The sequence below is a fragment of the Chondrus crispus genome, genomic scaffold (assembly GCF_000350225.1).
Source record: "Chondrus crispus Stackhouse genomic scaffold, scaffold_82, whole genome shotgun sequence".
NCBI lineage: Eukaryota > Rhodophyta > Florideophyceae > Gigartinales > Gigartinaceae > Chondrus > Chondrus crispus.
This window is the reverse complement of record NW_005178745.1, coordinates 174,303-245,059: the sequence shown is the minus strand read 5'-3', so window position 1 is coordinate 245,059 and position 70,757 is coordinate 174,303. Positions and strand designations below refer to the sequence as shown.

General features: G+C 55.3%; 5 protein-coding genes; 2 read left to right on the top strand and 3 right to left on the bottom strand.

Annotated features, from left to right (window-relative positions):
* Positions 1–22,071: 22,071 nt before the first annotated feature.
* Positions 22,072–22,530, top strand: CHC_T00007741001 (hypothetical protein). Its single transcript, XM_005711438.1, has one exon. The coding sequence runs from the start codon at positions 22,072–22,074 to the stop codon at positions 22,528–22,530; it is 459 nt and encodes a 152-aa protein (XP_005711495.1).
* A 7-nt stretch (positions 22,531–22,537) lies between these two features.
* CHC_T00007740001 (hypothetical protein) lies at positions 22,538–22,663 on the bottom strand. The gene has a single exon (XM_005711437.1). It carries the CDS (start codon positions 22,661–22,663, stop codon positions 22,538–22,540), a length of 126 nt encoding a protein of 41 aa, XP_005711494.1.
* A 165-nt stretch (positions 22,664–22,828) lies between these two features.
* CHC_T00007739001 (hypothetical protein) lies at positions 22,829–24,370 on the bottom strand. The gene has a single exon (XM_005711436.1). The coding sequence runs from the start codon at positions 24,368–24,370 to the stop codon at positions 22,829–22,831; it is 1,542 nt and encodes a 513-aa protein (XP_005711493.1).
* Positions 24,371–25,109: 739 nt separating this feature from the next.
* Positions 25,110–27,359, top strand: CHC_T00007738001 (hypothetical protein). Its single transcript, XM_005711435.1, has one exon. The coding sequence runs from the start codon at positions 25,110–25,112 to the stop codon at positions 27,357–27,359; it is 2,250 nt and encodes a 749-aa protein (XP_005711492.1).
* A 19-nt stretch (positions 27,360–27,378) lies between these two features.
* Positions 27,379–31,064, bottom strand: CHC_T00007737001 (hypothetical protein). XM_005711434.1 is given in 2 exon segments: positions 27,379–27,497; positions 27,498–31,064. 1 exon segment carries the CDS (start codon positions 31,062–31,064, stop codon positions 27,498–27,500), a length of 3,567 nt encoding a protein of 1,188 aa, XP_005711491.1. The 3' UTR covers positions 27,379–27,497.
* Between the last annotated feature and the right edge of the window lie 39,693 nt (positions 31,065–70,757).

Below are 70,757 nucleotides of genomic sequence, written 5' to 3'. Positions count from 1 at the left end.
CTCAGTTCTACGCGCCGCCGGAGTTGGAATCTCAGGCGGAGGAACTACTATCGCTGGTCTGATTCACCGCGCTCGTGCGCCCAACACCTGGAAGAACAATGAGCGATTCTGGCAGAAGTGGACTACGTTCTGTACGTTGGAAAGGATCGACCCATGGGCTGCGGATGAAGGATCTCTGCTCCGGTACCTCGGTTGGCTCTTCGACTCAGGCACGATTGCTGGCGGATCAGTCAAGAATTACGTCTCCGCAGTGGTAACGGCCCACAAACGCGTCAAATTGGCCGTTGCATACACCCCACTCATCCAACTCGCGCTGGCCGCCTACCAAGAGTCTGACCTGGATCGCCGCGCCGAAAACGACCCGGACGCACACAAGGAACGACGGGCCCTCCCGAGCACCGTGGCCAAGAAAATCTTCAACGCTGCAATGGCCGCTCCCGCTCTCAACCGTCAGTTCATTCGCAACGCTACCGCTGTTCTGGTTTCCTACGTCTTCTTCGAAAGGGGCCAAGCTGGCGCTGCGCTTCGCTTGGACAACATTCAAGTTTCGGAACAATCAATTGACTTGGCAATTGCTTTACGGAAAAATCGATCTCGCGTGGCACATACTCTATCCTACACTAGGCTAGCTCCTGACAAGCCATCGCTCATCGACTTGGTCTTACGGTACGACAGGTACCGCCGAAACACCCGCTCCACAAGTCGCTACTATTGGGCCCTCCCGGGCCAACGGCTCACACCGTCATCGGCAAGCATCTCACGTTGGCTCCAAGCTTGCTTGTCTCACGCTGGCGTCACTCCCCCTCCGCAAGTGCTGTGGTCCTCACACTCGCTTCGCATGGGTGCGGCATCGGAATGCGCTGCAATAGGAGTTCCTTCCTACCGCATTCGCATCTGGGGGGATTGGAGTGTCGCTCGCACAATGGAAGAATCCTATCTCGACGCTCGCGTACAGCCGTGCGAGGATTCCGTCTTCTTTTTCGGACACCTGTCCGAAATCTCGACTACTCCCTATGGAGTTTCTTCAACATTATTCAGTGCATTCATCGGCAATTGAAATGTGAATTTGGACAAGGGGGCTTTTCGGTTGGAACGCACGACAACTCAGAAGGAAGTGGAAATCAAGTGGACCATTTCAGCCGCAGAAAGCCAAGTCAGGATGACTTGACCACAAGTCAGCGCCAAGCCACACGCCATGATTTGGAATGAATCTTCGTTCGCGTAATGAAGAACTTGTCAAAAGCAAAAAATCAGCACCAAGTCACGAATGACTTGGTGCTGTTCTTCGTTCGCGTAATCAACACTTGGCACAAAAATGAATCATCACCAAGTCACACGCAATGGTTTGGCACCCCCACTATAACTGGGCAATGATTGCGAATGATTCTTCATTCGCGTCATGGAACTTGGCAGAAATGGAAATTCGGCCACTGCCCGAAAACAGGGCTGTATAAGAGAGGCACGTCAAAGTCTCTCTCACCACTCTTCTTTCTTCCTCAAGTCGTCGCTTGTTTCTCGTTACACAACTCAACAAGCTCCAGACGGATCATCGTCACGGCCGGCTCTCAACAAAATCGCGCATTATGCTTAATGCTGAAGAAGTTCAGTCTTCGTCCGGATCCGCAGGCATCTCTGGTCCAGTGCCCACTTTGGAAAACCAGCCTTCTACCAGTCGCCCTCCGTCTGCCGCTCTCGTCAACAAGGTCAACTCTCTGGAAACGCAGGTCGCCCAGATTCTCTCGCTGCTCCAGAACCGCCCCGCTGGTACGGCTCCTATCGCCGCTACCGCTGAGGATCCAGCCGCTCCGCCGGCTCAACAAGCCGCCGAGGAACCGGGTGCCAGGACCCCCCACGCGGGCCCTGCCCCACCGCAGCACTCGTCTGCTCACGCCGTCTACGCCGACAGGGGACTTCAGTTCACACTTCCAGCTCCGACTGCTCAAGGAATCGCTGACACCGTCGCTACCCGCCAACAGTACGGGGAAACTGGAAAACTCAACCTCTTTCAGAAACCCGCTACCCAGGCCCCATTCCCCGCCAAACGCTTCATCCCGGAAAACGAGAAGCTGTTCGGGCGCATCAAGGAATCGGACACCAGGGACGGTTGGGAAGCTGAGGTACTCTGGAACGTCGGTTACAACACGGAAACTGCCCTCGCCGCATCTCACAAGGTGGCGGAGGCCCTGTCCACTGGAAACACTCAAGCCGCTACTGAGGCCTTTTCAGTCCTGCACCACTACCTCCAAGCCTCGTACGAACGAGTGCAGGAGCGAGTCGACTTCTTCTCAGACTCGGTGGAATCAGGCAAGTCCGAGGCGGTACTTCTCCAGAAGTACCTACGCGAACAGGATCAGCCCTACGTGTCCCAACTCTACAGGGACACCAAGGAGAAGTTTGCCGAACTCCGCTCCCAGGCCTACGCCAAGGAATTCAACAAACAAGCTGCTCGCAACTCAGGAACACAGGCTACAGGACGTGTCTCAAGGGGACTTTCAGGAAAAGGGGCGCAGCGGTATCCGCCGCGGAACCCCAATTCAGGAGGCTCAGGCTTTTCCGGGTCTAGCTCCAAGTAATGGTCCGCAAACCGGACCCTTCAGTGCTATGGCGAAACCCACACCGCCAAGCACGTTTCTGGGCCGAAGGGCTCAGGGCTCCGGACTTCCTAGTCCGAGCCATCAAGTTCGGGGTGTACGAAAAGCCGGTCAACTCAGCCAAATTGGCCACACGCTTTGTACTCCCCGAAATCCCGGTGGAACCTCTAGATTTGAACTGGCTACGCAACGAGCTCACCGATGCCACGCGCCGCCGCATCTACGAGGAAATCTCCCCGGTAGAGGCTCACCGCCTCAACAAGCAAGGATTCCCTATCTCCAACGCCTTCATCGTGCGCACGGAAAAGCGACGATTGGTCGTCAACCTCAAGCGACAGTCAGATCTCTTTCGGTCTGTTCCCGTCAAAATGGAAACACTGGAATCCTTTGCTCTGGAAATCAAGCCGAACGACCACCTGCTCTCGTTCGACATAGAGAAGGGGTACCATCATTTCAGGCTACATCCGGCTATCCGCAACTGGTTTCTCTTCAGGATCGATGGACGTTACTTTCGCTGTATCGCCCTACCGTTTGGATGGAAGCTATCTCCGTTCTACTTCGTCAAGTTCATGCGACCTTTTGTCGAGTACATCAGGGACCGGCTCAATCTTCGCATCCACCCGTACATGGACGATTTTCTGGTAGCTGTTCAAGGTCACTCCGAACTCCGAAGAGCCCAGCGGCTCCTGGACCAACTACTGCAGAAAACCGGTCTTCGCAGAAAGCCAGGCAAAGGCTGCTGGGACGGGTCGCAACGATTGGACCACCTCGGTTTTGTGATAGACACCAAGGCTCAAGTGTTCGGGATCACGGACAAACGGATTCAGAAGATTCAGGCTATCGCTCGGAAACTGCTACAACAAGCCCGACAGAACCGTCGGTTGGTGGAAACATCTTTGTTACGCCACTTCCTCGGGGTGGCCATCTCATGTTCTCTGGCCATGCCGCTCGCCGGCTTCTACACCAGGTCTCTGTACGACTCACTACGGGGACCAACGAAGCGGCGCGTGAAGCTCAAGCACGCAGCCATCCGGGATCTGATACATTGGAAAGAACTGGTCAAATCACCGTCTACGCGCCCTCTCCATCACCAAACGGCCTCAATGGCAATGCACTCCGATGCATCAACCTCAATTGGGATGGGAGGGACACTGGGACACGACCTCAGGATGGGGGAACCAAGGGTCTGGGAAGCAAAAGGACTCTGGGATCCGCATCTGCGGACAAAGCCCATCACCTTTTTGGAACTCAGGGCAGTAACGGACAATCTGAAGGCATTCGCAGACGACCTTCGCAAGGGGACCCATTTCCGCGTATGGGAGGACAATCAGGCCGTGGTCCACATACTCAACACGATGACCACGCGCTCACCAGCCCTAATGAAGGAACTGCGGGCGCTACACAGGGTACTGCTCAAGCTGGGAATCTCAATCGAGTCACGATACGTCCCTTCTGCCGTCAACCGCTTCGCAGATCGCCTCTCTCGCTTGCGTTCACTGGACGACTGGAGGATCAACACCCGGACAATCAGGGCGCTCTTACGCGAGATGGATCCAACAATCGACCGGTTCGCGGATCAAGAATCAACGATCTGCCGCCGGTTCAACAGCCGCTACCGCTCACCGGGATCCTCAGGAATCGATGCGCTACAGCAACACTGGGGACAAACGATCAACTTCTGGAATCCCCCGCTCAAGCTCATCCCACTCGTCGTGGAAAAGATCATCCAGGAAACGGCACAGGGTCTCCTGGTCACCCCGTGGTGGCCCGCTCAGTCGTGGTGTCGTCGCCTCAAGGAAATCGGAACGTTTCAGCTGTTTCAGGCGCCAGACGTCTATCTACCCCCATTGTGGGCCCCACAGCACCTGCCGGCCCCACCGTGGAAAATAGCCATCTGGACGATACGCAGCAGCTTCCGCTAGCCGCCGCGCTACGGGGCTCAGTTCTACGCGCCGCCGGAGTTGGAATCTCAGGCGGAGGAACTACTATCGCTGGTCTGATTCACCGCGCTCGTGCGCCCAACACCTGGAAGAACAATGAGCGATTCTGGCAGAAGTGGACTACGTTCTGTACGTTGGAAAGGATCTACCCATGGGCTGCGGATGAAGGATCTCTGCTCCGGTACCTCGGTTGGCTCTTCGACTCAGGCACGATTGCTGGCGGATCAGTCAAGAATTACGTCTCCGCAGTGGTAACGGCCCACAAACGCGTCAAATTGCCCGTTGGATACACCCCACTCATCCAACTCGCGCTGGCCGCCTACCAACAGTCTGACCTGGATCGCCGCGCCGAAAACGACCCGGACGCACACAAGGAACGACGGGCCCTCCCGAGCACCGTGGCCAAGAAAATCTTCAACGCTGCAATGGCCGCTCCCGCTCTCAACCGTCAGTTCATTCGCAACGCTACCGCTGTTCTGGTTTCCTACGTCTTCTTCGAAAGGGGCGAAGCTGGCGCTGCGCTTCGCTTGGACAACATTCAAGTTTCGGAGCAATCAATTGACTTGGCAATTGCTTTACGGAAAAATCGATCTCGCGTGGCACATACTCTATCCTACACTAGGCTAGCTCCTGACAAGCCATCGCTCATCGACTTGGTCTTACGGTACGACAGGTACCGCCGAAACACCCGCTCCACAAGTCGCTACTATTGGGCCCTCCCGGGCCAACGGCTCACACCGTCATCGGCAAGCATCTCACGTTGGCTGCAAGCTTGCTTGTCTCACGCTGGCGTCACTCCCCCTCCGCAAGTGCTGTGGTCCTCACACTCGCTTCGCATGGGTGCCGCATCGGAATGCGCTGCAATAGGAGTTCCTTCCTACCGCATTCGCATCTGGGGGGATTGGAGTGTCGCTCGCACAATGGAAGAATCCTATCTCGACGCTCGCGTACAGCCGTGCGAGGATTCCGTCTTCTTTTTCGGACACCTGTCCGAAATCTCGACTACTCCCTATGGAGTTTCTTCAACATTATTCAGTGCATTCATTGGCAATTGAAATGTGAATTTGGACAAGGGGGCTTTTCGGTTGGAACGCACGACAACTCAGAAGGAAGTGGAAATCAAGTGGACCATTTCAGCCGCAGAAAGCCAAGTCAGGATGACTTGACCACAAGTCAGCGCCAAGCCACACGCCATGATTTGGAATGAATCTTCGTTCGCGTAATGAAGAACTTGTCAAAAGCAAAAAATCAGCACCAAGTCACGAATGACTTGGTGCTGTTCTTCGTTCGCGTAATCAACACTTGGCACAAAAATGAATCATCACCAAGTCACACGCAATGGTTTGGCACCCCCACGATAACTTGGCAATGATTGCGAATGATTCTTCATTCGCGTCATGGAACTTGGCAGAAATGGAAATTCGGCCACTGTCCGAAAACAGGGCTGTATAAGAGAGGCACGTCAAACTCTCTCTCACCACTCTTCTTTCTTCCTCAAGTCGTCGCTTGTTTCTAGTTACACAACTCAACAAGCTCCAGACGGATCATCGTCACGGCCGGCTCTCAACAAAATCGCGCATTATGCCTAATGCTGAAGAAGTTCAGTCTTCGTCCGGATCCGCAGGCATCTCTGGTCCAGTGCCCACTTTGGAAAACCAGCCTTCTACCAGTCGCCCTCCGTCTGCCGCTCTCGTCAACAAGGTCAACTCTCTGGAAACGCAGGTCGCCCAGATTCTCTCGCTGCTCCAGAACCGCCTCGCTGGTACGGCTCCTATCGCCGCTACCGCTGAGGATCCAGCCGCTCCGCCGGCTCAACAAGCCGCCGAGGAACCGGGTGCCAGGACCCCCCACGCGGGCCCTGCCCCACCGCAGCTCTCGTCTGCTCACGCCGTCTACGCCGACAGGGGACTTCAGTTCACACTTCCAGCTCCGACTGCTCAAGGAATCGCTGACACCGTCGCTACCCGCCAACAGTACGGGGAAACTGGAAAACTCAACCTCTTTCAGAAACCCGCTACCCAGGCCCCATTCCCCGCCAAACGCTTCATCCCGGAAAACGAGAAGCTGTTCGGGCGCATCAAGGAATCGGACACCAGGGACGGTTGGGAAGCTGAGGTACTCTGGAACGTCGGTTACAACACGGAAACTGCCCTCGCCGCATCTCACAAGGTGGCGGAGGCCCTTTCCACTGGAAACACTCAAGCCGCTACTGAGGCCTTTTCAGTCCTGCACCACTACCTCCAAGCCTCGTACGAACGAGTGCAGGAGCGAGTCGACTTCTTCTCAGACTCGGTGGAATCAGGCAAGTCCGAGGCGGTACTTCTCCAGAAGTACCTACGCGAACAGGATCAGCCCTACGTGTCCCAACTCTACAGGGACACCAAGGAGAAGTTTGCCGAACTCCGCTCCCAGGCCTACGCCAAGGAATTCAACAAACAAGCTGCTCGCAACTCAGGAACACAGGCTACAGGACGTGTCTCAAGGGGACTTTCAGGAAAAGGGGCGCAGCGGTATCCGCCGCGGAACCCCAATTCAGGAGGCTCAGGCTTTTCCGGGTCTAGCTCCAAGTAATGGTCCGCAAACCGGACCCTTCAGTGCTATGGCGAAACCCACACCGCCAAGCACGTTTCTGGGCCGAAGGGCTCAGGGCTCCGGACTTCCTAGTCCGAGCCATCAAGTTCGGGGTGTACGAAAAGCCGGTCAACTCAGCCAAATTGGCCACACGCTTTGTACTCCCCGAAATCCCGGTGGAACCTCTAGATTTGGACTGGCTACGCAACGAGCTCAACGATGCCACGCGCCGCCGCATCTACGAGGAAATCTCCCCGGTGGAGGCTCACCGCCTCAACAAGCAAGGATCCCCTATCTCCAACGCCTTCATCGTGCGCACGGAAAAGCGACGATTGGTCGTCAACCTCAAGCGACAGTCAGATCTCTTTCGGTCTGTTCCCGTCAAAATGGAAACACTGGAATCCTTCGCTCTGGAAATCAAGCCGAACGACCACCTGCTCTCGTTCGACATAGAGAAGGGGTACCATCATTTCAGGCTACATCCGGCTATCCGCAACTGGTTTCTCTTCAGGATCGATGGACGTTACTTTCGCTGTATCGCCCTACCGTTTGGATGGAAGCTATCTCCGTTCTACTTCGTCAAGTTCATGCGACCTTTCGTCGAGTACATCAGGGACCGGCTCAATCTTCGCATCCACCCGTACATGGACGATTTTCTGGTAGCTGTTCAAGGTCACTCCGAACTCCGAAGAGCCCAGCGGCTCCTGGACCAACTACTGCAGAAAACCGGTCTTCGCAGAAAGCCAGGCAAAGGCTGCTGGGACGGGTCGCAACGATTGGACCACCTCGGTTTTGTGATAGACACCAAGGCTCAAGTGTTCGGGATCACGGACAAACGGATTCAGAAGATTCAGGCTATCGCTCGGAAACTGCTACAACAAGCCCGACAGAACCGTCGGTTGGTGGAAACATCTTTGTTACGCCACTTCCTCGGGGTGGCCATCTCATGTTCTCTGGCCATGCCGCTCGCCGGCTTCTACACCAGGTCTCTGTACGACTCACTACGGGGACCAACGAAGCGGCGCGTGAAGCTCAAGCACGCAGCCATCCGGGATCTGATACATTGGAAAGAACTGGTCAAATCACCGTCTACGCGCCCTCTCCATCACCAAACGGCCTCAATGGCAATGCACTCCGATGCATCAACCTCAATTGGGATGGGAGGGACACTGGGACACGACCTCAGGATGGGGGAACCAAGGGTCTGGGAAGCAAAAGGACTCTGGGATCCGCATCTGCGGACAAAGCCCATCACCTTTTTGGAACTCAGGGCAGTAACGGACAATCTGAAGGCATTCGCAGACGACCTTCGCAAGGGGACCCATTTCCGCGTATGGGAGGACAATCAGGCCGTGGTCCACATACTCAACACGATGACCACGCGCTCACCAGCCCTAATGAAGGAACTGCGGGCGCTACACAAGGTACTGCTCAAGCTGGGAATCTCAATCGAGTCACGATACGTCCCTTCTGCCGTCAACCGCTTCGCAGATCGCCTCTCTCGCTTGCGTTCACTGGACGACTGGAGGATCAACACCCGGACAATCAGGGCGCTCTTACGCGAGATGGATCCAACAATCGACCGGTTCGCGGATCAAGAATCAACGATCTGCCGCCGGTTCAACAGCCGCTACCGCTCACCGGGATCCTCAGGAATCGATGCGCTACAGCAACACTGGGGACAAACGATCAACTTCTGGAATCCCCCGCTCAAGCTCATCCCACTTGTCGTGGAAAAGATCATCCAGGAAACGGCACAGGGTCTCCTGGTCACCCCGTGGTGGCCCGCTCAGTCGTGGTGTCGTCGCCTCAAGGAAATCGGAACGTTTCAGCTGTTTCAGGCGCCAGACGTCTATCTACCCCCATTGTGGGCCCCACAGCACCTGCCGGCCCCACCGTGGAAAATAGCCATCTGGACGATACGCAGCAGCTTCCGCTAGCCGCCGCGCTACGGGGCTCAGTTCTACGCGCCGCCGGAGTTGGAATCTCAGGCGGAGGAACTACTATCGCTGGTCTGATTCACCGCGCTCGTGCGCCCAACACCTGGAAGAACAATGAGCGATTCTGGCAGAAGTGGACTACGTTCTGTACGTTGGAAAGGATCTACCCATGGGCTGCGGATGAAGGATCTCTGCTCCGGTACCTCGGTTGGCTCTTCGACTCAGGCACGATTGCTGGCGGATCAGTCAAGAATTACGTCTCCGCAGTGGTAACGGCCCACAAACGCGTCAAATTGCCCGTTGGATACACCCCACTCATCCAACTCGCGCTGGCCGCCTACCAACAGTCTGACCTGGATCGCCGCGCCGAAAACGACCCGGACGCACACAAGGAACGACGGGCCCTCCCGAGCACCGTGGCCAAGAAAATCTTCAACGCTGCAATGGCCGCTCCCGCTCTCAACCGTCAGTTCATTCGCAACGCTACCGCTGTTCTGGTTTCCTACGTCTTCTTCGAAAGGGGCGAAGCTGGCGCTGCGCTTCGCTTGGACAACATTCAAGTTTCGGAGCAATCAATTGACTTGGCAATTGCTTTACGGAAAAATCGATCTCGCGTGGCACATACTCTATCCTACACTAGGCTAGCTCCTGACAAGCCATCGCTCATCGACTTGGTCTTACGGTACGACAGGTACCGCCGAAACACCCGCTCCACAAGTCGCTACTATTGGGCCCTCCCGGGCCAACGGCTCACACCGTCATCGGCAAGCATCTCACGTTGGCTGCAAGCTTGCTTGTCTCACGCTGGCGTCACTCCCCCTCCGCAAGTGCTGTGGTCCTCACACTCGCTTCGCATGGGTGCCGCATCGGAATGCGCTGCAATAGGAGTTCCTTCCTACCGCATTCGCATCTGGGGGGATTGGAGTGTCGCTCGCACAATGGAAGAATCCTATCTCGACGCTCGCGTACAGCCGTGCGAGGATTCCGTCTTCTTTTTCGGACACCTGTCCGAAATCTCGACTACTCCCTATGGAGTTTCTTCAACATTATTCAGTGCATTCATCGGCAATTGAAATGTGAATTTGGACAAGGGGGCTTTTCGGTTGGAACGCACGACAACTCAGAAGGAAGTGGAAATCAAGTGGACCATTTCAGCCGCAGAAAGCCAAGTCAGGATGACTTGGCCACAAGTCAGCGCCAAGCCACACGCCATGATTTGGAATGAATCTTCGTTCGCGTAATGAAGAACTTGTCAAAAGCAAAAAATCAGCACCAAGTCACGAATGACTTGGTGCTGTTCTTCGTTCGCGTAATCAACACTTGGCACAAAAATGAATCATCACCAAGTCACACGCAATGGTTTGGCACCCCCACTATAACTGGGCAATGATTGCGAATGATTCTTCATTCGCGTCATGGAACTTGGCAGAAATGGAAATTCGGCCACTGCCCGAAAACAGGGCTGTATAAGAGAGGCACGTCAAAGTCTCTCTCACCACTCTTCTTTCTTCCTCAAGTCGTCGCTTGTTTCTCGTTACACAACTCAACAAGCTCCAGACGGATCATCGTCACGGCCGGCTCTCAACAAAATCGCGCATTATGCCTAATGCTGAAGAAGTTCAGTCTTCGTCCGGATCCGCAGGCATCTCTGGTCCAGTGCCCACTTTGGAAAACCAGCCTTCTACCAGTCGCCCTCCGTCTGCCGCTCTCGTCAACAAGGTCAACTCTCTGGAAACGCAGGTCGCCCAGATTCTCTCGCTGCTCCAGAACCGCCCCGCTGGTACGGCTCCTATCGCCGCTACCGCTGAGGATCCAGCCGCTCCGCCGGCTCAACAAGCCGCCGAGGAACCGGGTGCCAGGACCCCCCACGCGGGCCCTGCCCCACCGCAGCACTCGTCTGCTCACGCCGTCTACGCCGACAGGGGACTTCAGTTCACACTTCCAGCTCCGACTGCTCAAGGAATCGCTGACACCGTCGCTACCCGCCAACAGTACGGGGAAACTGGAAAACTCAACCTCTTTCAGAAACCCGCTACCCAGGCCCCATTCCCCGCCAAACGCTTCATCCCGGAAAACGAGAAGCTGTTCGGGCGCATCAAGGAATCGGACACCAGGGACGGTTGGGAAGCTGAGGTACTCTGGAACGTCGGTTACAACACGGAAACTGCCCTCGCCGCATCTCACAAGGTGGCGGAGGCCCTGTCCACTGGAAACACTCAAGCCGCTACTGAGGCCTTTTCAGTCCTGCACCACTACCTCCAAGCCTCGTACGAACGAGTGCAGGAGCGAGTCGACTTCTTCTCAGACTCGGTGGAATCAGGCAAGTCCGAGGCGGTACTTCTCCAGAAGTACCTACGCGAACAGGATCAGCCCTACGTGTCCCAACTCTACAGGGACACCAAGGAGAAGTTTGCCGAACTCCGCTCCCAGGCCTACGCCAAGGAATTCAACAAACAAGCTGCTCGCAACTCAGGAACACAGGCTACAGGACGTGTCTCAAGGGGACTTTCAGGAAAAGGGGCGCAGCGGTATCCGCCGCGGAACCCCAATTCAGGAGGCTCAGGCTTTTCCGGGTCTAGCTCCAAGTAATGGTCCGCAAACCGGACCCTTCAGTGCTATGGCGAAACCCACACCGCCAAGCACGTTTCTGGGCCGAAGGGCTCAGGGCTCCGGACTTCCTATCCGAGCCATCAAGTTCGGGGTGTACGAAAAGCCGGTCAACTCAGCCAAATTGGCCACACGCTTTGTACTCCCCGAAATCCCGGTGGAACCTCTAGATTTGGACTGGCTACGCAACGAGCTCACCGATGCCACGCGCCGCCGCATCTACGAGGAAATCTCCCCGGTGGAGGCTCACCGCCTCAACAAGCAAGTATCCCCTATCTCCAACGCCTTCATCGTGCGCACGGAAAAGCGACGATTGGTCGTCAACCTCAAGCGACAGTCAGATCTCTTTCGGTCTGTTCCCGTCAAAATGGAAACACTGGAATCCTTCGCTCTGGAAATCAAGCCGAACGACCACCTGCTCTCGTTCGACATAGAGAAGGGGTACCATCATTTCAGGCTACATCCGGCTATCCGCAACTGGTTTCTCTTCAGGATCGATGGATGTTACTTTCGCTGTATCGCCCTACCGTTTGGATGGAAGCTATCTCCGTTCTACTTCGTCAAGTTCATGCGACCTTTCGTCGAGTACATCAGGGACCGGCTCAATCTTCGCATCCACCCGTACATGGACGATTTTCTGGTAGCTGTTCAAGGTCACTCCGAACTCCGAAGAGCCCAGCGGCTCCTGGACCAACTACTGCAGAAAACCGGTCTTCGCAGAAAGCCAGGCAAAGGCTGCTGGGACGGGTCGCAACGATTGGACCACCTCGGTTTTGTGATAGACACCAAGGCTCAAGTGTTCGGGATCACGGACAAACGGATTCAGAAGATTCAGGCTATCGCTCGGAAACTGCTACAACAAGCCCGACAGAACCGTCGGTTGGTGGAAACATCTTTGTTACGCCACTTCCTCGGGGTGGCCATCTCATGTTCTCTGGCCATGCCGCTCGACGGCTTCTACACCAGGTCTCTGTACGACTCACTACGGGGACCAACGAAGCGGCGCGTGAAGCTCAAGCACGCAGCCATCCGGGATCTGATACATTGGAAAGAACTGGTCAAATCACCGTCTACGCGCCCTCTCCATCACCAAACGGCCTCAATGGCAATGCACTCCGATGCATCAACCTCAATTGGGATGGGAGGGACACTGGGACACGACCTCAGGATGGGGGAACCAAGGGTCTGGGAAGCAAAAGGACTCTGGGATCCGCATCTGCGGACAAAGCCCATCACCTTTTTGGAACTCAGGGCAGTAACGGACAATCTGAAGGCATTCGCAGACGACCTTCGCAAGGGGACCCATTTCCGCGTATGGGAGGACAATCAGGCCGTGGTCCACATACTCAACACGATGACCACGCGCTCACCAGCCCTAATGAAGGAACTGCGGGCGCTACACAGGGTATTGCTCAAGCTGGGAATCTCAATCGAGTCACGATACGTCCCTTCTGCCGTCAACCGCTTCGCAGATCGCCTCTCTCGCTTGCGTTCACTGGACGACTGGAGGATCAACACCCGGACAATCAGGGCGCTCTTACGCGAGATGGATCCAACAATCGACCGGTTCGCGGATCAAGAATCAACGATCTGCCGCCGGTTCAACAGCCGCTACCGCTCACCGGGATCCTCAGGAATCGATGCGCTACAGCAACACTGGGGACAAACGATCAACTTCTGGAATCCCCCGCTCAAGCTCATCCCACTCGTCGTGGAAAAGATCATCCAGGAAACGGCACAGGGTCTCCTGGTCACCCCGTGGTGGCCCGCTCAGTCGTGGTGTCGTCGCCTCAAGGAAATCGGAACGTTTCAGCTGTTTCAGGCGCCAGACGTCTATCTACCCCCATTGTGGGCCCCACAGCACCTGCCGGCCCCACCGTGGAAAATAGCCATCTGGACGATACGCAGCAGCTTCCGCTAGCCGCCGCGCTACGGGGCTCAGTTCTACGCGCCGCCGGAGTTGGAATCTCAGGCGGAGGAACTACTATCGCTGGTCTGATTCACCGCGCTCGTGCGCCCAACACCTGGAAGAACAATGAGCGATTCTGGCAGAAGTGGACTACGTTCTGTACGTTGGAAAGGATCTACCCATGGGCTGCGGATGAAGGATCTCTGCTCCGGTACCTCGGTTGGCTCTTCGACTCAGGCACGATTGCTGGCGGATCAGTCAAGAATTACGTCTCCGCAGTGGTAACGGCCCACAAACGCGTCAAATTGCCCGTTGGATACACCCCACTCATCCAACTCGCGCTGGCCGCCTACCAACAGTCTGACCTGGATCGCCGCGCCGAAAACGACCCGGACGCACACAAGGAACGACGGGCCCTCCCGAGCACCGTGGCCAAGAAAATCTTCAACGCTGCAATGGCCGCTCCCGCTCTCAACCGTCAGTTCATTCGCAACGCTACCGCTGTTCTGGTTTCCTACGTCTTCTTCGAAAGGGGCGAAGCTGGCGCTGCGCTTCGCTTGGACAACATTCAAGTTTCGGAGCAATCAATTGACTTGGCAATTGCTTTACGGAAAAATCGATCTCGCGTGGCACATACTCTATCCTACACTAGGCTAGCTCCTGACAAGCCATCGCTCATCGACTTGGTCTTACGGTACGACAGGTACCGCCGAAACACCCGCTCCACAAGTCGCTACTATTGGGCCCTCCCGGGCCAACGGCTCACACCGTCATCGGCAAGCATCTCACGTTGGCTGCAAGCTTGCTTGTCTCACGCTGGCGTCACTCCCCCTCCGCAAGTGCTGTGGTCCTCACACTCGCTTCGCATGGGTGCGGCATCGGAATGCGCTGCAATAGGAGTTCCTTCCTACCGCATTCGCATCTGGGGGGATTGGAGTGTCGCTCGCACAATGGAAGAATCCTATCTCGACGCTCGCGTACAGCCGTGCGAGGATTCCGTCTTCTTTTTCGGACACCTGTCCGAAATCTCGACTACTCCCTATGGAGTTTCTTCAACATTATTCAGTGCATTCATCGGCAATTGAAATGTGAATTTGGACAAGGGGGCTTTTCGGTTGGAACGCACGACAACTCAGAAGGAAGTGGAAATCAAGTGGACCATTTCAGCCGCAGAAAGCCAAGTCAGGATGACTTGGCCACAAGTCAGCGCCAAGCCACACGCCATGATTTGGAATGAATCTTCGTTCGCGTAATGAAGAACTTGTCAAAAGCAAAAAATCAGCACCAAGTCACGAATGACTTGGTGCTGTTCTTCGTTCGCGTAATCAACACTTGGCACAAAAATGAATCATCACCAAGTCACACGCAATGGTTTGGCACCCCCACTATAACTGGGCAATGATTGCGAATGATTCTTCATTCGCGTCATGGAACTTGGCAGAAATGGAAATTCGGCCACTGCCCGAAAACAGGGCTGTATAAGAGAGGCACGTCAAAGTCTCTCTCACCACTCTTCTTTCTTCCTCAAGTCGTCGCTTGTTTCTCGTTACACAACTCAACAAGCTCCAGACGGATCATCGTCACGGCCGGCTCTCAACAAAATCGCGCATTATGCCTAATGCTGAAGAAGTTCAGTCTTCGTCCGGATCCGCAGGCATCTCTGGTCCAGTGCCCACTTTGGAAAACCAGCCTTCTACCAGTCGCCCTCCGTCTGCCGCTCTCGTCAACAAGGTCAACTCTCTGGAAACGCAGGTCGCCCAGATTCTCTCGCTGCTCCAGAACCGCCCCGCTGGTACGGCTCCTATCGCCGCTACCGCTGAGGATCCAGCCGCTCCGCCGGCTCAACAAGCCGCCGAGGAACCGGGTGCCAGGACCCCCCACGCGGGCCCTGCCCCACCGCAGCACTCGTCTGCTCACGCCGTCTACGCCGACAGGGGACTTCAGTTCACACTTCCAGCTCCGACTGCTCAAGGAATCGCTGACACCGTCGCTACCCGCCAACAGTACGGGGAAACTGGAAAACTCAACCTCTTTCAGAAACCCGCTACCCAGGCCCCATTCCCCGCCAAACGCTTCATCCCGGAAAACGAGAAGCTGTTCGGGCGCATCAAGGAATCGGACACCAGGGACGGTTGGGAAGCTGAGGTACTCTGGAACGTCGGTTACAACACGGAAACTGCCCTCGCCGCATCTCACAAGGTGGCGGAGGCCCTGTCCACTGGAAACACTCAAGCCGCTACTGAGGCCTTTTCAGTCCTGCACCACTACCTCCAAGCCTCGTACGAACGAGTGCAGGAGCGAGTCGACTTCTTCTCAGACTCGGTGGAATCAGGCAAGTCCGAGGCGGTACTTCTCCAGAAGTACCTACGCGAACAGGATCAGCCCTACGTGTCCCAACTCTACAGGGACACCAAGGAGAAGTTTGCCGAACTCCGCTCCCAGGCCTACGCCAAGGAATTCAACAAACAAGCTGCTCGCAACTCAGGAACACAGGCTACAGGACGTGTCTCAAGGGGACTTTCAGGAAAAGGGGCGCAGCGGTATCCGCCGCGGAACCCCAATTCAGGAGGCTCAGGCTTTTCCGGGTCTAGCTCCAAGTAATGGTCCGCAAACCGGACCCTTCAGTGCTATGGCGAAACCCACACCGCCAAGCACGTTTCTGGGCCGAAGGGCTCAGGGCTCCGGACTTCCTAGTCCGAGCCATCAAGTTCGGGGTGTACGAAAAGCCGGTCAACTCAGCCAAATTGGCCACACGCTTTGTACTCCCCGAAATCCCGGTGGAACCTCTAGATTTGGACTGGCTACGCAACGAGCTCACCGATGCCACGCGCCGCCGCATCTACGAGGAAATCTCCCCGGTGGAGGCTCACCGCCTCAACAAGCAAGGATCCCCTATCTCCAACGCCTTCATCGTGCGCACGGAAAAGCGACGATTGGTCGTCAACCTCAAGCGACAGTCAGATCTCTTTCGGTCTGTTCCCGTCAAAATGGAAACACTGGAATCCTTCGCTCTGGAAATCAAGCCGAACGACCACCTGCTCTCGTTCGACATAGAGAAGGGGTACCATCATTTCAGGCTACATCCGGCTATCCGCAACTGGTTTCTCTTCAGGATCGATGGACGTTACTTTCGCTGTATCGCCCTACCGTTTGGATGGAAGCTATCTCCGTTCTACTTCGTCAAGTTCATGCGACCTTTCGTCGAGTACATCAGGGACCGGCTCAATCTTCGCATCCACCCGTACATGGACGATTTTCTGGTAGCTGTTCAAGGTCACTCCGAACTCCGAAGAGCCCAGCGGCTCCTGGACCAACTACTGCAGAAAACCGGTCTTCGCAGAAAGCCAGGCAAAGGCTGCTGGGACGGGTCGCAACGATTGGACCACCTCGGTTTTGTGATAGACACCAAGGCTCAAGTGTTCGGGATCACGGACAAACGGATTCAGAAGATTCAGGCTATCGCTCGGAAACTGCTACAACAAGCCCGACAGAACCGTCGGTTGGTGGAAACATCTTTGTTACGCCACTTCCTCGGGGTGGCCATCTCATGTTCTCTGGCCATGCCGCTCGCCGGCTTCTACACCAGGTCTCTGTACGACTCACTACGGGGACCAACGAAGCGGCGCGTGAAGCTCAAGCACGCAGCCATCCGGGATCTGATACATTGGAAAGAACTGGTCAAATCACCGTCTACGCGCCCTCTCCATCACCAAACGGCCTCAATGGCAATGCACTCCGATGCATCAACCTCAATTGGGATGGGAGGGACACTGGGACACGACCTCAGGATGGGGGAACCAAGGGTCTGGGAAGCAAAAGGACTCTGGGATCCGCATCTGCGGACAAAGCCCATCACCTTTTTGGAACTCAGGGCAGTAACGGACAATCTGAAGGCATTCGCAGACGACCTTCGCAAGGGGACCCATTTCCGCGTATGGGAGGACAATCAGGCCGTGGTCCACATACTCAACACGATGACCACGCGCTCACCAGCCCTAATGAAGGAACTGCGGGCGCTACACAGGGTACTGCTCAAGCTGGGAATCTCAATCGAGTCACGATACGTCCCTTCTGCCGTCAACCGCTTCGCAGATCGCCTCTCTCGCTTGCGTTCACTGGACGACTGGAGGATCAACACCCGGACAATCAGGGCGCTCTTACGCGAGATGGATCCAACAATCGACCGGTTCGCGGATCAAGAATCAACGATCTGCCGCCGGTTCAACAGCCGCTACCGCTCACCGGGATCCTCAGGAATCGATGCGCTACAGCAACACTGGGGACAAACGATCAACTTCTGGAATCCCCCGCTCAAGCTCATCCCACTCGTCGTGGAAAAGATCATCCAGGAAACGGCACAGGGTCTCCTGGTCACCCCGTGGTGGCCCGCTCAGTCGTGGTGTCGTCGCCTCAAGGAAATCGGAACGTTTCAGCTGTTTCAGGCGCCAGACGTCTATCTACCCCCATTGTGGGCCCCACAGCACCTGCCGGCCCCACCGTGGAAAATAGCCATCTGGACGATACGCAGCAGCTTCCGCTAGCCGCCGCGCTACGGGGCTCAGTTCTACGCGCCGCCGGAGTTGGAATCTCAGGCGGAGGAACTACTATCGCTGGTCTGATTCACCGCGCTCGTGCGCCCAACACCTGGAAGAACAATGAGCGATTCTGGCAGAAGTGGACTACGTTCTGTACGTTGGAAAGGATCTACCCATGGGCTGCGGATGAAGGATCTCTGCTCCGGTACCTCGGTTGGCTCTTCGACTCAGGCACGATTGCTGGCGGATCAGTCAAGAATTACGTCTCCGCAGTGGTAACGGCCCACAAACGCGTCAAATTGCCCGTTGGATACACCCCACTCATCCAACTCGCGCTGGCCGCCTACCAACAGTCTGACCTGGATCGCCGCGCCGAAAACGACCCGGACGCACACAAGGAACGACGGGCCCTCCCGAGCACCGTGGCCAAGAAAATCTTCAACGCTGCAATGGCCGCTCCCGCTCTCAACCGTCAGTTCATTCGCAACGCTACCGCTGTTCTGGTTTCCTACGTCTTCTTCGAAAGGGGCGAAGCTGGCGCTGCGCTTCGCTTGGACAACATTCAAGTTTCGGAGCAATCAATTGACTTGGCAATTGCTTTACGGAAAAATCGATCTCGCGTGGCACATACTCTATCCTACACTAGGCTAGCTCCTGACAAGCCATCGCTCATCGACTTGGTCTTACGGTACGACAGGTACCGCCGAAACACCCGCTCCACAAGTCGCTACTATTGGGCCCTCCCGGGCCAACGGCTCACACCGTCATCGGCAAGCATCTCACGTTGGCTGCAAGCTTGCTTGTCTCACGCTGGCGTCACTCCCCCTCCGCAAGTGCTGTGGTCCTCACACTCGCTTCGCATGGGTGCCGCATCGGAATGCGCTGCAATAGGAGTTCCTTCCTACCGCATTCGCATCTGGGGGGATTGGAGTGTCGCTCGCACAATGGAAGAATCCTATCTCGACGCTCGCGTACAGCCGTGCGAGGATTCCGTCTTCTTTTTCGGACACCTGTCCGAAATCTCGACTACTCCCTATGGAGTTTCTTCAACATTATTCAGTGCATTCATCGGCAATTGAAATGTGAATTTGGACAAGGGGGCTTTTCGGTTGGAACGCACGACAACTCAGAAGGAAGTGGAAATCAAGTGGACCATTTCAGCCGCAGAAAGCCAAGTCAGGATGACTTGGCCACAAGTCAGCGCCAAGCCACACGCCATGATTTGGAATGAATCTTCGTTCGCGTAATGAAGAACTTGTCAAAAGCAAAAAATCAGCACCAAGTCACGAATGACTTGGTGCTGTTCTTCGTTCGCGTAATCAACACTTGGCACAAAAATGAATCATCACCAAGTCACACGCAATGGTTTGGCACCCCCACTATAACTGGGCAATGATTGCGAATGATTCTTCATTCGCGTCATGGAACTTGGCAGAAATGGAAATTCGGCCACTGCCCGAAAACAGGGCTGTATAAGAGAGGCACGCCAAACTCTCTCTCACCACTCTTCTTTCTTACTCAAGTCGTCGCTTGTTTCTCCCACCATCCCACCCTCAGCTTCGCTGCTCAGTCATCAAGTCGTCACTGGTTTGTTCTCTCCCTACTCTTTCTTGTATGGCTTAACCATTCGGGAATGTTTTTCACACACACGCTGGGTAAGATAACGCGATCTCACGGTCGCTACTCAAGCCCTCTCATCCTGGAAATGCCCCCTCATCTTTGAAGCTTACCAAAGCAGGACTCGAACTCAGGTGAGTCTTGGACGCGCGCCCCGTATCAAGCCGAATGTGGTCCTCATCCGCCGAAGCGGGTAGTATCGCAAGGATAGCGGCCCGGGGTGGCATGGAAACGCGCGCCACTACGCTGCTCTGGCCGTTGTATCAACGTTTATGTCCACACCAATTGGGGACAGCGAAAGACAGGGGCAATCCTCTGGAATTCAAGGAACGGTAAGCATTTTTCTGGACCGAGATCTTTAGGTAATAAAGCGTAATCTTGTTTCTTCAACATTATTCACAGCGCTGAACTACTCTTCAAACTTGGATAGAAGAGCTATTGGGTGCCAAATGACCAGTATTTGAACGAAACTTCTCTCTAGAGGTATTCTCCGGATGCATGTGCCTGCAAAGCGGCATCCAAAGGGCATTGCTGTTCTAGCAAGACTGAGTAGGACACATGGTTGATACAGAAGAAGTAAAACTGATTTAGACGCAGAAGAACTCGTCATATTCTGACGTCGAAGTCGGAAAATGGACGGGAACAGATGTGCATGGACTTCGATAGCACGCATGTCCCGCATGGGGTGTTCCGTATCAGAACGGTATAGAAAACGAGCGGGTTGGGTGGGCTTCATGCTCGACATGCTCAAATATAAGATAGGTACTAGCTAGAGTCCTACAGAAGCGTCGCGAACGAAGAAGGATCAACAGGGCGACGGGTAGGTTGAGTTTCAAGAGGATCAAAACTTTATCTGCGCTTTTGCTATGCCTCGTCAACCCAGCAGGAGAGCAAGTCATTTTTCACACTTCACGTCGCATATTTCACATTAGTTAAATCCCTTTTTCCCTCTTGGGGCCCATGCTGTTGCGCTGGCGAAAAGCGTCTCCCATTTTGGAGAGAACTCTCGCATTCAACATTTCCTAACAGAATCTTGCGCAATTCGTGAGAGGTTTCGTCTCTGAGGCCTCTAGACCTCGAAACCATCATGGCATCTGCTCACAAAGATCTGAAATCACACTCATATCTCGCTTCTCCAAGCACGTGCATCACTGGGGCCTTAATGGACGAAAACAAGAGGTAAGGCTAGATTTGAAGAACAGTACCGCTGGAACACTTAAAACGACCCTGTCGGGAAGATCGTTTTCATACATGGAAGACAAAATCCACACCAGAACTACATTCGGAAAGGTAACGTTCCTGACGTAAACCCTATTGCTTTACGAATGCCGGTTGCAGCCGTATATTTTGCTCACATTTTCAGAGATGATGACCTAGAAGAGATGGGAGCAACTGTGCAAACAGATTACAACATGTGTAGCCATATCAGCACGGCTTTTTAAAGCGACGGTTACGCTTGGCGACTTTGGCTTCATTTCGCTTTTTATGTAACAGGGACAGTCGGGAGGATTGAACCCACACAGGCCGAACATGGTTCGTGGCATGTTTTGATTCTTTCTGTCTGAAAAGCCGCATTGCCTCTGGTAGGGACGTGAGAAAAGGAAGTAAATCATCAAGGTCGAGGCGGGTTTGTTCCTTTGAATTAATTGATGGCTGTGCATAACGATAGTGCAAGGGGCACATGTATTACAATCAGTCATGGGCGCTGGTCCCTGCAGGCACTCAAGAACAGTCACCCCGCAGTTCAGCATTTATGAGCATTCGACGCAAAAAAAATTGCAGGTGGCCATCAGACGTCTTGAAAAGTCCAAGGATTGCTGTGCCCTCAGAATACAAGAATGAGCTGACTAGATTCGATGCACCATGATGCGGGGGGTTTCACTCTTGAGGAGAGTCAATACATGCGGTTGCAAGGAGGACTCATGACCAGGTTTATTGGAGCGGGAATAATGCAAGTAATGCATTTTATGGCTGCTGCGCTAGCCACATATACCCAGACACTGCAACAGCTGATTTGAGGACATAGACTGAGTCTTGACGCAGAATATCTTCGCTCTATCCAAAGATGAATATAACAATACTTGTCTATGGATGCCTGGATGGAGTGGGACCTGGTTCAAACTCGTCGCAAGCATCGTTTCAGACAACTTGGTGTCCTTTGTTTTATCCAATACAAACTATCATTTCTAAGAATTGCGAGGCGTGAGAGCTATTCGCGAGATCGCTTCACTGAGACGACGCTAGATACAAATCATCCTTCACACCGTTTGCGCGATCTCTATCCCTTTGCTCAACAAGTCAAAGAAATAACGAAACGCCGAGGGACACAGCATTGCTCAATTGACTCATCAGGCAAGCAGCATGGTGATGCAAAGGTTTGTTCATATGAACGTTTCTTTGCTTTTATTTTCCTCTGTACTGCTTTCGATTCGCACAGCTCAGCGCGTCGACAGTGCGTCGAACAACACTGCTGTTCGTTCGACTCATGAGCTGTGTCCCTGTGCCCTCCTCTCGGATACTGAAGGCGTCTGCTACGATTTTGTCAATGAAGCGCAGAGAACCTGCACAAGCAGGCCATGCGAAAGTGCCTTTGTATGTACAAATCGTGAACAAGCAACTCACTATTGTATTGACCGGGCTCAAGACATGGTGCGTATTTCACCAGAAGAACGTGGAAGATGTTCAATGACTCAACAGAAGATGCATTCTCGCATCCCGTATGGCCCTTACGATGGTATAGAAGGGCAAGGGCAGAGTGGTGATGGCACACAACTGGACGACGACCTGCATAAATTAGAACCGGAGGCCTGTTACTCATAGGCGGCAACTAGTCGCAAGCTAGACGCGAGAGAAGCCTAGCGTACCAGAGATTTGTTGACATCGCAGCGTAAACATGACGCACAAAAGTCGAACTCGCGATCGGTATTCTTTTTTCTCGAAGCACATATGCCATCATAGACAGCCATTTATCGGTAACACCCTTTGAACCATTCACAATTCCATGGCGTTTTGAATTCGCAAACATGCACAAAAATACAGTACATCCAAACACTGTCGCCCACATCAGATGCCAAACAGCTGAGCACCGCCCGCAAAATTTGAAACGGGCGATCACCGGTTAGCTATTCAGGCGGCGATCGAAGTCGTCGATCACATTCTCCTGAGCCGCCCTCTGATCCAAAACGTCCATATCGGATGAGTAAATGACATCCGAGGACTTGACAACGTTACCCTTCTGCGCATAAGCCTCAGCAGCGGCCATCTTGGCCCTGAGAGTAGCGTCCGGTCTGGAGGCGAGGACAGAGGCGGCCGCGCGGGCGCGGTTCCTTTTCCTGATCTCGCCGTTGACCTTTCTCTGCCTGAAGAACCGGGCCAAGGGAATGAAGACAAAAGAGGCGGCGTACGTGGCCAAGGCAGGATAAATAGAGCGAATGAGGTTGACAAGGGCGGCCGCGTCGGCCGTGAGGGGAGTGACGGCGGCGAGTTTTGCGCCCAGTGTGAGAACGCCGAGGACGTTGACGACGCCAAGCGCGATGACCATGGTACGTTGTCCGATCGGGGCGCGACTCATAGTGAGCTCTTTTTCGACGAGGGATGGTCCGCCCAAGCCGTCACGGGCGGCGGAGCCGCGGCCGGCAAACTCTACGTTGGGCATTTTGGACCCCGTGGTGGAAAATGACGGGAAGACATAAATAATATCACCTGCGTCTGTGACCTCGGGATGGCCCTGGAAGCGCTGGAGGGCCGGGAGGACGAAGGACTCGTCGACGACGGCGGTGGAAGAAGAGCGGGTGGGGTTGTCTTCAAGCTCTAAAAACGGGGCGAGCTGTTCTGCTGTGACGGCGCCGCGGTTTGCGCGGATGACAGCGGCGACGCGGCGCCAGCGACGGTCTTCGAGGCCTTGGTTGGGGTCGCCGTCGCCGAAGACGAGCGAGTAGACGGCCTCGAGGAAGGACATTTCGTTTTCGTCTGCGGAGCCTTGGGTGCGGGCGTAGTAGCGGCGTTGGCGGGTGTAGAACATGACGTCGAAGATGTCCGGGGCAAAGAGGCGCACGGGCATGAAGGAGGAGCGCGAGCTGCGGCGGTCGTCGTCGGAGCGCGAGGCGGAGGAGAGGGCGGTGATGGCGACGAAAGTGACGACGATGGAGAGGATGAGGAGGGCGCCGAAGCCCAGGCGGATGGCGGTGAAGATGGTGGGGAAGGCGCGGTCCCAGGTCATGCGGATGGAGGCGCGCAGGGAGGCGCTGCGGAGGGCGGCGCGGACGTCACGGGGGAAGCGGTAGGCAATGGCGCCAGCGTCGGTGACGTCGATGGCGGCACCTGTGAGGTTTGCGAGGGAGACGAGCTCGTCGTTGGCGAGGGAGAGGTCGAGACCGGCAGTGGCGGCGACGTCGGAGACGGTGATGCGGTCCTGGCGCGAGAGCGAGGTGACAGCGCGGAGGACGCGGTCGTCGACGTCGCGGGTGTTCTGCGATTGGAGGACCATGCGCGGGACACGCGGGCAGACGAGGGAGGGGCGGAGAGGGGTGAGGTGGGGGGAGCGGGACAGCGAGAGGGTTGGGCGATGCGAGGTGCGGAGGGGGAACGGTGCCAGGAAGGAGAGGGCGCAGCGATGCAGGTGTGGGCAAGGGAGGGAAGAGCGGGTGCGTTTGGAGGTCATGGTGGTGGTAGGGGGTGGGCGGGATGAGAGTGGAAAGGGGGGGGGGTTGAGGCGTGAGGGAGAGGGAGGAGAGAGGGCGGGTGGGGGCGAGGGCGAAGAAGGATGGGACGCAGCGTTTCCGTGCGTTGATATCAAGAGGTGAGGAAGAGGCGTCCGGCGTGGGCTGATCTCATCGTTGTACCGCAGGAGTGACCGCTTGCGGAATGAGCCTGATCGAGATGTGTCGGCACACATCTGGATTACTTTATGTATGACACGTGTAACAACACGTGTTTACACGTGTGTGGTATCAAGAGCGAAATGCTGTGAGCGGTGCCGCAGCACCGAGGAGGATGGCTGTGGGTGTGTGTGCACCACACTGCACACGCACACACACACACACACATCCCCCGCCATCTTCACTGGATGCGGTGAAGTGGAGATGGGGGAAGACAGCATATGTGTTTCGCAGCGGGAGGGGAGGTGAAGGAGTCCCGTTGAAGAGGGAAGGAGCTGCATTGACGTCAAGGAGACGACTCATTTTAATTCGCATTGCTGGTGTGGAGATGCACGCTCGATCGCCATAATTTTTTCCACTTTTCCAATTTCTGCACAATCTCTTCCCCCTCCTGGCGCCGTACCGTCTGTCCCATATCCAGCAATGCCCCCTCTACCACTGCCTTTCTCCGCGGCCCCCGACACTCGCACAACCCCCCCCCAGCCCCCCTTCCTCTCCCCCGCCCCCTCCCTCCTCACCGCGATGGTGACGCTCCCGTTGCGCCCGCCGCGCAGCGCAGGCACGCCGGACGTCGAGCCGCTGCTGACGGAAGAGCATCATCACTCGGAAGATCACGTCAACGAGGTCCACTTTGCCTTTCTCGACGGCGCACCCGAAACCCCCGTCTTCCGCCCCGGCCCCTCCCACCCTTTCTCGCGCCCAGGCCCACGTCTGGGCTCCTACCGATCCCCTGCTCCCCCGCCCGCGCTCCAGCATCTCGCCGGCTCCGGCGCTCCCACATCCGTCAAGAACCTCGCCCGCATCCTCGCCTTCTTGGTCTTGTTGGGCATCATTCCTTCCACTATCATCTTTTTGGTCGATATTTCCGTACATAATGTCGTCAAGGCTCGGGAGGCGCTGGTCAACGCAAATGCGCCTGCGGGGTATATCTTTTACGTCCTCTCGGGCCTTGTCTTGTGCGTCACCAGCACCTTGGTTTGCCATCTCTGGTCCCCAGAGGCGGAGGGTTCGGGCATTCCCGCCATGAAGAGCCTCATGTCTGGTTTTTACGACAAGGTCAAGCCCTCGCTTTCTTTGTGGACTCTGCTTGCGAAAGCGGTTGGTCTCGTCTGCGCGATAGGGGGTGGACTGCCAGTGGGATGGGAGGGACCCAACGTCCACATCTCCTGTATTGTCGCCCACCATCTCTCCCGCCTCCCGCCGTTTCGCGACCTGAGAAAGGATCGCGCCCTCCGCATGCAGATTATGGCCTGCGCATGTGCCGTTGGCCTGGCCAGTTCCTTCGGTACCCCTATCGGTGGCGTCTTGTACGCCTTGGAAACTACCGCCTCGTTTTATCTCGTCCCGACCTTTTGGAAGTGCGTCTTGGCCACGCTGGCGGGCAGCTTGGTTTATGACTTGCTCTACAAGACCCCCTTGGTCGAGGCCTTTCTCAATACCACCTTTGTTAAGGATGATTACAAGAAGGAGCAGCTTGTCGCTTTTGTCTTTCTCGGCGTCTTGCTCGGCATTCTAGGCGCCTTTTTCGTTCGATGCGTCCATACCGTCTATATCTTGCGCAAGCGCCGCCTCCCAGGGACCAACCGATATGTTCTGCTCAGCGTTGTTGGCATCATTGCTGCGCTCGTCCAGTACCCGCGGTATTTGTTCCGCCTTGATCCGCGTCTTGCAATTAATGAGTTCTTTTCGTCGGACAACATGGAGACGTTATCACACCTTGATGTTGGACTGCTCGTTCTCATCAAGTTTCCGCTCATTGTCATCGCCATTGGGTTGCCCATTCCCGCTGGTGTCTTCATTCCATGTTTTCTCCTAGGCTCTGGGCTGGGGCGCCTCTACGGTGAGTTGTTACGCTTACTTTTTGGTGCAAACATCGTCCCGGGCGGCTACGCGGTCGTTGGCGCGGCCGCGTTTACTGCAGGGGTGACGAGGGCTCTATCCGTGGCTGTCGTTATTTTTGAGGTAACTGGACAGCTTCAGCATATGGTACCCACGCTTGCGGCAGTATTAGCCTCAGTCATTGTTGCCAACGGGATCAACCGATCTTTGTACGATACGCTCATTATAATGAAGGAGATGCCGTACATGCCACACATGCGGCGAGATCGCTCTCCATCTCAAAAAGTACACGAGGTTATGCGCACGGACGTGATATCTCTACGGGAGAATACAACGTTGGGAGAAATTCGCTCAATGTTGGATACATACACACGGTTCGACTCTTTCCCGGTGGTCACGGGAGCAGGACTATTGCTCGGTGCCGTGCGACGCCGAAGTTTGTTGAATCTAATGAATAGTAGTAGACCAAGATTGCCTAACGGAGAGGTCGACACCAGTCTCTCAGATAGAGGAAGTCTAGGTGCCAGTATCAGTGTCAGCGATGAAGCAGTTCAAGCTGAAAGCGAGGATCGGCATCAAAAGAGATCTAGGGTCATGAATGGGGTTCATGAACAGGCAGATTTGTCAGATAGTCCAGTACTTCCAGAGGAAGCTATCGAACAAGGAAGGGCAAAGGAAGAAGAGGAGAGTCCTCCAGAGTACGGTCGAGGTACAGAGACACGAATAGAACCGGATTTGAGTCCCCTGGTTGTGACAGAAAATACTACATTAAGTCAACTGCACTTCATGTTTGTGATGTTGATGCCAACACATGCCTTCGTACTAGTCGGAGGTGCGCTCCAAGGCATCGTCACAAGGGGAGACATTGTACAGAGCGGAACAATTTTGAGACACCCAGGGGAGCAACCAGAAGATGACACGACAGTATCTTGACTGCCGATTAAACGTGGTGTGGCAACGCAAGAAATACAGATTTATGGATGCTGTCGTTGCCACATTGTTACTGTTGTTTTACATTGGTTCTTTTGCGAGCTGCATAACTCAGCAAAAGGAAAACGCTGTTCTACATTCTCACGTGAACCAGTTACTGAAGTTATGTTCGTTAGTTCCGGCACGGGCACCCACCTCGTCGTCATCGGACACGAGGTTTACGACCGGCACTGCTTCATCCGTTCCATCGTCTTCACTTGAGCCGAGTGCACCATTCTCTTTGGCTTGTTTCTTTCCTGCGGGTCTTGACGGCCCATCTTGTTTCTGTGGATGCGGTTGGGATAAGCGCTTAGGCCCCAAGGTATTGGATTGTTCCTTGTTTGATCCAATGGTCCGTAATTTTGCGGCAGGGCTGCGATCTCCCTCAGTGAATAGTTTAAGTACCCCGTTCATTCTCGGTGCCTTTGACGACCTCTCGTGATCTGCTATGTCGTGGTCATAGTCATGGGATTCGGACGGGGTCGGCTTGTCCGCCCCGAGCAGCTTTTGTCGTTTTGCCGCCGTCAAAGTAGTTTGAAACAAACAAGCGACAGAGGACCCAACGTAGCTACCCTCCTTCCCATCTGACGGACGGGTCCGCTTTCGAGAAGTCGAATTAAGGATTTTAGGTTCATTGTCCGGTAAACCTATCTTGGAGATAATATTCTCCTCCTTTTCCGATGCGCTTGGCGGTGTGGTACCATTGCAGTTGTTTTCCCAGTTGGAATCTAAGTGCGGTACACTAGCGCGCGCATTGGGTGCTTCAAAACTCTCAGGACCATGGGAAAGAGAGGCTTCTGCTTGTCCAGCAATCCTACCAACCCCTGCAATGTGCTGAGACACCACAGGGCGCTTTTCCCCTTTCCCATCATCACCGTCGTCAATATCCATTCTCTTATCTTTGAAATCATCGGGTGTCGCAACCTTTCTCCGCTTGTCGGCATGCTCTTGGGCTATAGTGGAAGCCACAGTTTTGACATGGTTATTCAAGGCCAGCGGACCCTTACTCGAAACTACGTTACCCTCTTTCTCCGAACATTCATTTGAACCGGCAAGTTTCAGAATATAACTTTTTTGCGGTGCAGCATTATTGGCTGGGATCCCTTCATCAGCACGAGTGGCTGAAGCCAGGGAAGAATTTTGGCGTTCCTGCTTTTTGGCATCGAAGGGGGATATATTGTCTTCCTGTTTCTGACATTCAGCAACGACAGAGGCTTTGTCCGAAGTGAGGGGACAATTATCGTTTTCTGATAATATAGCCGTGTTTGCCTCCACAATCTTTGCTGCCCCGCCCGATACGCGCCTCAAAACGCCACGCCACAAGGAGCGCCCCATCACGGCAGGTTCCCCAGTATTCGAATGGTTCACGCTTCTCCTCTGCACGATACTGTCCTCAGACAACTTCCGAGCTTCAGCGATTCCGCTAACAGAGTGGCGTCTGTTCACCTCTGCAGCCCTGGGCATTGTTCGTTGTCTCGGTCTAGAAGGTATCGTGATTTTTGGTGGGGCAAGCCGTGGATAGTCCTCCTCGGCGTCTGAAAGCAAAATCGGGTGTTCGTCATCATTGTCTTCTTCCAAATGTTTCCGTTTTCTAGAGGACACAGGGAGTATTTCCTCGGATTCCGCGTCGCTGGGGGACACTCGCTTTGCGGTTTTCTTCTTGCTAGCCGCGCTATGTTTGCCCTTGCCTTGCATGGCCCACGCCGGACCGTCATTGTACCCGTAGTTGAAGAAGAGTTCCTCATTCCTCGCAATATTTCGTTTGGCATATAGGCCAACTCTCACATCACCACCAACGCGCATCACTTTTGGTTCGCAGTTCGGTCGGATACTGTGATTACAGTAGCGTAACTTGTTACCCATCCTGGTCGAATCAAGTGCGTAATCCTGTGTAGTGTTGAACAAGAAGGAATAGTTGATCTCGTCATATACTCTACCCCGCCGTTCTGCCTCTTCTTGCTTTATCAACTCGCCCACATACTCTCCAATTATTTCGTTCTTTGCAATGTCGCGCACAGCGAACGCTCCCCAACCATGCACTTTTGAGTGGCCCACGACGATCCGTTGTTTTTCGTTCATCTGCAAACCTTCATTCGTGCAGCTCCAGTTCTTTCCACTGGGGAGAGGGGACTCACGGCATTCATGGCATTGCCGGCATAGGTCTGGGTCACATTCTCTATTCATGGAGAAGCAGAAGCATGCTTTCGATGCACACGCTGATGCTGCCTTGCACGCGCATCCCCGAAAAGCATTGCTGCAAGTGTATTGCAGCTTCCTGTTTTGCACATGTGTGTGGTTACAACCGCAGAATTTCTCACAAAGCAAACCACTTTGCATACAGATGCAATTCTTCGTTGTGCAGGCACCGTCATGGCGACATGGGACGTAGTCCAATCGCTTCCCTCCTTGCATCGATTCTATCTCTTGAGCTGGTCGTCGAGATCTTGACTTAGTCCATTTGCTTTGAGGTTTCTTAGTACGGGCGGGGGGGGCTTTCATTGCACCAGTGGTTTGCGAAAAGAACTGACGGCATAAGTACCCCACTCGGAAGCACGTAAAACGAACTTTTGACGAGATCTGAGGAATGAAGGCTTTCAGCATGGATGTAATTCTGCACGGGTCGTGTCCAAACGTTTCAAAGAGTTCTCGTACTACAGAGTGGATGTCGTTCCACGAAGATGGATTAGCTACGAGATTTGAGACCCATTCCACACAATCGTCTTCATTCAACTGCCCAAACCAACACTTGCTAGAATCGTGGTCCTCACATTTTGCCTCAATTTCCGCAGCAGCCTCTTCTCCCAGAACTTCCTTTTTCGACTTGTCGTACGGTTTCTTAACTGGTCTAGCGTCATTTTGATATCCGTGCAAAGAGCAAACGTAAGTGTAGCATTGCCGACAAACAAAAAAAGGTATTGACTTGCTCTTCAGGACATCTGATGGGCAAGTCTTCATTTCTCGGCGCGCATGTTTGACGACATCCACGTGCATCTCTTTCTTCCCACGCTCCTCGTCGTATTGCATTTGCCAAAGTTTCTTTCTCATTAACACATTTGCTTGATAAGATGCGACGAGATGTGAACCTTCCAGTTTGAACACGTCGGAGATGACGGTTTTGATGCTTTCTAGATTCTCGGTTCCCAAGCGATCCATTATATCCCGCAGAGCCACTCGCTTCGCTGCCCGATCCCAAACAGGGATAGCTTGCTTGAGCATGTATGTTGGGACTACCTTCTCGGCAACTTCGGTAGGAGATGCCTCTGTGCGGAGAGAGGAAGAACGTAGTTCCTTTTTTGGGGTATCGCCAGTTTGCTTGGGAGGTTTGGGGATGTCGCTAGGCCCCTCATTGACAGCATAAATATTGTAGTTAAACTCTTCAATCTCGGAATCGTTTCCATCCTCCTCAAGGTCCTGCTGGAACAAATCCATGGCCAGCGTATTGGAAGAGTCTATCATGGCGTCAGACTCCCCAAGATACGGCACATGGAAGTCATGTTCGTATTTTTCGGGAACCGCGACGTTTGCTTGAGTGCGGACCCAGGCGACTCCTGGGGGTGGAATCCCGGGCTTCCCGACCCAGCACCGTTTCCCTAATCGTTGAATTGCAAACGCTGCTTTCGCGGCAGTGGCAACATCTGGACGACAAGGCAAATGTTCGGTCCCTCGCATCTCGTGCGATGCGTGCGTAGCAATCTCTGGGGCACACGGCTCATCGATAAGCACAGCTTTGGCCAAGTTGGCACGGATTTTGTCCACACGAAAGCGTTCCAGCTTGAGCTTAGCGTTGGTATAGCATGACTCGACAAGGTCGCGGACAGAGTCGTCAGAAGGAAACTCTTCAAACTCGACAATCTCTTCGCGAGCATTGTCCTTCTCGGGAAGCTTGTGGGGAATCCCTGCCTTCGAGGCGCTCATGAGTAGACTTGTGTCGTGGATCGAAGGTGGGGTTATTACTTGACGGATGCAAAGTAAACGAAATAGAAGGAGATGGAATGTGGATTGATGAGATGCTCACCGTCAGGTCTGGCGGCAGAATGAGAACAGATTGCGAGAAGCTAGGCCAAATTTTTTGGAAGAGGATAGTGCGATTGAGAGACGGGGATAATCGTGAGAAACAGTCGACGAATGAATACACAGGTATGCGCTGTGAGCAATCAGAGCGTGAAGGGCAATACCATTGCACAGCAAAGACGCCGACAAGCTAGATTCTCGAAAAGCTTTTGATGGCGAGATGGAGAGGAGGATTGGGTTCGGTCCGTGCCCTGACGGAATGGCGATGGCCGTCAGAAAGGGGAGAGAGGACGGAAGGGGGGGGGGGGTAAGAGTGGTCGCCCGGCGCGGGGCAAGGGTGCCAAGCACTTCGGCTATGACTGGGAAGTGGCGGTTTTGCGCATTCGGTAAATGTTTAGAAATTTGAAACTTTTGGACTTGTCCTCTGATATATATGATCTCTTCCAAGGCGAAGAGTAGTTTAGGATAAAATTTTGTGATGATTTCCAAGATCAAGCTGCCGCCAAATGATGTACAGGGGGGACCCTCAATATCGCACCTTTTGATAGTGCACTGTGGCAGATAACGCATCCCTTTCCTCCATGTTACAGTGGGATACGCGCAGTAGTGCTACCTCTTGCTACATGCCAGAAAGTGGCACTATTCCGTAGTGGCACTACTAGCCCAGAAAAGAACGTAGGAAATCTGCACCCCTCTAATGCATACCTAGAGATACGCTTTAGTCCTAGATAATCGCCCAGCACTGCTTGCCTCTCTCGTGATCTGCTTCCCTGAGCCCGTGCATTGAGAAATCCTTTCTTCGCGCGTCGTAACATAGAACTTGCCTTGCTTCCTGTACATTGCACTCATACGCCAATTTCTCCAGCCCCAAAAACAATTCCGTGAGCTTAACAGCAGTGGGTATCGGGCGACAGCGTCGCGTGTCGGAACCACTATTGGTGCCATCATTGTTTTCTAAGCCCAACCGAGCCAAAGACATATTGAGCAGGCTATCCATGGCGTCGTTGACTATTCCTACAATTACATCCGACTCCTTCTCCACCTCCACCCACCTGGAGATGTCTGCAGTTCGTACTCTTTCAAAACAAGTCGCCAACGGAACGTTCCGTGCAACGTTAAGTGTTAGTTTCTCTAGCATATATATAATATCTTCTATACGCTCTTTGTCAGGTGGGAGCCGAGGCCCACTCATCTTTCCGAGCTCTGCAGTTAGAGTTGCTTGCATCTCAACAGGTAGTATCGAAGCCTTCACCGAACAACGAACAATAGATATCTGACTCACAAATTTCCAGGACTGCATAACCAATTCTGCTACGTCAAGCATGTGTGGATCATATCCTTCGACCATCCTCTTTGTGCTGGCGGGTTTATTCTCCGATATCTCTCGAAGCTGCATGCGATCCTCAAGGTCAGCGACAGTACGACGCAGCATGTGCTGGCGATAGTGATCCTTCCATGCTGAGATAATACCCAAATCCATAAGTTGGTGTCGGCTTGTACAGTTGGGGGAAGAGGCATTATTACTTGTGGTTCCTTTGACTCTACAATTTTTGTCCCAAGAGGTCCACAATTGTCCATCGAAAGTGCCACAGTTTTCGATGTCCGCTTCCGAATGTGTATTAAAAACACCTCGTAGAATCATAGCTTGAACGTCCTGGCATCGGACCATGCATTCATTTCACTAAAATATGGAACAGGTTGTCCCAAACGAAAACAGCGAGGCTTCTTAGATTTTCCGATGATGGCCATGGGAACCTTACAGGATCCGTCTTCATTTGTACACAGATATGCCGTAACTCTATCCTTCGCTTTCATTGCCTTTGTCCCTCTAATTGATGATCTGTTTCATGAGTTGTCACATATGGCTGCCGTGGTAACTGTGATACAACGACCGGCCCACGCGTTGGTCTACAGTGCAGACGCCCGTGACGGTGTACACGGGGAAAGGTGTCCCCGTGTAGCGAGCGCGCGCTCCGACCGGTCGTATCGCTGTAAGCGTGTACTGCCAGGCACACGTGTAGTGTGAGGCCCCATCCGATAGCTGTAAGTACGGCGCTAGAAATTTAATCGCGTACAGTACCTGGTACACAGTAAGTGGCAGGTACTGTATTGGACAGGTGTCCTGGGCGTCCCTCTGAGGGGTTAAGACCCGACGCCCGTCCTCCGCAGTAAACAGGGGGCAAGCTCGCCCCCGGCTCGCTCCCGTTCACGCACCACCGGGCGACTGCGCGTAACGGGCCAGTGAGCCACTCCATTTTCGCTAGCTCGTCCGATCGGTTCAATTAGCACGTCGCGTCCGCGCCGCGTGCTCCCTCGCTATAGCCTCCGCCTCTCACCCAACCCAGGGCGGAGAGGAGTTATCCCACATTTTTGTACTCTTGTGGAGGGGATAACTCTTGAGGTTGAGCCGCACGCGTAGTCGCTCGATCGCGTGCAGAACCGCACGGACGGAAAAGGTTGAGAAATCACCGCGTCGATTGCGAAGCATATTCGACGATGAACCGACGGGAAGAAGGGGAGACTCCGCCTCCGGGCGTCTGAGAACCCGCAGTGGCAGTGGCGCGCCGCCCCCGGGTGGAGAACCCGGAAGCCCTGCGGCGACCGCCACCGCGACCGGGCGGCACGCGAGCGTCCGCATCGGATGTTACGCCGGCCGCGTCGGCAGGCACTGAGAATCGCGTCCAATGGATGGTCGACGCGATTCAGCCTCGCATCCAGGCCTGGGTCGAGGAGTTCCTCGCTACGGAACTCCCCCAGGTAGCGCGTGTATGCCTCGACGGAACGGTGCCCGCGCTCGTGGACACGCACGTACGCAGAGCGATACCACCGCTTTTGGACGAACTTCTACCTGCCCAAGTCCAACGCGAGGTGGTGTCCGCGCTCACCACTGTGGATGAAGAGTCCCCGTCCGGATCGGCTCTAAAGGGAGCGATCAGCTCCGCCGTGGCCAATCGTCTGGCCACGACCTTCGCCGGAGCAGGAGTCGACGCACGCGCGAGACGCGACTCAACCGCTCCGGATTCTACGCTAACGCACGCTGAAACGATCGGCGCCGCACCCGGGATCGGTACAATGGACCCTCACCCGGATAGTAAGACCATTTACCTCCCACCAATTTATGGTGCTACAGGAGGGCCCACAGAAAATGGCCCTCCCGTACTCGCCGATACGGCTGGCCCCCGCGGAACAGAAAACCGCCTGGGGCGCTTCGCGACAGAAAAGCGACAGCCGTATCGGTCGAGCAGAAGAAGCGCACCCGGCGCTCAAGGATATAACTCGGAGGGTACAGAAAACCCCTCCGAGGAAGAAGACACAAGACGTCCCCACAGGGCGACGTGCAAGAACCGCGACGGACGCTACGCGCGACACCGCGATGCCAGAGGGGTCGGTTACCCCTCCGATGATAACCGCGAAGGACGCTATACGCGATACCGCGATATCGGAGGAGGTGGATACCCCTCCGATGACGAGGACACCGTGTCGGACGAATCGCGCAGAAGCGACCGCAGAGGCCGCAATGCGCGCGACCGACGTCGGTTCCGGCGAGAAGACTCCGACCTGGACGGCTGCAGTAGCCCCGGCCGAGAAGGAGACCGCCATCGCAGGGGCAGAGATCGCCGGTCTGCCCCGAGGCGGGATCCGAAACGGTTGCCGGTGATCAGGCCGCTGAACGACTTGTTCACCAAGGCCGTCGACTACCGCACGTATAGGCTGGAAAATCGCAGCGCGCGCTACGACGCGAGTACCGCGCGGCGAGTTAGGCGTTATCGGAAGAAGTTGGACATCCAGCTGAAAACTCACACGTTCGGTGGTCAAGATCCAATCGCGGTGCTAGGATTTCTCGCGCGCTTCAAGATGGCCTGCGACCACAATGGGGTCAGCGAAGGCGCGGCCGTATGGTGTTTCCAGTTCTATTTGACTGGGCGGGCTCACGGCTTGCTCCAGTCCAGGCTACACGGGAACACCATGGCGGTCGATGCGGAGCACCGCGAGATGCTCGAAACCTACGCGGAAGTTGTTAATTTTTTATTACGCACGTACGCGACGGACGAAGTTATTTCCGAAGCGGTCGGTGATGTCACCTCCTTCCGTCAAAGCTCGAATATGACAGAGGAGGTGTACAGTAACCAATTGTGGGACAAGGCGTTGCGCTGCGGAACCGTAATTTCGGACAGGCGCTTGAAGTCCCTTTTCGTTGACGGACTTCTGCCAGCGACGTGCGCGCAGGTGCGGAATTATCTCGCGACGCATTCGGGCGTGGACTACCAAGCGGTGGCACGCTACGCGCAAGCGATAGGGGAGACGCACGGCTCGGCTCGAATACAGACGACCTCGCTCGCGTCGCCTCAAGCACCGTCCGATTCGGTGAGAAGATTCACGCGCATCGCGCGGACAAGGCCCGTGCTGTTGGTGAGTCTCTATCTGAACTCCCGACAGCGCGCGGAACCGAAACGGAGGAGATACTGTAGGTGACGGACCAGTTGATGACGCCGAGCTCGCTTAGCTCGCCGCCGACTAGCTACCATCCGTCACCGGCCTCATCCCCAGCGGGCGCACCGATGGCGCCCGCCCAACAAGTTGACGCGCGCGCATATCCGTACGGAAGGCCAGTACAGAACCACCGGGTCCGGTTCTTCAACCAAGGATTACCTGGACCCCCGCCGTGTCGGTTCTGTCTGGACCAGACCCACCGCCAAGAGCAATGTCCTGTGGTGGTGGATAGCGCGCTGCGGTCGAAGCTTTTGCAGGCCCGCGAGGCCAATTATCAAAAGCTTCGGACCCGTCAAGGTCTCCGCCCGGGTTCGCCGTTCGAGCGTCAACCGCCGACCGCTTGGCGAAATTCGCGTGCGCAGGCTCCCACGGGCATCAACGTGATCGAGCCGCGCGAGACCGTCCAATCGGAAGAACCCGCGCTACCGCTGGCGGACGAGGGGCCCGAGGACCTTGGGTTGACTAGGGAAGCCGGGGAGGACGCGTAGAGGCGTCGACGATCCTCCCCGTGCCAAGCCTCAATAAACAAGGCACCCCGTCGACCGCTTCGGTACGCGCGCAATCGCAGAGCCGAACGGACGAAGCGGCAATTTGCTTCTTCAAGAAGCAAAATTATAAGGTCACCGCAACTGTCGGACAACGACCCGCGATGATGCGCGCCATCACGCCGGTTCTAGATTCGGGCGCCGGCTCGAATCTGATCCACCTACGCTGTGTGGCAGAACCGTGGCGCGCTGCCATCCAGTCCGCGCGGCGCCCGCCGCTCATCGACCCTTCAAGTAGGTCGATGAAGGCCTACGGCGAGCTCAAACTGTACGTCCGGATTGGTGAGTTCGTCGCGCGCGTACCGTTCTTGGTCGTCACCAACCTTGCGGTGGACTGTATCCTCGGAACCACGTTTCTGGATCGCCACGTGAAGGCGATCCTGCCACCGCACAGGAAGGTGCTGTTTCATCATGCGCCGTCGTAGCGCTGACGGGAGTCACACCTTCGAGGCACGACCGCAAGATGGCCTCGACGGGACCGTCGCAGCAGCTCCCGCAGGAGGAAAATTCGGCCGACCGGAAGCGCGCGCAGTTCCCGACGAACGTACCGTCACGGAAAATTCGCGTGATCAAGGGGGTCACGATACCCCCGATGACCCAAGCGATGGTACGCGTCGCAACACCGGTTGGGGGGCTTTGCTTCCTGCAAAACCACCCCAAAACGGCGTATAAGAATATATGCCTGATGGCCCAGGGGGTCATGGACCTCTTCCCGGGCGGACCGTTTACGGTGCCGGTCAGCAACTTTGGGAACCGCGCAGCCCACCTCCCCAAGCATACCGTTGTCGGTCTCGCGTTGCCATCCCTCACACATATCCTGACACTTGGCGTGTCGGCCCCCGGAGAGGCCGACGCTAAGGAAGGGGGAGGGAACAAAAATAATTCCTCGACCGCTACGGAGGAACAGGCGCGACGCGAACAACCAGCTACGGATGATGGCCGAATTAATTCCTCGCCGGTGGGGGAATTGGCGCGACGAGAAGGACCCGTTACGGACGATGGCAGGGTTAAATCCTCGACCGGTACGGGAGGAGGCGCGCGACGCGAAGAAACGGAAACGGACGACGCCCATAGTGGCAATCCCGCTAACGCTGATGAGCGGACCGATACGGACGCGGAGAAGACCCGCTCGTGGGAAGAAGACGTCCATATTGGTGCAGAAGACAGTACCGTCCGGTCGGAAATTATGCACATGCTGTCCGAGTTCAAGGACATGTGGTCCGGCCACTGGGGTAAGATCGATGCTACGAAGCATCGCATCGAGCTGAAGCCCGGTGCGAAGCCGATCTACCAAGCACCCTACCGAGCCGGACCCATCGCGCGCGAGAAGGAGAAGATGGAAATCGACCGCATGCTGCGCGCGGGAGTCATCGAACCGACATCGGCCGAGTAGCAGAGCCCCGTGGTCTTCGTCCCTAAAAAGAACGGGACCATGCGGTTCTGCGTGGACTATCGCAAGCTAAACGCCGTTACGGTTCGCGACTACTACCTACTACCGCGCATGGACGAATGTATCGACTCGCTCGGCGATTCCACTGTCTTTACCACGCTATACTGTAATAGCGAGTATTGGCAGGTGGAGATCGCCGAGGAGGACCGCGATAAAACTACATTCCCGTCGCATTCGGGCCTCTACCGCTTTCCACGCATGCCTTTCGGTCTCGAAAACGCGCCAGCGACATTTCAACGAGCGGTCGACATCATCCTGTCCCGCGCGAAATGGGAGACCGCGCTTGTCTACCTCGATGACGTCATTGTCTACTCGCGAACCGTTACGGAACATATGGCGCACGTACGCGATGTACTACGGCTGCTACGTACCCCGGGCGTGTCGCTAAAGTTAGCGAAGTGCGCATTTTTCGACATCTCCGTAACCTATCTCGGGCACGTAATCCGTCCGGGACGGTTGGAGGTGGAGCGACGCAACTTCATCGCGATCGAACGCCCGCGCGCGCCCACAAACCAAACGTAACTGCGATCCTTTCTCGGGATGTGCAACGTTTACCGACGGTTTGTTCAAGGATTCGCGAAGATCGCTGCGCCGCTGAACAAGAAGAATGGCAAGAATCAGCCCTACGAGTTCGAGATATTAACCGGTGCGGAATACGCGGCGTTTGAGGAAATTGAAGCGGGGCCTCGTGTCGCCGCCAATCCTCGCGCTGCCCCACTACGGACGGAAATATACGCTGGACACCGAAGCGTTCGGACACCAAGTGGGTTGCGCCGTTCTACAGGAGCAACCCGATGGAGGTTCTCGACCGATCGGATATTGGAGCCGCGCGTTGACCGATGCGGAGCGCTATTATACGACTACCGAAAAGGAATGCTTGGCCATAGTGTGGAGCATCCTCACCCTACGGCCGTACCTATACGGAAGCGTTTTCAACCTCCGCACGGATCACGAGGCCCAACGCTGGGTCCCCAATCTGGCGGACAGCTCCGGGCGGCTTGCACGCCGGCGCCTACGCTTGGCGGAGTACGATTACGACGTAGAGTACCGCCCGGGCGTCAAGCACCAACTCGCGGGTTGCGTCTCGCGCCTACGCACCGACGGCGGAGACACCGCTCCGGTCGATGACGAGGTCCCGTGCTTCGTTGTCCAGTCGCAGGAAGGCAGCGAGTCCCTCCTGGACAAGGTGCACTGGGACCCGACCCAAGACCGTCCGGACCGATTTTACGCGCTCGCGGTTACTCCCGAGGAACGCAACGTCGCGTCCATCTCGGTCGAGGATTTCCTAAGCGAGCAGGCCGACGACGCCTTCTGTCGCGTCGCAGCCGATACGGTCGGAGAGCCGATCTCGAAGTTCGAAGTCGACCGCTACGGTTTCCTCGTAAGGAAGTCCCCGCTGGATGGAACCCTACAGCGCGTCGTACCAAATCGGTTGCGCCCCCGGGTACTGTACCTGGCACACCATCCGAGGCTGGCCGGTCACCCGGGCGGGACGCGTATGTACTACATCCTGCGAAGGGAGTACTACTGGCTGCACATGGCCAGTGACACGTTTGCGACAGTACAGAACTGCACATCGTGCGCTGCTACCCGCGGGACGCTTGTCAAGAACCAGAAGGATATCAAGCTGTTCCCCGCGGCGGGCCCCATGGAGTTTGTCGCGATGGACCTCCTAGGCCCGCTGCCCAAGACCGCGCACGGAAATCAGCACGTACTGGTTATTACCGATCGATTTTCTAGGGTAACGCGCATCATACCACTACGGACCACCACCGCTTCGGTCGTCGCAAATGCGTTCCTAGACAACTGGGTCTACGTCTACGGAGCGCCGCGCTACATGTTAACCGACAATGGCCCGCAGTTCGCTGCGAAATTCTTCGACGCGGTATGCGCCCTCCTGGGGGTGAGGCATTATCTCACGACAGCCTATCACCCCCAGACGAATGGGAAAACCGAAAAGTTCAATCGCACGCTGGTGCAACGTCTCCGACACTACGTGGAGGAGCACCAGCGGGATTGGGATGACTACGTGCAACCGCTGACCTTCGCGTACAAAACTCAGGTCCACCGGTCGACAGAGGCCACTCTGTTCGGCCTGGTGTTGACGCGACCACCGACCGGTTTGATCCTTCCCGGTACTGTACCGCAGGACGCGGGGACCCATATGGAGGACCCGCGGACCCCGGTGCAGTACAAGAGGGCCACGCTGCGCAAGCTCCGCGACGCTCTCGACCGCGCACGGACGATACTCACCGCATCGCAAAAGCGGTACAAGGAAAATTTCGACAGGAAGGTCCGCTTCCGTCCGGCCGTGAGGGCGGGCGATTTCGTCTACGTGGATCGCCCGCCCCGTTCGCTGACAAGCGTCGTACGCGTGCGCAGAGTCCGACCGATACGGAGGACCTCTCCGTCAAGCTGTTGCCCAAGATGGAGGGTCCATTTCGCGTGCGCTCCGCTACGGACACCACGGTCCTGATCGAGCAGGGCGGCGTGGAGAACCGCGTGAGCATCGACCGCGTAACGAAGATGCCACGCGGGCCGGGGGATATCGTCACCCCCGCAGCGTCGACCGAATCGGAAGTTCCCGCAGCCGCCCCGAATGCAGACTACGTCGTTGACCGCATCGTCGGACAACATACAGCGCGGGGCGGGACCCAGTACAAGGTGCTTTGGTACGGATATACCGCTTCGGACGACACCTATGAGCTCGCCGATGGGCTCCCGCAGCCGTTCATACACCGATATTGGCGCACGCGCCAACGAGAAGGACCTACTCAAGCGTAACGCGGCGCTTAGCAGCACCGCGTCGCACCGTTCGGACGTGCGCGCTCGCACGCGCATCGCAGCACGACTCAACCGATGGGGAGGCGCTACGTTCGCGCATTTTCGGCCAAAACCGTCCTATTTGCGGTTTTCCAGTATCGGTACCATCGGCTCCGTCTCGTTCGCCCTCGTGCGATGCCGTTTGCGGAACCGGGCTACGATTTTTATTCACCCTAGGGGGGAAAACGTAGCCCAAAGTACGATTTAAGTGCGAAAGTTGGCGAAGAATAAGAGCACCGACAACCGGTTTCGTTTAATCTGGGCGATGCCCCTACTGTACTATGTAAGGAGGGGAAGCTCGGCAAGCCGTGGTCCAGAAGTGGAGCGAGCGCTTCGCCGAGGGCGCCGCTTCGACGTCTTCGGGCGCGGGGCGCGAGGCCCCGACCGTCGACGAAGACATCGGAGGCGCCGCCAGGCGTTGGCTCACCACCGCAAGGACATACTGTACGGAGCGCAACTTCGCGTGATGCTCGGCGCACTCGCGCGTCGCCGCGGCGGAGGATTCCTGCAACACCGCGACGGTCTTCTCAAGCTGCCGAACCCGGAGCATCCAATCGCGTGCCTGCAGTAGCGCCGCCTCGACCGATGCGAGCGCGTCCGCCCCCTCAAAGGAGCAAGCGTACTGCAGCGCCGTGAGCGCGGCCTCCTCCCGGAGGCGCTCCGGGGAAGCTCAACCGAGCGGTTGACTTGCAGAAGGCTTCAGCATCGTTGTGGGTCGCGATACGGTTTCCGCACCGGTCACTGCGCTTATGTGCTGAGTGACCGGGGGTGGGTCCGAAAATCCCGCCACGCCGACCGGACGTCTTAAGTCGTGCCGCTCCTGAGTGACCCCCTTTGGAGAGTCGCTCTGGATGGAACCCACACGGATGGACCCTCCAGGAGCGGGTAGCGCGGGCGTAGCGACGGGCGCCACCTTATCGGCAGCGATCGCGAGCGAAGGCCCGCCACCGTCATCGGCCGGTGCCTCGTATACGACGTCTGCGTCAACGTATCCGTATGCCGCGTCGTAGTCTCCCGCGCCAGCGTCGGCTACGCTGCCCCAAGGCGGCATGTCCAACGCGCAGCCACGCTCCCAGCTGAACCATACAAAGTCCGGCCGGCCGGTCCAGTCCAGACCTGTCCAGAAGGTCAGCAGCTGGTCTGCGTGCGCCGTGTCGTACGCAGAGCCTTCGAGGATTTCCTTGACGCCGACCGAACGGATGAGGGCAGTTAGCCCCGCCGAAAGGCGGAAAAGCACGCGGCGCTCGACGATCGGCTCGTCCCGCCTCGCGGACAACCGGGGGAAGGGGCACTTCGTGAAGAACGGTAACCCCTCGCGAGCGGCTCGAAGGAAGCACAGCAGCGCGAGCACCGCCCATTCGGACAAGACGGTCGCGCGCACAAGCTTGCGCGTACGTTTCGTTTCGGCTGACTCCGCTCGACCGCGCGGCAACCAGTGCGCCGCAACGTAGGCCATCGCACTCGGCGTCGGCACTCAAAGGTGCTCCGGCCCCTCGAGGTCAGGCCAGTCCGGAGGGAGCGTTGGATACAATCCTCGTCGCGCTGCGCTGGGCACCGAGAAAAACTCGGTGTTATGCCACATGTGGAAGAAGTCATCCGCAGGGCGCCAGCGCAGCCGACTCTCGCGCGCGGCATCCTCGCCCCACTGTCCACGGTCCGCGATGCTGTACCAGTGGTTGAAGGGCCGTGGGAAGGCCACCAACCGGATATCCGGCACGACGCCATCGTAACGACTGTACCGACCGAATAGGTTGAGGAGCGTGACGTGGTACCGCTCCCCGCCACCACACCGGACGTAGAGCAAGTCGCTGCCAGTCGCGGCGGGTGTACGGCACGGCACGTGGCGCCATCGGGCCTGCCAAGCGCCTGCCCAATTCTGCTGCGCCACGCTACCGCGCCCGGACGGAGTCACGATGGCATGGTTCGCAGGGACCGCTTTGAATCGCGCCGAGTCCAAGAGCCGACGCCGCACGTATTCGTCGACCGTCATCGGAGGCTTGCGACTGGAAGCGCGTCGCCGAGCTCGCCACCGCCGGTGGTCCATCGAGGACCCGGGCAGCAGCGACCGGACAGACTTGACGCCATTTCGCAGCCAATTCGGCGCGCTGGGGGTCGTGATTGCCCGCCCGAGCGATAGCGTCGACCCCCGCTAGGCTCGCTGCGAGGACAAGACAGCCGGCGGTGCCAGCGTCTCGCGCACAGTCCCGAAATTGGCTCTTGGCGACGCCGTGCCCGCGGCAGGCAGCGGCGACATGGGAGGCGGGGGCAGTACCGCGGGGTACGCCGGGCCCGCCTCATCCGTTCTTGGAGCCGCGCCCTCGGAGGGCGGCGGCAAGGGCCATGTCGGTCGTTCTTCTATCGGTGGCGGAGCGACCAGATCGGACGCATCAGCCCGCAAGCGCGTCGCGGGCTCGACCAAATTGGTGGTCGACTCTGTCTCGCCGCGGCGAGCGCGCTGCGTTTGAAACGCGGGAATCGGCCCGGGTAACGCCGGAGCCCATCCGGGGCTCGACGGCGCACCGATCAGAGGCGCGTCCACGGGGGTGTCGCGATGGTCCATGGTTGGTCGGCGGAAGAGTTGGGAAAAGGGAATGTTGTCGTCGGGGGAAGAATTGAAGGATTGTTGGTGGAGTGTGGGGGAGTGTTGTGTGGAAGTTGGTGGTTCTGGGGGATTCGCGTGGGAGGAAGCAGAAGACGCACCCTCCGAATCGGACGACATACTTGACTTATATACCGTCAGGTCGGTGAAGAGCCACGAGACGTGGTCGTCCGCGCTGAGAGGCTTCCGTCGGTTCATCGCGCGCGCAGGTTAGGGAAAATATGGAAGAGACCGGTGGGAAGGAGATTAGGTCGCCACGAGGATGTGGCGACGGATAAGGAAGGGGGTCTGTGATACAACGACCGGCCCGCGCGTTGGTCTACAGTGCAGACGCCCGTGACGGTGTACACGGGGAAAGGTGTCCCCGTGTAGCGAGCGCGCGCTCCGACCGGTCGTATCGCTGTAAGCGTGTACTGTCAGGCACACGTGTAGTGTGAGGCCCCATCCGATAGCTGTAAGTACGGCGCTAGAAATTTAATCCCGTACAGTACCTGGTACACAGTAAGTGGCAGGTACTGTATTGGACAGGTGTCCTGGGCGTCCCTCTGAGGGGTTAAGACCCGACGCCCGTCCTCCGCAGTAAACAGGGGGCGAGCTCGCCCCCCCGGCTCGCCCCCGTCCCTTCCGCGCCTACATACGTCCGTTTCGGTTGTCTATCGCGCGCGCTGGCTTCTAACCCGTTACCGGTCGCTCCCGTTCACGCACCACGGGGCGACTGCGCGTAACGGGCCAGTGAGCCACTCCATTTTCGCTAGCTCGTCCGATCGGTTCAATTAGCGCGTCGCGTCCGCGCCGCGTGCTCCCTCGCCATAGCCTCCGCCTCTCACCCAACCCAGGGCGGAGAGGAGTTATCCCACAGTAACAACTTGAAAAATAAACCCGTCTCATCAACATTATATATATTGCACGGTTCGAAACCAGCAAGAACTTTCCGCAATTTCGTTATATCGTGATCAGTATCCGCAACGTTTACAGACCCTCCTTCACCTTGCAGTGATACATATCTGATGGAATGTCGCTTGACAAACTTCGCGACCTATTTAATTGAAGCAGAAAAGTTCCGCAGTGACAATTTTTGTCCTCCGCAAGTCCCATCAATAGCATCTCGTTCCGCAACCGTATAGCACGCCTCTGAATTATTATCTGTGTCACAGGCATTTTTGCTGGACGCTCGAAGGCAATGAAGTCAATTAAACGTAGTTCTAGCTGGGGAAATGATGCTTCTCGGATCGTCATTGTGTTGAATGAATTGAGGTTCTCGTTTGCTCGCTTGATAAGCTCGCTCAAATTAGAAGAGATAATGGTGACTGTTCTCCTGGAGATGTTGTACTTGGTCATGAGAGCAGTTGGGTGAGTTTTGGTACGAGTGAGATTTGCGATTTCGACTTTTTATCGAAGGGATAGACGTGTTTGCTTTTGCTAAAGGTGTGCGGAGTGGGCTGGGGTTGTGTCATTAGGATTGGAATGACCCATTGTGACTTGTGGCTAACGGTTAGGGGGGCGAGTAAAAAATGGGGGGGATGTAGATCGGATCTGAACGTCATGAGCGCATGAAATTCGAAACGACTTCTGAAACTAGAGTTGGCCGCCGCCGAAGCGCGCCACGGTTTACCACGGGTGCGTCTTACACGTGGGCACGGGGATATGCTATGAGAACACGTGACAAGAGCGGAGGGAAAGTCACGTACACGGCGGTCACGGTGCAAGACGCGCCCTGCAAAACTTGTCCCATTAGAAAGCACTCAAGAATTCGCGGTTTAAAAGAAATCTGCTTCACGCGGAGCCCGCCCGAGACGGAGAGGGAAACGCGTGCCTCTTCACCTCGTCCCATTACATTATCGCTGGCTCCCTGGGTCTCACCACGCGTGCCATGAGGCCCTCTCGCGTTAGACACGGGATCTGGACATAACGTGATAAGGCGCTCCGCCCTCCCCATAGGATGGGAAGAGGTCGTGATCGAAGACGCTGATATCCCGCCCCTCGGCGATGCGAATGGGAAGCCTCTCGCCTTACTCGGAAAGGTCATGCTACGCGTTCGCTTAGGTTCCGCGGCATATCAAGTCACGTTTCTTGTCGCCCACACACTCGCAGTTCCCGTGATTATCGGCCCGTGTTTCATGACCAGGCACGTGGTATCTATTCGTTGTATCGAAAAGTACGTGCAATTTACCCCAGCTAAGCTACCTATTCTCGCAACGCATACTCGTGAGAAGACCTTCGCGGACCTGGACGACAACGAACCCCGGGACGATCCAAATCGTCTACAACCATACCCTCGAACCCCAAGAACGACACCTGAAGCGTCGCAAAACCTTCACACACCCGCACGATTTGCTTAGAGAAGTACACGAAAATTCCGGCAAGGTCTCAAGTCGCCGTTCCTGTCGTCTCGGAGGCCTCGCGTCTTGTCTTCTTGGAGCCAAAGCACTCCGTTCAGGCGGGGTCCCATGTCCTAACTGCCAACGGGATCGTGGAATCCAACCGTAACCGACGTTTTGGTCTCGCAATCTCGAATTTCTCCAAATTTCCACGTGCCCTCCCGAAGAGAATGGTCATCGATTATGCCACACGCAATCCCCTTGGGATATACTCACTCGAAGAAGATGCTTCTCAAGATTTCGAACGAGTCCTAAATCTTCCCTTCACGACAAGGGAGTCCGAAGACAGTAAGCCTAAGGTCTCGGTACGGAAAGAACTCAAGCTTCCAAATTTCGAAAGCACATGGTGTTCCCAGAATGACTTGTGTCACACAACCGACAAGTCAACGCAGCACGAAATCTTCGAGATGCTCACCAAGCACGAAACTACGTGGAAACCCGGTTATCTAGTGTAGCATAAACACCCCCAGCGGCGGAGGGGTGTAGCTAACAGTCCGACGGCGACCCTTGATCGGCGGAAGACGGGGGACTCCTCCTGCTCACGGAACCGGGCACCGGCCCGGTAGAAGTGTGGCAGAGCGAGTCGGGGTAGGTCGCGCGCACGCACGAGCCGATCGACGCCTCGACGTCCCGGAGCAGCGCTGGGTGACGTACCAGCACTGACGGGCGGAGGCGGATCCCGGCTCGCTCGCGTGTCGTGCAACCCGACCCGTGTCGGTCCCTAACTAAAAGGCGCGCGAAGGTGTCGCGCTAATTAGAGTAAGCTGGAGGGTTGCGCCGCGGTCGTGGGTGGTGACCAAGCTTCCTTGGTCCTCCCCCGCCGGCGCCCGTCCTCCGATTTAATATACAAGTCGAAGTTCATACTGTAGTACAGTACCATGCCACTGTACAGCGCGGGCCGTCCCGCACTGTAATATTGTCAGCCATCGGGCTGACAGCACACGTGTTCGTACACTTGTGTCGGCGCGCGCGCCGTAAGATATGCGAGCGCGCACGCTGTAAGGTTCGTGCCTTATATCTTTAGATCTAATTGTAATCTAATCTAATATATACAGTAGTCGTTGGCAATTATGCCACACGGCCCCCCACTTAGGAGTGAACGTCCGCGTTCACTGTGGCTTTTGGAGGTGGCCATGTCGACTCCCGTAACTGACCGAGACGGATCCGTGTCCGAGGTCGTGAGCATTCCTTCCCTCCCTTCGGGTCCGTACCCAACCCGCCTTCGGGCCAATACCATTCCTTCCTGCCGTCATCCCCTCATTACCGGTACCCTCGCGTTCGACTGCGCAAACTCGCCTTCCCCATACGTTCTTCCTTTCCTCCGGGGGTTCCTGGCGCCATCGTCTTTCGTCCTACCTACCCTTCCCGCCGAGTACCCATCGGGACTGTCGTTCCCGTCTTGCCACTCTTTTCTTGGCCCGTTGATGTCCGCGCCTTCCGAGGGCCCGTCGAGGGCCATCCCGTCGTCGTACGCCAACACCGCTCCCCCTGGTTAAGGTTTCTCTCGTCGGCTCGAACCGACGCCACGGACATGGGCTACGTTACCGCCGTTTCAAAAGTCGCGGGGCGCAGGGGAATCGACTCCATCGATCGACTTGGTTCCCGCCTCGGCGCCCCTGGTCGAGCGTGCGGCCGACGCCGTCGTCGTTCGGGCGTTGCCTCAAACGGGGGAGAGGCACGACCGCGTGACGAGGTGGTTCGGGTCGCCCCTCGAGCGATCCATACCGCTTCCCGTCGAACGCCTTCAATTTCCGTGGCGTCGGTTCGCCCGTTCCGGAGTGACTGTGGGCGAGCTACTGTCCCACGATCGCCTCCGCCCCGACCTGCTGCGCCTTCGCCGCGTTTACAAGGCAGGAGGGACGGAGGAAGCCTCGTTGATGCTGGCGCGCCTCACCACGGACGGCGTCGGCGCAGCATACCAGATTCCGGAGGCTATCTGCAGCAAGCGGACCTTCGCATACAGCGGCAGTGAGGTCGACTACGTCGATAAAATGGCTTCCTATTTGTCCGACTCCGACTGCAGTGGTACGCGTCGGTTTATCATGTCCGCCGTGTCGGGGCTGTACGTCAGCCCCCGACTGCATGCCTATTCGAAGGCGAGGGCTGCATTGCAAAAATCCGCCTGTTCCTTGATGCGGCTACATGGGGTTGCGATCGCCCCTCACGATTGGGAAGTATACCGTCGAGCGGACGAGGAAGACGGGCAGGTCTTCCGTGCGTCCGCCTTCGCAACCGGAATCTCCCCGGCCGATTTTCCGGCGCTCCCCGCCGTCGTAAGGGAGGTACTCCCCTCGTTGGGAGTGCATCCTCTCCTCCCTTACATTTTAAAGCACTTCGGATTCATTTGTTCCGATCCGGGGCACCCCGTCTACGTTGAAATGATGTATAATCTAGAGGTATAATGGGCGTGGTCACTGGGGAGCGCACTTATGAACGAGGTGTCCGTGCAGAGCCGCGTATTCGTGCAACCGCCGGGGGTGTTGGAGTTCTTAGGGAGGGTAGCGGCGAACCTCTCCCACGTCCCTCTACACCCTCTCGAAAAGAGCTCTGCTCACGTATCTTCGTCGTGTGTGTCGGTCGTAGAATTGATGCACCGCGCCGACGCGGTGCCAGAGCGCAACCGGCGTCCTTGAACAGATTTCACGACCGGTGACCGGAGCACCTTCCTCGCCTTCCATCTGGGAACCGATTCCTTCGTTGCGCGTTCCCTTCCGATGTCGCCCTCCCCCAGTCGCCCTGTGCGCGGTGGCGGCGTCGGATCCACCGCGAGAGTCACAGAGGAAGCGCCATCGGGACCTGGATGGTGAGGCCGCCCTGGTCTGGGGAACGGGCACCAACCCCTTTCGACCCCCTATCATTCGCAACGGCCTCTATGACTCCTTGGCGGGCCCTTCCTGTCGCGCACTGGGGTCGCGGCGTACAACCCTAGGGCAGAGCACGCGTGTTCGGAATGCGGGTTGTAACGGGAGACCACCCGGTAATAACCGGCAACGGGGTCCGGGCGCGATCGGCGCAGTAGGCAACAAAAAGGGAGGTTAGAACAGGGGATCGCCCAGAGGGGGCGGAGCGGTAGGGACGTCTCGCGTGGTAGGGCGGTTAGTATCCTCGGTAGCAGTGCGCGCGGTAGAGCGGTTAGGTCTCGCGGTCGTAGATGGGCTCGCGCGGTGTAGCACGGCTTGTGCTATACTGGCGCGAGGCTACTACCGAGATTCCAGAAGCTTAGGAAAAGAACCCAAGGCTTCGTGCCTTCTTTACTTAGGATCGAGCGTCGACTATATAGCAGTCGACGTCGTAATGATAATAATATTAATTAAAAATAATTAATTACTTAAAAACACGGTAGTAAATACCGGCGTACCAGCATCGACGCTTTACAGTCCGCAATACCCCCTGTGTAGGGTTATGGTACACGCATACACGTGGGGATCGACACGCATAGACGTGGAGTGACAGACTGTCCGTACTTCGACAGGGCTTACACCCGGCCATGCCTGGGTGGGTAGTTACAAGATGACACGTGGTGAACGTACACGATTACACATGGTTAACACGTGGGATGCGCTCCAGGTTTAAGGTGGCATTCCGCGTGTGCCTGGCGATTGAGGGAGGCGTATTAGTGCACTACAGCTTCCGAAGCACACCGTTGTGGGATACGCGAAGCGCAACCCCTCGCGATCTTCACTCCCGAACGCAAGATCGATGAGGGGATCGCGCACGCGCTGCACCTGACCGACTTGACCGATCAAGCCGGAGAGGTAGGAGTTGGCCGATCCAACTCCGACGATAAGACCACCGCCGGGGGCAGGGGGTCGACCCGGGCGAACGGTCACCTTTATGCCCACCGACGGCGAGGGGTACTGTACTCCCCCAGCAAAAGGATCCCGAAAATTCACCGATGGATAGGTAAAAAGAGATTGACCTGTCATACATCGATGATGACAATCTCCGTGGCCACGTACTCGAGATGCTCCGTAAGCACTCGAGTCTGTGGAGCGGTGGGCTTGGAACGATCCAAGCCACGGAGCACCGCATTCCCCTCGAACCGGGAACGAATCCGATTCGTTCTATGCCTTATCGGAAGGGCCCGCCCATGCGCGAAATGGTCGCGAAGGAGGTCAACAAGATGTTGAACACAGGGGTTATCGAACCCGCTAGCACCGAGTGCGCGTCCCCCGTGGTGCCCGTACCGAAGAATAACGGCTCCCTTCGGTTCTGCGTGGACTACCGGCGTCTCAACGCGAAGACCGCAGCGGATTCGTATCCGCTGCCACGGATGGACGACTGCATCGACTCGTTAGGAGATGCAGCTGTGTTCACCACGTTGGACTGCAATTACGGTTATTGGCAGATCCCGATCGCTCCGGAAGACCGGGATAAGACCACGTTTACGACGCGCATGGGCACGTTTCGCCACTTGCGCATGCCGTCTGGACTCAAAAAGGCACCGGCCACATTCCAACGTGCGCTCGACATAATACTCTCCGGAGTCCGCTGGCAAATATGCCTCGTCTACCTCGACGACGTGAACGTGTTCTCCCGTAGGCACGGAGAACACGCGAGGCATCTCGATACCTTCTTGGGCTTACTGCGGAGTTCCGGTATCTCCCTCAAGCTCAAGAAGTGCAGCTTCTTCCGACCGAAAGTGCACTACCTGGGGCAAGTCATTTTCCCAGGCAAGTTGAGCGTGGCCGATACGGCGGCCGACGCCTTCAAGACTTTCACGTTCCCGAGGACGCTGACGCAGGTGCGCTCGTTCCTTGGGGCGTGCAACGTATACCGCCGATTCGTTAAGAGGTTCGCGAAGGTAGCGCGTCCTCTGACCGACATGACGCGCAAGGATCCGGATCCTGACTTCTACAACCCCACAAAGCGGCAACTTCAGGCGTTGGAGAATCTTAAGAAGTGCATGATCGCTCCGCCGATCCTCGCGTTGCCCCGGCACGGCCGTCCGTACATGATAAACACCGACGCGAGTGCCTACCAGCTCGGCCGCACCTTACTTCAGGAACACGAAGAGCCGAACGACTGGCGCCCCGTATGGTATTGTAGTATAATCACCCCCAACGACGAGGGGGGGTGAGTACTGACAGTTCGGAAAGACTCACGGCCCACCCACGGTACCGAGCACGGGCTCGAGGCAGCGGTGGTACAGCGGGATCGGGGAGGACGCGCGCACACGCGAGCGGTTCTATGCCTCGACGCCCCGGATCAGTACTGGGTGACGATCCAGTACCGACGGGCGGAGGCGGAGCCGGCTCGTGGGCGTGCTGCGCGCGTCCTCAACCCTCGCGCGGTGCTACTCCTAGGTAACTAACGGAAGTACCTAAAAGTAAGCCGGCGGACCGAGGTGGAGAATCCTTGACAAGTCCGTGGTTGTCGTCTTCCACCGCCGGCGGTCCGCTCATATTTAATATACAGAGTCACCTATCATAACATTTCAGTAGTGCAGATCGGCCTGTACTGTAGTGCTGTCAGCCGTCGGGGCTGGCAGCACACGTGTCGTACACGTGTGTGCGCGCGCCCCCGTACACGTGGGTTACACGTGTGCGTGCGCGCACCGAAGTACTGTAGAGCTCAGGCTCTACAGTTACAAATCTAATCTAAATCTAATACGAGGAGGGGGATATGCTACACCGGCGAACCGTCACCACTCATTTCTGCGGAAACATTCTACTCCAAATTTGAGTCGCAATTTTCTCGCCCGTCACCGAAGTGACTTTTCTTCCTTCGGCCTCTGGCCGACTTGGAACTTCTCCTCCTGGAGTTCCCGTTTTGGACTAAATTGTCCTCCATCTTTGGATCCTCGGGTTCGCCATCGGCTAGCGTCCCTGAATCCAACCTTGGTCCGGACCGGCCTGCAGCTTGCTCAAGGTCCTTGAGTCGTCGCGCGGCGCGGTCGAACTTCTCATCGATGCTGTACCTTGTATTGGTCAGCGTTTCTAAGGCCTGATTGGCGTCTCGCTGCGCTTCTTTCGCAGCGAGTTTCAGCGAATCAAGCACCTCGGGGTCGCGGCCCTTTGGACGCATCGGTAAATAAATTCCCAACGAGAACCACACGAGCTGTCAGCTCTTCCAACGCAGTGTGGAACTCGGATTTTAGCAACTCCTGTTGCTTCTGAAAAATACCCAGCTCTTCTTCTAATTTCCTCTTCGTCTCCTGACGAAGTTCTTCGCTCAAAATTCGTAGACTTCTTCCAGGTCATTCTTCTTGACTTGTGTCCCCAGCGGGGAATCTTCTTCTCCGAGGTCGGCGACCGAGTTGGCCTGGCTACGCGTACGTGGCTCTGGCGGGATTCGCGAGCCCGGCACCGATTCGGTTCTTCTTACTACGGCACCACTGTCCCTCGATTGGCTTGAAGCCATGGCCCGTTCTCAATAAACGCGACCCTTGGAATAATTTCCTAAACTTGAAATTCTGAACTCTACCTTTCAGATTGTACTTTCCAGACTTGTGGGGAGACCAATCTTGTGGGGCTACCCCTATGTCGGAATTACCGTATGCTAATTCTAGGTCGGTAGAGCACTTTTGTGGTGCAATGCGCCTGGTAGGCAGTGGACAAGGTCGAAGACCCTCACGGCCAGAAAACAAACAAACAAACGAAACAACCAAAGCAGCCGGCGGCGCACTGCCACAGAGTGTTCGGAGCTCCCTTTCCCTTTATGAGGGCTTACGGCCCGCTGTAGCTCGAATCCCTAAAAGGGGGAGCAAAGGAAGAAAAGCCCGGCCCGGAAGTATAGGTGCGGTAAGACTTGAAAAGGCAAATGCTCGACGAGTGCGTGGTGTCTAGGCAGACCGAACCCGCTGGGTCGTAAATCCAATGCTCGTGGAGCGCCTTGATACCTTACACCCTTGATAAGGTCTTCGACGGGGACGTCGCAACGTAGCCCGTCGGGAAAGAAGAAAACGTAGCAGCGCTACACCGTCGTACTGCCCGATGGCAAAGTACCAACAACGGATCGGTCGCAACCAGATTCCGATGGAACCAACGCTGAGAAGAGCACCACTGGTGCACCAACACAGAAGCCCAATGGGTAATGACGTCACGTTGCGGATCGCAATCCTACAAGGTGGGACCAACTCAAGATTAAGGGAAATTAGGATAGGGAAATAAAGGAAAAAGAAAGGGGACCCCCGAGCGCTGAAGGATGCCGTAGGCTTAGGTAAAAGGAAGCGTCTTGGTAGAGACGTGTAGTGCAATGTGCCTGGCAGGCCACGAACTCAGTCCGACGGTCAAACAAAAAGAAGAAAAACAGTAACAGAAACAACCACTGCCGATGGCACGCGCTACGGAGCGTTCGAGGCCCCCTTTCCCCTTGTGTGGGCTTGCGGCCCACGGTGGCTCGACTCCGACAGGGGTAAGGAAAGATTCCCGGCCCGGGAGAATAATGGTGGTAGACACTTGTGAAGACTTGAATGCTCGGCTAGTGCAGGTTGGGCTTGTGTACGAGAATGTAACCGCGGTTCGCTGGGTTGTAAGGCCAATGCTCGACGAGCTTCTTCAGCACCTTGCGTATAATTCAAGGTCTTCGACGTGGGATTGTTCAGCACTACCCGACGGGATCGTAACCGTGTAGCAACGCTACTACCGACGTGTTGCCCGATGACTAAAACACCCTCACCAGCGCGAATCGCGATCGCGGTTGGTGGTACCAACTCTGTCTTATACAGTAAGACCTTTGACGGAGGTGTCGTTACAACAGCCTTCCTACGGAACTTGAAACAGTAGCAGCGCTACACAACGTGTTGCCCGATGGCTAAAACACCTACACCGGATCGGTCGCGACCGACTCCAATGGAACCAACAGAATTAAGGGAAAAATAGATGCAGAGATAGAAAAGGTAAAAGGATAAGGAAAAGGAATGGGACCCCGAGCAATAGAGGATGTCGTTAGCAGCGTAGAAGGGAAGCGCGTCGCGTGAACGGAAGCGGTCTTCGACGAAGGCGAGATCTAACTCCGGCAACTCGGGTTGATTGAGAAATAAAGGAAAAAGGAAGGGGACCCCCGAGCGCTGAAGGATGCCGTAGGCTTAGGTAAGAGGGAGCGTCTTGGTAGAGACGTACTTCGACCAAGGCGACATTCAACTCCGGCAACTCGGGATACCTTTACTGACTTGGTGGTCAGAGGGCGAAGGTATATATCGCCCCGCCGGAGCCACTACAGTAGCTCGCGGCGCTAGATCCTAGATCTAATACAACGTTAAATAACTAATATGCAACTAATTAAAGTTAATAATTAAAATAATAAAGTGAAATAGTTTTCACTTGTCATCCCCCCAATTTGTCATACCCCTCAATTCCTTTTCTTTTCACCCCCTCACGGTGCAGCCGATTATTGCACTACATATCCCCCTTCCGAGCGCTCTTGTACGCCGCTCCGCCATCGTATAATCTCCTCGCCGTTTCTCTCATACCCCTACATCGCCGTTTCCGGTAACCTGCCGGAGTGCAAGAGCAAGACGAGCCTTATGTTTCCTTCATCCCCAAGCCATTGGAGTGGTGGTACCAAACGCAAGCGCTACGGCGTGGGCTTTTCTTCCACTTCTCACGACCCTCCAGGTCTTCCTTCCATCCCTCGATGACCCCTGATTCCCAACATGCTGGCACTGTTGGCCACATCGATTCGGATACTAACGCTCCGTCCTCGCGTCGATACCCTGCTGCGTTGGAGCTCCACCATAAGGCCATGCGCCTTAATCCTGTGCTTTTTGCTTCCGCTAAATGGTTCTCCGTGATCGATGTATGCGCCTTCGATGACATTGCTTACTCGTTCGCCGACGGCGCCGGTATGCCTCCAGGACAAATCCCCCCTCAAGCTATCCGGTCTTACGATTGGTTGGCTCGCATCGCCATTCCTCCCTCCATCCTGTGTCACACTCTGCCTCGTGGTCGTGCGGTGTTATCGACCCGCTTCATGATCACTCTGTGCGACAGGCTTGAGCTGCCATTGACGCAGGATCTCATCTCTGAGGAATTTGGTTGTGACACGTGGCCGATTCGCACCGATGGCGAGCGGTCTTACCTCGATAACATGCTGGCCTGGACCTCCGGTAACCCTCCTCGTGAAGCTAACCGCCCTCGGTTCAACTAACGGACCGTCGGGCGACGCTATGCTGTGGACCATCGCCATAATTCCGGCTAATTTCCGACTTATCAAGCGGGGTACCATCCCCTTCTTTCTGCGCACAGTGCGCTTCGAGCGCCGTATTCTGTCTGACACTGGTTATGTTGTGGCCTACCAGATGTCGGGGGCGCGAGAAATCGCGAGGTCCCATTACGCAAATCGTTATCAACGTATTCCGTCGTGGTGGAGCGAATTTGAGGTCTGCCAAGGCTTCTGGGCTGAGCTCGGCCCGGCGTACACGTATTACGGAAGGCATATACGTGATCCTAGACATGGCCTTTGGGTAGTCTTCTTCACAGAGTGGTGTACCAAAGTGGCAGTGACCCTCCTGTGGGAGACCTACGACTGCTGGAGGTTGTGGTACTTGCCTCCCCAGCTCATCAGCCTCATGCGACGCCTCCATTATTCGGTTCCCCTGGGCGGCACAGATGCAGACACCGAATTGCATTCTATCCTCGATAAGATAGAGAATGTCGATTGGGACTTGATACCGCGTCAAAATTCCGCTCGTTCCTTCGTCCGGCAACGACCCTCCTTCTCTCCTGGTCGTGCTCATCGTGGTGCGGGGGACTACGCTTGGTTTAACCCCTGGACGTGATCGCAATGTTCTTGCGACGAGGCGCGCCTGAGTGGACAGTATGGGAATCAGACGCCCGTTCCGGTTGAAATGCCGGTCTTCCTTGCGGATCTCCGCGAGCGCGACCTCTGTCCCAGAGAGCCTTTGCGTTCTCGCCCTGTGTTAACGGTCTCACGGACTTCACTTCCTGTCGATCCGGCCGACCCCACTCTTCCCGTGAATGCTTCGATAAGGGCGACGAGAGCCCCTTCGGTGTGAGGAGGTCAAATCCCCTTTGCGGTACCATTCACCTCCAGTGGCCAGGTGTCAACCTCTATCAGAGACGAGAGAGGTCCCCTCGTCAGCTAGCCGGACTGAAAGTCTGTCCGTGCGGGCAGCCCCAGAAAGGAAGGGAAATTCTTTGTCCCTTACCCCCTCGGTTCTTTCTGCACCGTCTTCCCCTGTGCACGTCCCAGCTCGTCCCCTTCTCCTGCGGCTGTTCCGGTTGCCGCCCCCTTGTACCCAATCGTCGACGCTGTCCAATCGACCAGGGGAGGTTCGACCTCCCTGTCCTCTCCAGATGTTATCAAAAAGAACGATGGCGCCGCCAGCGTCTATCCCACATTGATCCGTGCTCACGGAATAAGCGAGGGGGCTGTTCGAGGAGTGTCCCTCGTTGACCTGCGCTTACTGGCGCAGCTTGTCGCCTCACTTCCAAAGAAAAAAATCCTTGGGTGAATCTTCCCATTGACCCATTGTCGATGCTAGCGTCCTGCCGATCCATGTTCAGATTGTTGTCCGCTGAGGGTGTCTTCTCATCGTCGACACTTCCCTTCGTTCCACCGAAAATAAATTGCATTCCCTTTTCCTATCCACTTCCTCCTCTTTTTGCATTTTTCTTCTTTTTATCCAACACGTACGTCATCCGTCTCCTCATTTTCCTTTTCCTCCTCTTTATCCACCGCTTTGACGGGGCCCACACGCCCCTCTTTCAAGAGCGGATCCCGTGGCTCCCTCCTCATTCGTCCTCAAACCTGCCTCACCGACGACTCCGTCGAGGTGACTCTCTGATAGCGGCATTCTGGTGTGGTGGAACGAATGCCTCTTCTTGAGACTTCCATCCTGCATTCCTCCTCTTTATATATTTTCCAGCGTGTCCGCAAGGTACACGCCCTTAGGAGTACGCGTTTATCTTCATTGCTGGGGTCTGTGGCTCCTGTTGCCTCTAATAAGGCTCCCCTCTGTCATCCCCGTCAGGCGGTCCCCTTATTCGCCCAGTTATCTCGTCGAGGAATATTTTAATTCGTGATTAGGGGTTCCCTCTGTCCAATGAACCCGCCTTGTTCAGCATCCCCTGCGATAGCTTCGATCCTGTGTCCCATCTCCTTTGTACTTTGAGTGCGAATCCTCATGTCGCCTCGTGGAATCGGAACGTCTGTGGGTGTGTGGGTCTGTGACGATCTGTTCTCGTCGGAGTGATGTCATCACCGTTCATCAGTTTTCCAAGGAAGGTTCGGGTCTCATGCTAGCTGTCCCTTCACTGAGCTTTCGTCGAGCACAGCCCTGCTCCTTTCGAACGTCGCGACCAACTCTCTGTGATCGAAAAGATCTTTCCTGATAGGTTTTCTGCACTACCGTGCGTTGTCTCTTATCCACGGCACTGCATTACCGCTGCCGTATAGGGTTTCTGGCTCGGCGTTCATTCAGTCAACGGCATTCGTCCCGTTTTCCGATCCTCATTTCTACGCCTGGCGTCCTCCATAACGTGATAACACACGCTGCTTACGAATGCTTTCCGACCATCATCAGCGCCTATTTGACTAGTCGTTAATTGCGAGCGACCCACGATGGGGACGCCCCAATTCAGAATCACGAAAGAATATCAATTTGAAGAACTTCGGAGTGGTCATTCACGTAGTGGCTTTCCGGATTTCCTTAGTCATCGACCGCCTCTTACTGTACATCTTCCAGTAGCGATGTCAAACACTCGGCGAGTGTGCACTTCTCTTCCTTTCGTGCGATAGACGTCCGTCTCTTTTTCCGCGTGCCTCCAATTATTTGTTCAACTCCGCACGTCGTGCGTAGCGGTCTTGATCTCCTGGCTTATCTCCGTCCCAACGGGGGGTCTCGTCATGATCGACGTCCTGTCGGTCGTCCTTAGTGTCGATGTCGCGGCGTGGGGTCGGGTTAGGTCTTCACAACAAGAAGTGAAATAAAATAAAAATGCACAGGAACTTAGGGCAAATAAAAAACATAGGAAAGCAGTAAGAGGGACAATGTGCGAGACAGTAGAGGAAATAAAGGAAGGATGTTGTTTCGGTAGTTCGCTTGGGGTAACAACGAGAACGTGAGCTTGACGTCGTCAGTCGCGTCGAGCCACAGCTCTGTCATTGGTAATGAGCTCCTCGATCGACGATCTCTCTACTCCGGAGTTGCTCTACTCTTTTCGGTGCTCCGGATCGTTCGTGTTGGAAGGTGGCGCGAGACTTCCGATTGCCGTCTCAATGAGACGTCACAAATCGGTCCTCGTTGATGCGAGGATTACCATTTCTCTGCCCTCTCTTCTCCATTTTTTTCAGTTGCCTCGAACAGGGAGGCGGGTCGCGAGAACAGGAGCCCGTTGTCTTAGGCAGGGGTTCGGTCGTCCTTTGCGGACGTACGGAACTCGTTGTACATGGCCAAACCGACGGCGGCATTGTGTCTTGCCCCGTGGAAGAAGGCTCCCGCTCGTTGAGTGTCTTGTGAGATGGCTCACGACGATGTGATCAGGTGACCTGGTGTATTTGTGCCATGGGCTGTAGCCAGCGCTCCTCTGTTTTCGTGCGACCAACAAGTACTGTTTCCTCGTAGCTTTTTCATTAAATTTTCGAAGGTTACCCCCTTGGTCCATTTTCGGCTTTTACCGCTTGTCCAGCGTTTCTCTGACGACCTCCAAGTATTTTCTTGATTAAATTGCGCGTCACGAGGGCGGATCTCTGATCCAAGCGTCCTGTCTCGTGCGCGTGATCGTGTCTCAAGAGTATGTGACCTCAGCCTGAGACTACAGTAAATTTTCGTTTTCGTGGTACGACTGCGGCGGCTCTTGCATTCCGGTGAGGAGGGTTTTCAGATAAAATCGCCTAAGTCTTTTCTTTCCCTGCTCTGGCTTGTGAGTGTTGTCGACGGTTAACGTCGCTCTCCTTTTTTGACATCTCGTACGGGACGATCGTGTTCCCCTTTTCCCTGTTTGCATCTTCGCGTGGCGGCGGTTACGAACTTGCGCGTGCCGTTTGCACGTTTTCTAAGTACCCAGCGCCTCATGCGCTCGACGCGACACGCCTTCCTCTTCGTCTGCGTCGTCTCGTCCTTTCTACGCTACTGCAGCGTTCCGCGAGGCCACTGTGATGGCAGTTCTTGACTCCCTATAACGTCTCTCGCTCCCCAGACAAGCCCAGCTTGTCATGTACCGCGGAGGACGTTCTTCCTTGTAACGCGGCCGTATCCTCCTTCTGATGCCCGATATACCCGCTGATCGATGTTCACAGGACGCGGTGGTACCTCTGGACCTCAAAGGTGACCAAAAAAGAGAACGCAAAAAATACAACAGAAAACATAGTAGGGCATAGCTACGGATCGGTGGGTGCGTCGAGCGTATGCCAGAAGTACTACAGGGGCGTCAGTGTTAGTCGCAATCGACGATTCGTTGACTACCTTGCGGTGGGACTATGCTTGTCCTTGTCGCGGGTTTGCCTCGGTCAGTAATTATTTCTGCTCGATAAGCCTCTGTATCGGGGCTTGCCGAGCTCCGTCAGCGACTGGTGCGTCCCCTTTTGATCATCCCTTCCCGTCAATCAACCATATCCCTCGTCGCGGGGGGGTGGAGCTCCTCTCCCTCCCGACTCTCCTTTCAGTTTCCCCGTCTCGTGCACACTGTGCATTTCCCGTCGGATACAGCCTTCTCTTGGTCGAATCGACCCGCGGTACCTCGCATCTCCTCCCTCGTCGGGGCTTACTTGTCTTGAAAAGTCACCCGCAGCGGTTCCTTCTTCCTTTTCTCATGGCACTGGCATTCGTCTGGTTGTTGCAGACTCACTGATAGACTTGCGCCATGCAAAGTCGTGTCCTAGACAACGACAAACAAAATAAACATAACATAACAAAACAAACGCGCACAAAAACAAACAACCAACTAAAACCGAAACAATGAAAAGAGGTAGTGAGAAGAGAAGGGGGGTTAAAGTTGTAAACTAGTAAGAACGCTGATCGTCAGTAAACGCGTCGTGCCCCTGTCGTTCGCAACTGTCGAGTGAACCGTGTCGTCTCGTTGGGACGTCGACTCCTCCGGCTATCTCTCATTCCCAACCCTTCCAGTTGCCCCCTCTGCTCCGCTTGGTGGCTCTCCATAAACGTGGGTCGCGCGGGGGTCGGGAGTCAGTCTTAAATCCACACTGCTCCCGTCTGTAAAAAGGGCACCTCCTGCCCGGCGAGCGCGCGTTGCGCCTTGCTAATCCTTGTCAACTCTCCGCAAAGCGAGATGGACGAGCCGCCGGCTAATGACGTGTTCTGCTTCATACGCAATAGTAGTCGCGGGTCGCGATCTGACTTCGATATTTGTGCGGTCAGCCCTGGCTAGCAACAGTAACTGAGCGGGCAACCGGCGATTTCGGGCGGCCATCCTCAATTTTGATTAGGATTCCGAGGGAGGACTGGTGCTCAATTCTCGTACTGTTCATTCGACAATCCCCTTCCGGTAGTTTTCTAGTAATTCTGGGATAATTTTCGCTCCCCGTCCGTGCAGACTTCTGCTCTCAATCTTAAGTTCACGTGTGGGCTTCGATGACGCGTTGCCATTCAGGCGAGCGTAACACCTCATCCAGGGGTACGGTTACATTCCCCATTTCTCGACGACGCGGCATGCATCGCTTCCTCAAACTTCTGACTTCTTTGCTGGATCTCCTCTGCATTCTTTCTTGACAACAGCTATCCAGGTACCGCGTGCGCGACTTGCGCCGGCAGGGGCAACCGTTTCCTTCGGAAATACGTGACTGTTGTGCTACGAGGTAACTGCTCAATGGGCTCCCACGTCGCGTCCTCGGTGGTATACCCATACCATCTTATTTTGAGAATTAATTTCTCGTCGTCGTAGCCGTGGTCCACGATCTTGTCGATCACATACTCCTGACTCTCGGCTCCTTCTTCTTGCTTGTCCAACTGTCCGTCCCCCTTCCGAACAGCCAGCGACTCATCCTCATCCTGCTCTTCCGAACCTCCCATCTCTTGTAGATCGGGCGGGATGCCCGCAGCTTCCTGATTTACCAACGGTCCGTCATCCGTCCTATCCTTCGCTTGCGCGGCGGATTCTTCTCGTTCACCTTCTCGATTGAGGAACTGTAGCGCTTGTCGTAGCCCGATTATCGGCGTATAGTCCATGGGACTAGGGGCTAATTCGACTCGATCTCGCGACACGCGCTCTTCTTGGTCGCCGATGGCAATGACGACCGTATTCTCAGTTGACTCCTTCACTTGATATGGACCCGTAGCCACTTTTGCCAACTTATGTTTCGGCTGGGTGGCCGTGCCTTGCTCCTTTCGAAGGAATACGTATGATCCTGAAGGGATTTCATACTTCGGCTTGCGGAGCCTTGCGTCGAAATTTCGCTTGTAGCGCGCTTATTCTTTCCGCAAGCTCTTTTCATCAGGCTTTCGAACCACGACTTCCATTTCAGGTAGTACGCTCGATTCGAGCTAAATCCTTCCAAACTTGGCTGTGCTTGTAACGCAATGCTTCTCGGCGCCCGAGCTAACACCAGCTCCAAGGGCGCGATGTTCGTAGTTCGATGAACTTGCGTGTTGTATGCGAACGTCACAGCGTCGCTAAATAGGTCCCAGTCCTTGAGATGCTCTCCAAAATATTTTCGCAACGCGGAAGTCAGCGTGCGGTTAAACCTCTCAACTTGGCCGTTGGCTTGCGAGTGGTACGTAGTCGTGAACACATTGCGTATGCCGAGAATTCGGCAGACATTCTGAAAGAACCGGGCCGTGAACTGTGTTCCATTGTCGGACAGCAGCTTGACCGGCGGTCCATACACGAATACCCAATGGTGAACGAAGGCTTCTGCGATGTGCGCAGCTGATATCTTCTTCAACGGTACGGTTCGTACCAGTTTCGAGTAGCGATCTCTGATCACGAGAATATACCGATTTCCTCGTTTAGTTGTAATTAGCTCGCCGAGGATGTCGATGGCGACAAACTCCAGCGGAGCTTTGGGCGTGACCAGCTTCATTTCCTTCGTGTTTTTTCTTAACTTCACCCTTTCCCGCGCACATGCGGCGCAATCCTTCGCGACTGCGTAGCAGTCTAGGGCCATCGTACGCCAGTAAAAATATCTTCTCAATGTCTTGTAAAGTTCCCTGCCTCCCGGGTGGCCTGCCAATTTTGCGTAGTGGCTCAACCATAGGACGCGGTCCCTTAACGATTGTGGTATCACCGCTTGTGCAAACTCCGCCGCGGTACGGCATAGAGTTCCTTCGAGTTCCTCGGTCTCCATGCTGAATGTTCTCACCTTTCCGGCGTCCATTTCTTCCTTGATGCGGTTGCAGAAGGGGTCGACGGCTTGCTCGCCAATGAGCTCCTCCGGAGTGACAGCTTGGAAGTGATCCAGGCGATCAGAGGCGGCCCCCCCTTAAGAGCGAGGTTGTCGTCTAACGCGTCAAAGCTGTCCTCGTCCTCCACTGTACCCTCGGCCGGTTCGGCCATAAAGCATGGGATTTCGTTGTCGATTTCGTCGAAGGTTTCTCCTGCGGTCCGTAATCTTGACAGGGCATCAGCTTGGCTGTTAGCCTTGCCCTTCTTGTACTTGATTTCGAAATCAAATTCGGAGGGGCGTAGCCTCCATCGGATTAATCTCCCGCTGGGGTCGGTTCCGTTCATCAACCACCTCAATGAGGCATGGTCGGTACGCACAATGAAGTGCTCGCCATATAGATATGGTCTTAAAGTCTGTACGGCCCAAATTACCGCTAGACAATCTTTTTCTGATACAGAATAGTTTCTCTCGGCTGCGGCTAACGTTCTTGAAAAGAACCCGATGGGTTTACGTTGCGCATCCGGATGCGTTTGAAATAATGCAGCGCCGATTTGATAGTCGCTTGCATCGGTGTCTACCGAGTATGGTAGGTCTTTCTTCGGCAGCGCCAACACCGGTGGCGCCAAGATAGCGTCTTTGAGCTTATGAAAAGCTTTTTCGCATGGTTCGTCGAATCCTTCCAACTGGGCCGGTTGTCCTTTCTTCAGTAGTTGGATTAGAGGATGCGCAATTTTCGCATAATGCGGAACGAACCTGCGGTAGACATTGCAAAGTCCCAGGAAGCTTATGAGCTGCGTCTGCGTTTGAGGGTACCTCACTTGTTCCAATGCGGCGGTTCGCGCGGCGTCAACTTTGAGCGTATCTGGCCGAACGACATGGCCCAGGTACTTGATCTTTTCGACGAAAAAATTGCACTTGCGAAGCTTGAGCTTGACACCTGCCTTCTCCAATACAGACAGTATTTCGTCAACGTGGACGACGTGCTCCTCCCAGGATTTCCTGAAGATGATGATATCATCTAGATATACTAGACAGCATTTCCGACGGAACGGAGAGAGCAGGATATCCATGGCTCTCTGGAACGTCGCTGGCGCGTTGGTAAGCCCGAAGGGTATTCTTGAGAATCGGTACAAACCTGAGTGACACGAAAATGCGGTTTTGTCGCTGTCGCTTTCGGGAATTGGCATCTGCCAGTACCCGGAGATGGCCTCTAACGCGGAGAAGACCTTGGTATCACCAAGCGAGTCTAAACACTCATCCATGCGCGGCAGCGGGTACGTGTCCTTCACCGTCACTGCATTCAATTTTCTATAATCGACGCAAAAGCGCATTGAACCGTCCGGTTTCGGCACCAGCAACACGGGCGACGCCCATTCTGACTGTGCCGGCTCAATTACTCCTGCCTTTAACATCTTCTGTACTTCTGCATCTTCTTTCTCGCGGGCCTTAGGCCCGGCCAGATACGGGGCTTGCGGAATTGGTCTTGTGTCCCGGACCAATTCAATTCGGTGGACCGTGATGTTAATTTCACCAAGGGTCCCATCCCACATGCGGGAATATTTCTTGAGCATCCGACGGAATCGCTCGCGTAGCCGGTCCGGGATGTGGCTCAGGTCGAGTTCATCCACGTCCGGCGGTGGAGGCTCAATCCGTCGTTCCGGCTTTGCAGTTGCCGACGCGGAGAGCCCATCCAACCGTTCTTCTCACGGATCTCTCGGGTTCTGCTCTGATGATAAAAATTTAACGTCGCCCGTAGGCGACGGAGTAGAACTAGGAACTCCTTCCTCGGTTATCTCTTGTACTCCAAGTACCTCACCAATGGTGGTTTGGCTTGCGAACGCGGCTCGCGGATGCAGTAGAAGTTCGGCAACCACCTGGCCTTTTTGTAGCCTGACAGGGTACTTCCTAAAATTCGCAACGAGTAAACGGAATGGCCTGTCAGGCTCAACCTGGACGACACTATTCGTGCTCGCTAAGCCGTGTTTTTGATATAACGTTGAGTACCGCTGGGCCACGACTAAACCAGTCCTCTTTGAGGTGCATTCGACGACGCGTTGCGTCCCTGGCTCAATAGTCGTGGCTCTTGCCACCTTCACTCTGGGGGAAATTCGTTCTCCTTTTTTCTCTTCCTGGTGCTCTCCTGGGACCAGAGTCTTCTTTCCCTTTCTCGGTGAGAACTTCCTTATAATCGGAACCTCCGAGAAATCTGCCAACTCCACAGTCTTCTTATGAGGATAGATTGCTTCCACAAACCGATCACAGTAGTCCGCACCTAGAATTAGAGGGACTGCGAGTTTTTCGCAAACTATGAATTCGGCTGAAGCCACGAAACGTCCAAGTCTCACAGGCATTTTGAGTGTACCTAGAGTTCGGAGTGGCCTATTATTCGCATGGCCAATGTCTTGGGTCGGTCCGAACGACACAAAAGTTTCCATTCCTGCGGGAAGCTCGGATCTCCGGATAAGATTAGGTCCCGCGCCGGTGTCCAACACGGACAGTACACGGCTCATCAATCCGACCGTCGGTCCAATGTCCGCGAAGACTTTGTAGTTTTTCCTCGCAAGGACTAAAATCTTCTCGAGACATTCCCCGCGCTTGACCCCGTACCAGGGGCGTCGGACGTGCTCCAACGAATCGTCCTTACCTCTTCGCAGAATCTTCTTGACCCCAATGGGTCCTTTCGGTTTATCGACGATTCCAACTGTCTCCTCGTCGTTGACTGCCTTCTTCGCTAAAAGCGGGGAACGGGACTGGGTCCCGGACATGTTTCGGCCGACACATGTCTCTCCTTTCGAATTATTTGAGATTCCCCCCCTTAGTTTTCCTGTCGCTGCGGGTTTCTTCTCCAGTCCGACGACGGCCCCGCGGCCGGCCTTCCTGATGTTCGGTTCGAACCTTCGGCAGAGGCACTCGGTGTGCTCGTCGTCTGCGATTCGAAGCATTGTTTTACCTTCAGGTAACTTGTCGACGGAATTCCCAACCTCTCTATCGGGGAGAGCGCCTCGTAGTTCTTCAGAACTCGGTGCATCTCTCGGAACGAGAGCAAACACGTAGGCGCTCCGTGCCCCTTCTCGTAGCAATGGTAGCATACGAGGCCATGATTCTTCGGAGGGTACGGCGACCTTGGCGGTCCTCGGGCCGTTGGCCGGCCCGTCCAGCCCGGTCTTCTGAAGGCCGTACCCTTGTCTTCCATCGGAATTCTTGGCACTGGCGTGTGTCCGCGCCCTCGAAACGCCAACACGGGTTCCGCGGCCTCTGTATACGAGCCCGTCGTATACGTGGGCGTCCGTAACGAGGACATCCAACTAGCCCCGTGCTCCTCGTCTCCATATTCCTCCGATGGGTCATAAAAATCGCCCTCGGCGACCAATGCTCCTGCGTATCCATTTTCTTCCTGATCAACAGTACTAGGTCCTCTGGACGCAGACAGTGAGTCTGCCAAGTGGACAGCGCCGCGGGTTTTTCACGTGGGGTGCGAAGGCTTCTGCTTCCCCCCCATCCTTAGCGTCGCTGGCGCTTGGATGGTGACTCTCCTAGTCTTCCTCTCCTTGGCGCGGCTAGCCGAGCCATGCGCCTTCGCGTAATTAACTAGTCTCAAAAACGAAACGTCCCGATTGTCTTGTCGGTATTGAGATACCATCGGCTTGATACTCGAATCGAGTCCTTCAATAAACATCGTCATTTGTTCTTCCATCGAATATACGTTTCCACATCGATTGTTCGCGTCCGTCAGACGGATATAAAACTCCATCTCGTCTTCAGACGGTAGCTGCTGTACTTCCCGTAAAGCGAGTACGGCTTGGCGGATTGCCTCATCGGTGGCGAAGCTTCGCAATAGCCACTGTACGGCCTCCCGCCAGACGGATATTTTCCCATGGTGGGACCCCGCCGTTTGTGACACCGAAGTGTACTGTCTCAAGGCGATTCCGCTGAGGAACTCCGGTAGCAAGCCGATCGCTTGGCCTTCGTTCATCTCCTGGGTGTCGAATTCTTGGACTATCTTAGCTAAAATGTCTAGAACTAATACGCTATCGTCTCCTGTGAACGTATTGTCTCTTTTCACCTTTGGTGGTATGTCTCTTCTGATCTTTCGCACGGCGGTCCGCCGCTTGCCCGACAAACGTGTCTGCGGGTTCCGCAGGCGGTACGTCCTGTACGAAAGCAACTTCTTGAAGAGGTGTTTGGTCGGATTTAATTCCTCCAACTCCTCCCATCGCGGTCCGCGCCGCGTCGCAATGTCTTCTGGCTCCGTTTCCTTGTCTCTCCGCGAGGCGGACGAAGAGACTCCGCCTCTTTTGGAGCTCTTCTTATTGACGAAATTCCATTCCCTTCTGTCGATCTTCGGTCGGAATTTCTTGAATGGTTCGACGAGCCGTCGTCACCATTTTCTTCTGAAACATTCGACTCCGAATTTGAGGCGCAATTTTCGCGGTCGTCACTACAGTGACTTTTCTTCTTCTTTCGGCCTTTGGCCGACTTAGGGCTCTTCCACTTGGAATCCCGGGTCCGGACTGACTTGTCCTTCTTCGTTGGACCGTCGATTTCTTCTCCGCCGGAGAGCGGTCCCGCGTCCAAACTTGGTTCGGCCCGGCCCGCAGATTGCTCAAGGTCCTTGAGTCGCCGCGAAGCGCGGTAGAACCGGTCGTCGATGCTGTCCCTTGTCTTGGCCAGCGTTTCCAGGGCCTGATTCGCGTCTCGCCGCGCTTCTTTCGCGGCGAGCTTTAGCGAATCCAGCACTTCCGGATCTCGGCCCGGGGACGCATCGCTACTTAAATTCTCAACGAGAACCACACGGGCTGTCAGCTCTTCAAGCGCAGCGTGGAACTCGGAATTTAGCAACTCCTGTTGCTTCTGAAAAATGCCCAGATGTTCGTCGAACTTGCTCTTCGTCTCCTGACGAATCTCCTCGCTCAACTTCTCGAACTTCTCTTCCAGGCCATTTTTCTCAACGGCCGTCCCCGAAGGGGACGCTTCTGCAACTGGATCAGTAGCCGAATTTCCTTGGCTTCGTGTACGAGGTCCTCGCGGAATCTTCGACTCTTGAGCTGATCCAGCCCTTCTGACCCCAGGACCGACGTCCTTGGGTTGGCTTGATGCCATGGTCCGCTCTTAATAAACGAGACCTATCGAACTAATTTACCCATTTCCGACTTCTGATTTCAGTTCCAGATTCTAGGTCGGGCTTCGTAGTTTCCAGATTCTAGGTCGGGAGACCACTTATATAGTTCAATGTGCCTGTCAGGCCGGAACCAGGGTCCAACGGTCCAGCGACAACACAACCAACAAACAACAACTAACAAGAGTTGCCGACGGCACAGCCCTACGGAGTGTCCAATTCTCCCTTTCCCTTTAAGTGGGTTTGCGGCCCACAGTACTTCAAGTCCCTGATAGGGGGGGCAAAAGGAAGATGCCCGGCCCGGGACGAATGGTGGTAGAGTCTTGTACAGGCAGCTGCTCGGCGAGTTCGGGGCGGTGATTAAGAAGCCGGGCCCGATGGGTCGTAAAGCCAATGCTCGCTGAGCGCCTGGTACACCTTATACCCTTGATAAGGTCTTCGACGGGGGCGTCGCAACGCAGCCCGACGGGAATTAACAAACACGTAGCAGCGCTACACCTCCGTACTCTCCGATGGCAAAGTACCGACTCCGGAACGGTCGCAACCTGTATCCGATGGAACCAACACTGTCCTGTATACACAACAGGACCTTCGAGGGAGACGTCGTCGCAACAGCCTCCGTCGGTAGACGTGAACAAGTAGCAGCGCTACACCCACGTGTCGCCCGATGGCTAAGACACCTACACCGGTCCGGTCGCAACCAAAGCCGATGGCACCAACAAGAAACAAAGAACCAACGCAAGAGCCCGATGACTCTAGTCGTCACAATGCGGATCGCAATCAGGCACTGTGGAACCAACACAAGATAAGGGAATAGAAATAGAGATAGAAATAGAAATGGATAGGTGAAATAAAGGAAAAGGAAAGGGAACCCCCGAGCGCAAAGGATAACGTATTCTGTGGTAAAAGGGAGCGTCTTGGGAAAGACGGACTTCGACCAAGGCGATATTCAACTCTGGCAACTCTGGTTACCTTTACTGACTTGGTGGTCAGAGGGCTAAGGTATATATCGCCCCGCCGGAGCCACTACAGTAGCTCTCGGCGCTAGATCCTAGATCCAATCTAATGTTAAATAACTAATATGCAACTAATTAAAATTAATAATAAAAATAATAAAGCGAAATAGTTTTCACTTGTCACCCCCCCCTCACTTTGTCATACCCCTCAATTCCTTTTCTTTTCACCCCCTCACGGTGTAGTCGATTATTGCACTACACTTCTGTTGAGATTAAGACTAGGGTTGCACCAGAAACTGTAGACTCTGCTCTAACTTTGGCTGCTGCTAACATCATTACCTGTGACGTTGGGGACGAAAGGTTTGGCCAGTTTGTTCCAGCAAAACACATAGGGCAGCCAGCTGCTTCACCAAGTCTTGGTGACTGGGGTGCAATTTGTCATATACGTTGTCGCAGCAGAAACGGGTATTCTTTACACTGTCGTTGCGGAATGCTCACAAACAATTGCGGAGACCTCTAAGGAGGTGCTGCAGGCGAAAGCGGATTCTATCGTGATGTGGGCACATTTATACGATGCAGAGGTGGTGCCTCCACTCTTTTTGGCGCGTTGTCAACGAATATGTGAAAGAAAAGGGTCCCTTCCCTCTCTTAAAGCTTTTTATGCATTCCTCTCAAAGCCTATACTCTAAAACAAAAGGGGGAGTTGATGGTGCTACGCAGGCAAGAGCAATGTTACGCTCATCAACATCACATTTTAAGTAGGAGCAGAAGTTGATTTCCCAGACCATCAAGACGTTGGCCATAAATTGATTTATAGCCTGGAGATTTTTCAGAGACGGGATCTTCTCGAAGACCGAGCTTCCTTTCGATCTTTAGACTCATACAGAAACGCGCTTAATAAGGTCCAGGCGATGGCTGATTTTATTCATGATGTAGCTATTGAACTGCTTTCGTACGCAGATACGATTCAGGACAGTAGGGACCAAAGCGAGTATCAAAAACTAGGCGAAACTACTTCAGGAGATGCAACGCGATTAAGAAACTTGGCCGTAAACCGTCATAGCAACAGACTTATATTCTTAATGCTCCTGACGGTGTGCGTCTTAAACTATCAGTTCAAGGGAATGAGCCAAAACAGGAGCCCAAAGCTTTGTATTGCGAGCTTTGCGGACAAAACGCAGGGGGCTGGAGAGTGTAGCATAACCGCCGGCTACTGTACCATACATAAGATTTAGAATTAGATATAACGCTGTAAGGTACGGACCTTACGGCGTGCGCGCGCGCATACCTTACAGCGCGCGCGCACCAACACGTGAACCCCACGTGTAGCACACGTGTGCTGTCAGCACCGACGGCTGACAGCATTACAATGCGGGCCAGCCCGCACTGTCTACAGTAAGCCAACTACAGTACAGTCCGTACTGTACTGTAGACGGTTAATTAACTTGTACAATAAATATAGGGAGCGACCGCCGGCGGAGGGGAGGAAGCTAGGCAACCCTCCACCGACGGTCGACCACCCAGCTTATTCTACCACTCGCACCGCCGTTCCGCGAGTGGTTACCACCGAGCGGGTAGTGGATGCGCGCGACACCGCGGCGAGCTGCGATCCGCCTCCGCCCGTCAGTACTGGACCGTCAACCGGTACTGCTCCGTGGCGTGGAGGCGCGGATCCGCTCGCCTACGCGCGCGTCCCTGCCGACCACGCTCTACCACCCCCTACCGGCCCGCTTCCGGTGGCGTTGGTTGGTTGAAGACCCTCGGTACGCCGATCCGGGGTCTTCCGCCGAACATCGCGAACACCCCTCCGCCGTGTGTGGGGTGTCTCTGCGACAGAGAGGACATCGTTCTTCATACAAATGAAATCTTTGTAATGTTCATCTTTGCATGAGGGTGTACCCTGGTTTAAGAAAAAGGCGTTGGTCAGTGTGGCATTCGGCCACAGATCTAGTGACGCGGACCACTACTGCCCCATCCCCATCTCAAAACAGAGCAAACGCAAATGGGTCTGCTCCGCAAAATGTGACCCCAAATCGCCGAGCCCGGAACGATTCGGGTAGCTCTTTAGAGCCTCCGAGGACTAGAAGGCGCATTCTTGAGAGTGACACTCCGCGGAGCAGCACCCCGCGGCAAACACGACGTACTTCTCGACGGAGCTATCGCCGTGAAAGAAGCCAAAGTGCATGAGCATAACTAAACAAGAGCCTCAAGGGCTTCAGTTGGTCTATTTTGTCCATTTTCGGACCGTGCTGCTGATCACTATACTGATCACGGGGGGTATTTTGGGTGTTTTTTCTTGCCTGAGAACCCGAAATTAGAGGCCCTCAATCTTCCAAACCAGTAGTTTTTTGCTCTTGAAACTTTGCGAAATGGTTGATATCGGGGACTTGTACCCCTGAACCAAGTTTTATGACTGACGCTCAAATATGGATCGAACTTTTGTTGGGTGAAAGATCCATGATTAGTATACTGATCATAAGCGGCTGGCATGAGGGATATTAACCTGGATTCAAAATTAATCTGGACGAGGTTTCTTCTTGTAGCGGAGCAAAAAGGTGGCGTTCAGATTTAAGATGGACTATGTTAATTACTGTGATTGGTGTACGCATATACCAACCGTTGATAACAAAGCAGGTCTCCAAGATCAGCGGACCCCAACGACACAACCACCTCACAACCAAACTGCAAATCACACCTGCTCGAATTCCATCGGCGAATCCCGGGACTGCCTGGTGTAGCATAAACACC

Excerpts from the sequence above, each read along its gene's own strand:
- CHC_T00007740001 (XM_005711437.1), bottom strand. The coding sequence starts at position 22,663 with ATGGCATATGTGCTTCGAGAAAAAAGAATACCGATCGCGAGTTCGACT.
- CHC_T00007737001 (XM_005711434.1), bottom strand. The coding sequence starts at position 31,064 with ATGCGAGGGACCGAACATTTGCCTTGTCGTCCAGATGTTGCCACTGCC.
- CHC_T00007738001 (XM_005711435.1), top strand. The coding sequence starts at position 25,110 with ATGGTGACGCTCCCGTTGCGCCCGCCGCGCAGCGCAGGCACGCCGGAC.
- CHC_T00007741001 (XM_005711438.1), top strand. The coding sequence starts at position 22,072 with ATGGTGATGCAAAGGTTTGTTCATATGAACGTTTCTTTGCTTTTATTT.
- CHC_T00007739001 (XM_005711436.1), bottom strand. The coding sequence starts at position 24,370 with ATGACCTCCAAACGCACCCGCTCTTCCCTCCCTTGCCCACACCTGCAT.